The 69,873-nt window shown below is 35.2% G+C and overlaps 27 non-coding genes and 4 pseudogenes across 27 annotated transcripts; all 31 read left to right on the plus strand.

Annotated features, from left to right (window-relative positions):
• The first annotated feature begins 4,382 nt into the window (after positions 1–4,382).
• Positions 4,383–4,454, plus strand: LOC134374392 (small nucleolar RNA SNORD113/SNORD114 family). The gene has a single exon (XR_010023241.1). It is a non-coding gene; the product is annotated as a small nucleolar RNA SNORD113/SNORD114 family (small nucleolar RNA).
• Positions 4,455–6,995: 2,541 nt separating this feature from the next.
• LOC134374391 (small nucleolar RNA SNORD113/SNORD114 family) lies at positions 6,996–7,067 on the plus strand. Its single transcript, XR_010023240.1, has one exon. It is a non-coding gene; the product is annotated as a small nucleolar RNA SNORD113/SNORD114 family (small nucleolar RNA).
• Positions 7,068–16,173: 9,106 nt separating this feature from the next.
• On the plus strand, positions 16,174–16,250 carry LOC134374383 (small nucleolar RNA SNORD113/SNORD114 family). Its single transcript, XR_010023234.1, has one exon. It is a non-coding gene; the product is annotated as a small nucleolar RNA SNORD113/SNORD114 family (small nucleolar RNA).
• A 1,531-nt stretch (positions 16,251–17,781) lies between these two features.
• Positions 17,782–17,859, plus strand: LOC134374381 (small nucleolar RNA SNORD113/SNORD114 family). Its single transcript, XR_010023233.1, has one exon. It is a non-coding gene; the product is annotated as a small nucleolar RNA SNORD113/SNORD114 family (small nucleolar RNA).
• A 1,311-nt stretch (positions 17,860–19,170) lies between these two features.
• On the plus strand, positions 19,171–19,245 carry LOC134374385 (small nucleolar RNA SNORD113/SNORD114 family). Its single transcript, XR_010023236.1, has one exon. It is a non-coding gene; the product is annotated as a small nucleolar RNA SNORD113/SNORD114 family (small nucleolar RNA).
• A 2,268-nt stretch (positions 19,246–21,513) lies between these two features.
• Positions 21,514–21,589, plus strand: LOC134374379 (small nucleolar RNA SNORD113/SNORD114 family). The gene has a single exon (XR_010023231.1). It is a non-coding gene; the product is annotated as a small nucleolar RNA SNORD113/SNORD114 family (small nucleolar RNA).
• Positions 21,590–23,900: 2,311 nt separating this feature from the next.
• Positions 23,901–23,974, plus strand: LOC134374375 (small nucleolar RNA SNORD113/SNORD114 family). Its single transcript, XR_010023227.1, has one exon. It is a non-coding gene; the product is annotated as a small nucleolar RNA SNORD113/SNORD114 family (small nucleolar RNA).
• Positions 23,975–25,579: 1,605 nt separating this feature from the next.
• Positions 25,580–25,651, plus strand: LOC134374377 (small nucleolar RNA SNORD113/SNORD114 family). Its single transcript, XR_010023229.1, has one exon. It is a non-coding gene; the product is annotated as a small nucleolar RNA SNORD113/SNORD114 family (small nucleolar RNA).
• A 762-nt stretch (positions 25,652–26,413) lies between these two features.
• On the plus strand, positions 26,414–26,485 carry LOC134374360 (small nucleolar RNA SNORD113/SNORD114 family). Its single transcript, XR_010023215.1, has one exon. It is a non-coding gene; the product is annotated as a small nucleolar RNA SNORD113/SNORD114 family (small nucleolar RNA).
• An 893-nt stretch (positions 26,486–27,378) lies between these two features.
• LOC134374378 (small nucleolar RNA SNORD113/SNORD114 family) lies at positions 27,379–27,453 on the plus strand. Its single transcript, XR_010023230.1, has one exon. It is a non-coding gene; the product is annotated as a small nucleolar RNA SNORD113/SNORD114 family (small nucleolar RNA).
• Positions 27,454–31,201: 3,748 nt separating this feature from the next.
• Positions 31,202–31,276, plus strand: LOC134374359 (small nucleolar RNA SNORD113/SNORD114 family). The gene has a single exon (XR_010023214.1). It is a non-coding gene; the product is annotated as a small nucleolar RNA SNORD113/SNORD114 family (small nucleolar RNA).
• A 907-nt stretch (positions 31,277–32,183) lies between these two features.
• Positions 32,184–32,252, plus strand: LOC134374382 (small nucleolar RNA SNORD113/SNORD114 family; annotated as a pseudogene).
• An 823-nt stretch (positions 32,253–33,075) lies between these two features.
• LOC134374374 (small nucleolar RNA SNORD113/SNORD114 family) lies at positions 33,076–33,149 on the plus strand. The gene has a single exon (XR_010023226.1). It is a non-coding gene; the product is annotated as a small nucleolar RNA SNORD113/SNORD114 family (small nucleolar RNA).
• An 800-nt stretch (positions 33,150–33,949) lies between these two features.
• Positions 33,950–34,021, plus strand: LOC134374367 (small nucleolar RNA SNORD113/SNORD114 family). The gene has a single exon (XR_010023221.1). It is a non-coding gene; the product is annotated as a small nucleolar RNA SNORD113/SNORD114 family (small nucleolar RNA).
• Positions 34,022–34,884: 863 nt separating this feature from the next.
• On the plus strand, positions 34,885–34,956 carry LOC134374371 (small nucleolar RNA SNORD113/SNORD114 family). The gene has a single exon (XR_010023225.1). It is a non-coding gene; the product is annotated as a small nucleolar RNA SNORD113/SNORD114 family (small nucleolar RNA).
• A 902-nt stretch (positions 34,957–35,858) lies between these two features.
• On the plus strand, positions 35,859–35,930 carry LOC134374363 (small nucleolar RNA SNORD113/SNORD114 family). The gene has a single exon (XR_010023218.1). It is a non-coding gene; the product is annotated as a small nucleolar RNA SNORD113/SNORD114 family (small nucleolar RNA).
• Positions 35,931–36,861: 931 nt separating this feature from the next.
• On the plus strand, positions 36,862–36,941 carry LOC134374366 (small nucleolar RNA SNORD113/SNORD114 family; annotated as a pseudogene).
• An 867-nt stretch (positions 36,942–37,808) lies between these two features.
• On the plus strand, positions 37,809–37,882 carry LOC134374380 (small nucleolar RNA SNORD113/SNORD114 family). The gene has a single exon (XR_010023232.1). It is a non-coding gene; the product is annotated as a small nucleolar RNA SNORD113/SNORD114 family (small nucleolar RNA).
• Positions 37,883–38,748: 866 nt separating this feature from the next.
• Positions 38,749–38,823, plus strand: LOC134374361 (small nucleolar RNA SNORD113/SNORD114 family). The gene has a single exon (XR_010023216.1). It is a non-coding gene; the product is annotated as a small nucleolar RNA SNORD113/SNORD114 family (small nucleolar RNA).
• Positions 38,824–39,424: 601 nt separating this feature from the next.
• LOC134374372 (small nucleolar RNA SNORD113/SNORD114 family) lies at positions 39,425–39,495 on the plus strand (annotated as a pseudogene).
• Positions 39,496–40,058: 563 nt separating this feature from the next.
• LOC134374384 (small nucleolar RNA SNORD113/SNORD114 family) lies at positions 40,059–40,131 on the plus strand. Its single transcript, XR_010023235.1, has one exon. It is a non-coding gene; the product is annotated as a small nucleolar RNA SNORD113/SNORD114 family (small nucleolar RNA).
• Positions 40,132–40,758: 627 nt separating this feature from the next.
• On the plus strand, positions 40,759–40,834 carry LOC134374376 (small nucleolar RNA SNORD113/SNORD114 family). The gene has a single exon (XR_010023228.1). It is a non-coding gene; the product is annotated as a small nucleolar RNA SNORD113/SNORD114 family (small nucleolar RNA).
• Positions 40,835–41,719: 885 nt separating this feature from the next.
• Positions 41,720–41,798, plus strand: LOC134374388 (small nucleolar RNA SNORD113/SNORD114 family; annotated as a pseudogene).
• An 890-nt stretch (positions 41,799–42,688) lies between these two features.
• LOC134374369 (small nucleolar RNA SNORD113/SNORD114 family) lies at positions 42,689–42,760 on the plus strand. Its single transcript, XR_010023223.1, has one exon. It is a non-coding gene; the product is annotated as a small nucleolar RNA SNORD113/SNORD114 family (small nucleolar RNA).
• Positions 42,761–43,662: 902 nt separating this feature from the next.
• On the plus strand, positions 43,663–43,734 carry LOC134374364 (small nucleolar RNA SNORD113/SNORD114 family). Its single transcript, XR_010023219.1, has one exon. It is a non-coding gene; the product is annotated as a small nucleolar RNA SNORD113/SNORD114 family (small nucleolar RNA).
• A 936-nt stretch (positions 43,735–44,670) lies between these two features.
• LOC134374365 (small nucleolar RNA SNORD113/SNORD114 family) lies at positions 44,671–44,742 on the plus strand. Its single transcript, XR_010023220.1, has one exon. It is a non-coding gene; the product is annotated as a small nucleolar RNA SNORD113/SNORD114 family (small nucleolar RNA).
• Positions 44,743–45,608: 866 nt separating this feature from the next.
• Positions 45,609–45,680, plus strand: LOC134374362 (small nucleolar RNA SNORD113/SNORD114 family). Its single transcript, XR_010023217.1, has one exon. It is a non-coding gene; the product is annotated as a small nucleolar RNA SNORD113/SNORD114 family (small nucleolar RNA).
• Positions 45,681–46,567: 887 nt separating this feature from the next.
• On the plus strand, positions 46,568–46,639 carry LOC134374370 (small nucleolar RNA SNORD113/SNORD114 family). Its single transcript, XR_010023224.1, has one exon. It is a non-coding gene; the product is annotated as a small nucleolar RNA SNORD113/SNORD114 family (small nucleolar RNA).
• Positions 46,640–47,513: 874 nt separating this feature from the next.
• On the plus strand, positions 47,514–47,585 carry LOC134374368 (small nucleolar RNA SNORD113/SNORD114 family). Its single transcript, XR_010023222.1, has one exon. It is a non-coding gene; the product is annotated as a small nucleolar RNA SNORD113/SNORD114 family (small nucleolar RNA).
• Positions 47,586–49,493: 1,908 nt separating this feature from the next.
• Positions 49,494–49,565, plus strand: LOC134374387 (small nucleolar RNA SNORD113/SNORD114 family). Its single transcript, XR_010023238.1, has one exon. It is a non-coding gene; the product is annotated as a small nucleolar RNA SNORD113/SNORD114 family (small nucleolar RNA).
• Positions 49,566–53,346: 3,781 nt separating this feature from the next.
• LOC134374390 (small nucleolar RNA SNORD113/SNORD114 family) lies at positions 53,347–53,420 on the plus strand. Its single transcript, XR_010023239.1, has one exon. It is a non-coding gene; the product is annotated as a small nucleolar RNA SNORD113/SNORD114 family (small nucleolar RNA).
• Positions 53,421–69,873: the final 16,453 nt, after the last annotated feature.

Consider the following 69,873-nt stretch of genomic DNA (forward strand, 5'->3'; position numbering starts at 1 on the left):
ACCAATGAGTATAACGTCATTAAAAAGTGAACGACGTCCATATAAATAAAAGGGATATGTGGTTCTGCCCACTTTGGATAAAGAGCTTTGAGACAGTTACCTGTAACAATATTTTAGACTATTTTGCATTTGCTTTGAAAATATGAACAAATTTTTCCACGAGTTAAAAATAAAAACAAATAAATAAATAGATTTGTAATGTAGGATCAAACAGGGACCAGTGGTGACAATGTGTCCAAAACAAGAAGTTAAATTTACCCAATTCTGATCAAGGAAGACCTATCAAAAAGATAATCTGGGTTCTTACTTATGTGGATTGTGTTTAATAGAGAGTTTGGAACAGGCATATTTCTGATTCTTCTACTAGGGTGTAGGTTCAACAGTTTTCATTATATCATATAAATTAAAGAAGCCACCAGATAATAATGAAGGCCATTCTTGGGCCAATAAAGGGAGTGTGATGAAAATGAGAGTTTTTGATAAATTTGGTACAGTAGGACTAAGTTCCCTTAAAACAAATCTAAATCTGCTTTTTACTCCACAGATTCAATATATCAAATCTGATTTATTCATTACCCAGTGATGAAGATCTTGTTGTCACTTCTGTGGCTAAGTAGCAAAGGGACTCACGTAAGTAACATAGTTTGTGTTCTTTGTTTGGAGGGGGTTATTCATGGTGTCCGTGGCATTGTTCAAAGGAATGAATGGCTCCTACAATAAACCTAAATAAAATCAAAGACTGCTAAAAGAGTGCATGTTATGTATTCTCACCGTAAAATTGATAACTGTGTGAGGTCATGCAGATGCTAATTAGCTACAGTTAGTCATTTCATAATGTAGGTACACTTCAAAACACCACGTTGTACACGATAAATACATAAAATTTGATTTATCAATTTAAAAAATAAGATAATACAACAAAAAAAATCAAAGAATGCCATGCATGGACCAATATTGGGAATGTGTAATGAATCATGCATTACGATCAATCCATTTTTAGTACACCTGAGGTCCTTTAAAAACAAAGTTGGAAGGTGTTGTATTTATTTTCATAGTGGCTTAATATTCCATTCTATTTGGCACCACATTTTATGAAAATTTATCTTTTGTTAAAATAAATTTCATTTTGCATATTTGAGATTTGCGACATGATGTTATGAGACACATATAGACAGGAAAGCTTCTCTATTAATGAAGATCTAGGTTTTTAAATTGTTAAGGAGGGAGCACCTGGGAAGATGGAAAGTATTGCCAGTGTTCCAGCTGTGGGGTAAAATGGTAGGTTGTTCACTGTACTGTCTTTAAATTAGGCGGAAATTAAATGAAAGACAAGCACGCAGAGAGTGGTGAGACACATGGGATGGGTAGGAAATATGGTTATTGATTAATCTATATGTGCAGCACTGAGGTCCAATTAAAAAGAGATCTCATCTAACAGCTATGAGAAACGAGCCTATAAATAGCTTTCTGCAGTAGTCAAAGATCTTGTTCTTGGGATTTTGTGATTCATGGATATTAATATTTTTTGTTGCTAAAACCGTGAATAAAATAATCAATGATGCATAACAATCAATGAACCATGTATAAATAAATAAATGAAGAAAAAGTGTGGAGCTTGAATCAGTGATACATAGTTCTAGAGTATATGAATCAATAATTTTAATTAAACCCTAAACTCTGAAATCCATTAGAAAGAAACTTGATTATTCCTTCTGAAGGAATGTTGTTCATCAGAGTAGAAGCACAGCCGTGTTAGTGGTTTTTGGATAGGTATTGTGTTGATATTAGTGAATTAATGAATGCATAAATAAATCAATGTGCGGATGAAGAAAAACATTGTCATGTGTGGGTCATTATGAGAGTGTGTGGCAAAACAGGAATTATTAGTAATATATTTGTTTAACACTGAATTCATAGGAACTCAGACACAGAAGCACATAGACAGATGCATCTGCGTGTTCATGTTGGCATTTGGATTGGTAGGAGGTTGCTAGCTTTTAGTTTTATTAAAAAGGAGAAAATATTTACATAAACAAATGATTACATAACTATCTAATTAAAAAGGAGCAAGCATGAGCCATTGTTGTGAATGTGTTACATGACACCACTTACGGTGAGTTGAACTGTGGTCACAGAATTTTATTTTTATTTTATTTATGGATTTTTTTGGTGGCTGTCCAGTACGGGGGTCCAAACTCTTGACCTGATCACAGAATTTTGTAAAAAAACAAAACAAAACAAAACATTTACAAGGGGTGTAGTCAGTTACTTTTGTGGGTAATGAGCATGTGAACCCATTTGTGGTCTTCAAGTATAGAGTCTGTAGATTCTCAGGTATTTATATATTGTTTTAAATTGTTGAATGTATATGATCATATCTCAGGTGATTACTTAGTAGCTGGCCAGCTATGGACAGTATAGAGTACGTGATGTGGATGAAGGCTAATGACTACTCCTGCTCTACCATCCTGATATCCACATGGAGAAAATGGGATCTCGGCTCTTCTTGCTTGGGTTACCTTCACGGAGACAGGTCATGTAATAAGATTATTTCAGCCCTGGGTTGTTAGTGGGTTAACCATTTTTTACTGAGAGAGGGCCACATATGAACCAATACTGAGAATGTGTCATATGACCAGGATTATGATTAACCCAACTCTATTCACTGAGTTTTACTTTTAAAATAAAATCAAAGAGGATTTATTTGGTTATGTCGATGGGCCATGAGCATGTAGGCAGATATCCAGTGTTCTTTTCCCTTGTCTTGGCTTTCATTATTGATATGTTGTTATAAGGGAATAAAGGAGGGCATTTATATCTAGATCAATTATTCAAAGGAAGGTCAAGCATGGGCCAATGAGGAACCAAAAAGATATTGATTACTCCTGTTATACCCAAATGTGGCCCAGACAAATAAATAGAGCTCTAAGTTTCTCCCCCTTTGGATAAAGTGCACATTGAATTTTCGTGGAGAAATTTTTTTAGAAAAATGGGTATATAATTAATTTATACCATGCGTAAGGATTTATACCATGAAGAAATGAATCACTAGAAATGTAAATCAGAAAAATTTGTGCATCATTGGTAAGAATATGCCATAAAACAAAAATTTCCATTTATCCAATATTGCACAAGTGAGGTCTACCCAAAGCAATCAGCAAGCTGTTAAATTTAGAGATAGGGAATATGTAGACAGATATTTATGATCGATATGGCTCTTATTCCCATGTTGATATTCATTACATTATTTAAAAGTACAAACTAAGTCAATAAATATAAGGAGTGTTATTGCTGGGCAATAATGAGATTAGGAGATGACCCAAGTTTATGATTAATCTAATAGTGCGAGACAGACTTTCATTAAAAAATATCTAGCAGTAGGCTTTCTTTCTTTTGAAAGTCTATTTTACTTCACCAAGGGAATATACCACAGCTGATTTAATCATTCCCTGTTGCAAAAGGTCTTGGCTTTTACGTCTGTGGGTAAGGAGAGAGGAGATTGATATAAGTAACAGCTAGAGTTTAATGTTCTTGGGTCGAGAGGTTGGTTTATGGGTGTTGCCTGAATTTTTCAAAATAATAAATGGGTGTATTCATACATAAAACTAAATAACACCAGCATGGACCAGTGATGAGAATGTGCTCAGAACTGGGATTTATGATTAATCTGATTCAGTACTAGGAAAATCCAATAAAAAAGATACAATGAAAATGGGAGAAGCCTAGAGCTCTACTTATTTATCGGGGCAGGGTGTTTCATTCATTGTCAAGGCTAGTTCACAGTCTTTTTTATTTTTGCATTGCAAGTCATTTAAATACCTTTCCGTTGATAAGGATTTAGGCTCTTAAATCCTTGAGGAAGATATACAGTATTGTCAGTGTTCTATTTGTGGAGTAAGATTACGGTTTTCTGGTTATTTGTTGTACCATCTTTATTTTTTTTTTTTTTTTTTTTTCGTGACCGGCACTCAGCCAGTGAGTGCACTAGTCATTCTTATATAGGATCCGAACCCGCGGTGGGAGCGTGCCGCGCTCCCAGCGCAGCACTCTACCAAGTGCGCCACGGGCTCGGCCCCTGTTGTACCATCTTTAAATGAAAAAGGGCCAAGTATGGACCAATGGCTAGCATGGATTTGATATGAAACAGGGATGTTGATTAATTTATTTGTGCAAGAAGCGAATATGTCTATATATATATATTGCAAATAGTGACCTTATCTGTTAGTTCTGTGGGAAATGGACACATAGACAGTTACTAGGAATATTCGAGGACGTTGTTCTTGTGATTTTTGATTCATGAGAATTGATTGTATTAATATTAGTGAGTCAGTAAATAAAGGAATAAACAATGCATAAATAAAGGAGGAAAAATATGTCAAATATACACCAATGATAAGTATGCTGAGATGTATGAATCAAAGATTTTGATTAAATTCTGTAACTTAGAGGTCTATTAGAAAAAAGAAATTTAGTTATTTTCTCTGTGTGAGTGGGGCTTACAGCGAAAATTAGAAATAATCAAAGATCTGGTTCTTAGTTTTTTCTGTCTGTGAATTGTATTATAAGTGAACCAATGTGAGAATAAATAAAGATGTGTAAATGAATAATGGCCAATTATACAAGTCTACAATGAAACAAGGATTATTGTTAATTATTATTTTCAGAAGCTGGGTTTCATAACATAAACAGTGTCTCTTTCTGTTTTCTATAAAGGACACGTTCTATTCTATTAGAATCCATGTTGTTTTGGATTGGTGGTGGGTAGCTGGCTGTTGGTTTTATTTAGATAAGAAACAAATCAATTTACATTAAAAATAATTGAGTAACTGCCCAATGGCAAGAAGGCCAAGCATGGGCTTATGTTGAGAATATGATATTAGTTATTATTAACCCAATTCTGTTCACTTAATATTATTTAAAAAACAACAAAAGGATCTAGTGGTTTATATCTGTGGGCAATGAGCATATGGGCAGATACTACTACTATTAGTCAATATTCTTATCTAGTGTCTTGGCTTTTATTCATTTTGATATATTGTTAAGAGCGAATGAATGAATGAATTCGTATCTCAGTCAATTATTTAGTAGGAGGCAGAGCATGGGTCAGTGAAGAGCAGGTGTCATGAAACAAATATAATGATTAATCTGTTTTTACAGATAAAAGAAAAAGAAATGTAGACTCATTTCTCTTTGGATAAAGTACATGTCAACATGTGAAATAGTATTGCATGAAATAGTATTTCAATTCTGGATTACTGGTGGGTTTTATTCTTTTTTCTTTTAAAATTGAAAGGGTGACCAAATTATTCTTTGAGTGATTAAATAAAGAAAACAGAAGTGAGTCAGTAAACACATAAATTAGGGTAAATCTTGCATCAATGCTTCATGGCACACTCTTGGCATAAATATGTTCCCTTAACAAGATTATAGAGGTTAAGGATGCATGTGTGGTTAGGGAGTAGACAGATGGATATTTGCAATAGTTATACTTATTATTCTTGTGTTAGGTGGAGGATTTAAGAGTTCATTATATTAAAAATTAAGCAGTAAATAAGTCAATACATAAAGAGTAGGGTTATTCTGTAGTCAGTAATGAGAATGTGATAGGAACAAAGGGTTGTGATTAATCTAATCCCTCATGACTCAAGTCTATTAAGAAGTTAAGTCCATGCTGTTCCATTCTTTGTAAAATGTGCATTTTACTTCACAGAAGGAAAACATCATAGCTGATTTAATTATTCAATAATAATGATGATTTTTTTTTTAACCTCTGTGGGTAAGGAGTTTAAAGATTGTTAGCAGTCAAAATTTATGCCCTTGATATAGGTAGTTTGTTCACCACTAAATTATGTCACAGTAATAAATGGCTAAATACATAAATAAAATAAAAGGTGCCATGCCGTAACCAGTAACAGGAATAAACTAAAGTTAATGATAAATACAATTCAGAACAGCTTAGGTGCATTAACAATGATGGAGGGCTTTTATTCATTTTCAGAGGTTATTGATATTATATTTTATTTTGTACCATGGTTGATTTGAACATTCTTTCAATGATAAAGACCTAGGTCATTAACTCCTCAAGCGGGGAGCAGACAGGAAGAGGGAAGATTGGGTCAGTGTCCTCACTGTGTATTCAGATGGTGGTTCACGCTGTTCATGTGTCCTGTTCATTATCTATTGCTTTGTAACAAATTACCTGATGACTTAGTGGCTTAAAACAACTATAAACACTGTTTTTACTTACAGTTTCTATGTGGCAGGAATCCAGGAGGAACTTACTGGCAGTTTTGGCTTAGGGTCTCTTGTGAGGTTGCAGGCAAGGTGTCAGGTGTAGTTGCAGTCATCTGAAAGCTTGACTGCTCTGGAGGATCTACTTCCATGTCTCGCACATGTGGCTGGGAAGTTGATGCTGGTTGTTGGTGGGAGGCCACAGTTAGTTCCCACATGGTCTCTTCCTCAGGACAGCTTGAGCATCCTCACAAAATGGCAGCTGACTTTCCCTGGAGCAATTAATCCAAGACAGAGAAAGGTGGAGCCCACAATGTATTTCACAACCTAGCTCCGTAAGTGTATACCATCACTTGCACAGTATTCTTTTGGTCATGCAAGTGGTCATGATTTAATATGGGAGGAGACTAGATGAATCATTGGAGGCATGGGTCATTGGGCACCATCTTGGAGACTGGTTACCACATGTACTTTTTAAAATAGGGACAAATTTAATAAAAGAATGGAAGGCATGGACAAAGTATAAATATGGAATTGATGTGAAGGAAGGAAGTAGAGTATATTTGTAATGCTGAGATGCTCTGCAAAATAGATGTAGTTTTTCAGGTCTATGGAAAATAAGCCTATAGATAGGTTTTGGTAATATTCAAGGTTATTGTTCTTAGGTTTTTTGATTCATGTATATTGACTTTATTATTATTAGTGACTCAGTGAGTGAAGTGATAAATAAAGGTATGAACGAGTGAAAAAAAGAGTGCCAAGCCTATACCAATGACGAGTGTTCTGGAGTGTCTGAATCAGTGATTTTGATTAAACCCTGTAACTCTGAGGTCCATTACAAGAAGAGAACTAGTTAATGCCTGTATGGTACATGATGCTGCAGCAGAAGTTAGAAATATGTAGGATGTTAGTACTAATTAGGTTGTTCCCGTTTTGGGCCAGGTTCATTTGTATAGTTGCATTTAATTGTACTGCAGTTTGGGGTTGTTGATGGGCTGATTATATTGTATTTTCTCTGGAAAAATAAATACGTGTTCAAATTATTCATGAATATTTAAATAAATGAATAAATAACACAATGAACAAATAAATAAAAACATAAAGGAGAGTCTCACATGGACTATTGGTGAAAATGTGCCATAAAAAAAATATTCAGATTAATCTCATTCTGTGGGAAAAATGTTCTAGACTTTGATCATGTGGGTGGATGGATACTTGTAACAGTCATTTCTTATTCTTATGCTGTGTGCTAGAAAAATCAATAAATAATATTTCCAAGTCATCCTTGGGCCACTAATTAAAATGTGGCACAAATCAGGGTCTGTGATTAATCTTGTACAGCCTTGCAAATATAGCTTGAAATGTTTAAATGTAGGCTGTTTTTTATTAAATCTGCTTTTACTCCAGACAACGGGTGCACCATACCTGATTTAATTATTCTACAATAATGAAAATCTTGGCTGTTTCTTATGTTGGTAAAAAGTTTAGAAGTGGATCTACATAATAGTCAATGCTTATGTTCTTGATTTGGGGAGTTTGTTCCTAAGTTTTAATATTTCAGAGAAATAGATGGGTACATGTTTAAATAGAATGAAAAAGCACCATGAATTGCCAAACAATAGGAATATTTTATGAATAAAAATAAAATTATATGGTTGCAATTCAACACAACTGAGACCCTTAAACAGAATAAGGTGGAAGGCATCTCAGTCACTTTCAGAGCTGAATATTGTTCCATTTTATTTTTGTGCCACATCTAATTTAAATTTCCTAGGGTGACTTAATCTGTTGAGTCTTTAAGGACAGCACAGAAGGAGATGGTTGGTGTTCATGTTGTAGGGGAACATAGTTGGTTCATGGTCATTTCTTGTATCATATTTAAAATATGGGCAAATTAAATACAGAGGAGTGGGCATGGATCAGACATGAGTATAGGATTACTAAGAAGCAGGGAGGTTAATAACACGTGTGTGTGACATTGAGATTCATTGTAAAAAGAGGTAATCTCTAAACTTTGTTGGTCTTAGCAATCTTGTGGTTCTTATTGTTGGGATTTGGGGATTTTTGTCTGTTGATTTTATTATTGTTGGTGAATCAATGAATAAATCAATAGAAAAAGGTGCGAATGAATGAAGAGTTCCAAGCCGAGATCAATGATGAATATCCTGGACTGTCTGAATCAAGAATTTTAATTAAACCCTACAGCTCTGAGATTTATTAGAAAAAAAAATCATTCTATTATTTTTGTGGGAAATGAGCATATAGCAGAATTCTGTTAGGAAGAGTCAGATTTTGTTCTTGGTCTGTTGAGACTTTTGAGTACACACAGATTATATTTTTGCAAGTAAATCAATGCGTGAGTAAAAGAATAAAATGCATAAATAAATGAAGACAAGGAGGGCCTTGATCGGACCAGTTGTGAAAGTATGTAATGCAGTAAAGAACAGGATTAATACAAAATGGAAGTGCTAAGTTTACAGCAGGATAAATAGTTCAAGGCTCTTCTACTTTTGGGTAAAGAACATAAGAGCTTTATATAAGAATCAATGTTGATTGGTAGCTGGTCAGTTTCTTTAAATGTTGCCCCTTTTTTTCTTTTTGAGACTTTATTTTTTAGAGCAAAATTGAGTGGAAAGCACAAAGAGTTCCCATATACTGCCTGCCTCCACACAAGTATAGCCTCCCCCATTATTAATATCCCCCACCGGAGTAGTACATTGGTTATAATTGATGAACCTGCACTGGTACATCACTATCACCCAAGGTGCATGGTTGACATTAGGGTTCACATTTTAAATGTATAATGACACGTATTCACTGTGATAATATCATACAGAATATTTCGCTGCTCTAAAAATTCTCTATGCTCGGCCTATTCATCATTCCCTCCTCCCTAGCCCCTGGCAACCACTAATCTTTTTATTGTCTCTATAGTTTACCTTTTCTAGAATGTTCTATAGTTGATAACATACCGTATGTAGCATTTCCAGATTGGCTTCTTTCACGTATAATATGCATTTAAGGTTCTTCTAGGTTGTTTCAGGGCTTGATAGCTCATTTCTCTTCAGTGCTGAATAACATTCTGTTACCTGGATGCTCCGCACTTTATCCACTAACTTACTGAGGACATCTTGGTTACTTCCAAGTTTTGGCAATTATGAATAAAGCTGCTGTAAACATGTGTGTGCAGACTTTTGTGCGGATATAAGTTTTCAACTCCTTTGAGTAAATACCAAGGAGTGTGTGATTGCTGGATTGTATGGTAAGGATATGTTTAGTTTTGGAAGAAACTGCCAAATCGTCATCCAAGATGGCTGTACATTTTGAATCCCCACCAGCAATGAGTGAGAGTACCTGTTGCTCCATTTCCTCACCAGCATTTGGTGTTCTCAGTGTTGTGAATTTTGGTCATTCTGGGTGGGTAGTATGTCCTTGTTTTAAGTTTCATTTCTTGATAACATATGATGTGAAGCATCTTTTCATATGCTTATTTTCCATCTGTTAAGGTCTTTGGCCCATTTCTTAATTGGGTTGTTTTCTTATTGTTGTGTTTTATGAGTACTTTGTATATTTTGTATAACAGTCTTTTATCAGATATGTCTTTTGCGAATATTTTCTCCTAATTCATGGCTTATCTTTTCATTCTCTGGACAGTGCCTTTCTTAGAGCAGAAACTTAATTTTAATGAAGTCCAGCTTATCAACAATTCTTTCTTTCATGAATCATGACTTTAGTCTTGCATCTAAAAGTTTATTGTGAAATCAAAGGTCATCTTAGGTTTTCTCATATGTTTGCTTTCAGTTTTATAGTTTCATGTTTTACATTGAAGTCTATGATCCATGCTGAGTTAATTTTTGTAAAGATGCAAAGAGTGTCTAGATTTTTTAAAATGTGGATGTCCAGTTGTGCCAGTGCCATTTGTTGAAAAGACTACCTTTGCTCCATTGTATTGCCTTTGTTCTTTAGTCAAAGATCAGGTGACTATATTTATTTGGGTCTATTTCTGGGATCCCTATTCTGTTCCATTGCTCTATTTGTCTGTTCTTTTGACAATACCACAATGTGTATTCTGTAGCTTTATAGTAAGTGTTTAATATGGGTAATGCCAGTCCTCAAACTTTGTTCTTCTCCTTCAATGTTGTGTTAGATATTCTGGGTCTTTTGCCTCTCCATATAAACTTTAGGATGAGTTTGTCAACATCTGCAAAATAGTTTGCTTGGATTTTGTTTGGGATTGTGTTGAATCTATAGATCAAGTTGGGGAGAACTGACATTTTGACAATATTGAGTCTCTGTATCCGTGGATATGGAATATCTCTCCATTTATTTAATTTTTACCTTGATTATTTTCTTCAGAGTTTTGTAGTTTTTCTCATAGAGCTCTTGTACATGTTTTATTAGATGTATACCTGTGTTTTATTTTTTTGGTGGCACTAATGTAAATACTATTGTATTCTTAATTTCAAATTCCACTTGTTCATTGCTGCCATATTGAAAAGAGAATGACTTTTGTATATTAACCTTGTATCCTGCAACTTTGCTTATTAGTGAAGTTTTTTGTTGATTCTTTCAGCTACATAGGTGCTCTTGTTATCTGCTAACAATGACAATTTTATTTCTTCTTTCCCTATTTCTATACTTTTAATTTCCTTTCTTGTCTTATTGCATTAGCTAGGACTTCCAGTGAGATGTTGAAAAGCAGTGGTGAGAGAGGACATCCTTGCCTTGTTCCTGATCTTAGCAGGAAAGCTTCAAGTTTCTCACAATTAAGTATAATGTTAGCTGTAGGTTTTCTGTAGATGTTCTTTGTCAGGTTGAGAAAGTTCCCCTCTATTCCTACCTTACTGAGAGGTTTTTGTTTTTTTTTTAATGTTTTTTTTTTTAATGAAGTGTTAGATTTTGTCAAGTACTTTTTTTGCTTCTATCTATTGATAAGATCAAGTGATATATATACATTTTTAGTCTGTTGATGTGATGGATTAAATGAATTGATTTTAAAATTTTGAACCAAGATTGCACACCTGGGACAAATTCCACTTGGTCCTGGTGTATAATTCTTTTTGTAAATTGTTGGATTTGATTTGGTAATATTTTTTGAGGATTTTTGCATATATGAGAGATATTGGTCTATTGTTTTTTACTTTTTTTTTTTCTTGTAATTCCTTTTTCTGATTTTGATATTTGGATAGTGCTGGCCTTTTAGAATGAGTGAGGAAGTATTGCCTCTGTTTCTATATGCTGAAAAATATTGTAGAATTAGTTAAATATCTACCTTAAATGTTTGGAACAATTCATCAGTGAACCCATCTGGGCCTGTTGCTTTCTGTTATTGATTCAATTTCTTTAATAAATATAGGCCTATTCAGATTGCCATTCTTGTGTGAGTTTTGGGAGATTTTGTCTTTCAAGGACCTGGTCCCTTTCATTTAGATTATCAAATTTGTAGGCATAGAGTTGTTTGTAGTATTCCTTATTATCTATTTAATTGTTTGTGGAATCTGTAGTAATATCCCTTTTATTTCTGATATCAGTAATTTGTGTCCTCTCTCTTTTTCTTAGTTAGTTACGTAGAGGCTTTTTGATTTTATTGAACTTTTCTCAAAGAACCAGCTTTTTTGTTTCATTGATTTTTCTCTATTGATTTCCTGTTTTTGAACTCAATAATTTCTGCTCTAATTTTTGTTAGTTCTCTGGTCTACTTACTTGGGGCTTAATCTGCTCTTCTTTTTCTAGTTTCCTCAGGTGGAAGCTTAGAATATTGATTTTATATTTTTCTTCTATTCCTTTTAAAAATTAATATTATTTTTAATTGGCAAATCATAATTGTATGCATCTGTGGGGTACGTGTGACGCTTTGATGTATGTATACAATGTGGAAGGATTAAACATATCCATCACCTCTTTACCTATCATTTATCATAACACATTTGAAATTTATTCTCTGTTATTTTGAAATATACAATATGTTGTTACGGACTATAGTCACCCTGCTGTGAAATACATCTCAAAAACTTATTCTTCCCGTCTACCTGAAACTTTTTACTCTTTGATGAAGAACTCCCCAGTCCCTCCCTCCACCTCTTACCTCAGCCTCCAGTAACCATCATTTTGCTCTCTACTTCTATGAGTTCAACTTTTTCAGATTTCACATATTGATGAGATCATGCAGTATTTATCTTTATGATCCTGGCTTATTTCACTTAGTATAATGCCCTCCAGGAGTATTCATACTGTCACAATGACAGGATTTCCTTGTTTTTTATAGATTGATTTCATTTTGTACACATACCATATTTTCTTTTTTCATTTATTTGCTGATTGACACTTAGATTGATTCCATATCTTGGCTGTTGTAAATAATGCCACAATGAACACGGGAGTGCAGGTATCCCTTTGACATATTGGTCCCAAGTTTTTTTGATATATATACTCAGAAGTGGGATTGCCGCCTCATCTGGCAGTTCTATTTTTAGTTTTCTGAGTAATGTCCATATTATTTTCCATAATGTCTGTATTAACTTACATTTCCAATAACAACGTGCAAGAGTTCTTTTCTCCACATTCTTGTCAATACTTGTTATTTTTCATCTTTTTAATAAAAGCCATTCTAATAGATGTGAGGTGATAATCTCACTGTGGTTTTAATTTGGGGTTTGTTAATGATTAGTGGTGCTGAGAATTTTTTCATATAGCTGTTGGCCTTTTGTATGCCTTTTTTGAAAAATCATCTGTTCAAGTCCTTTGCACATTTTTAAAAATTAGGTTATTTGTTTTCTTGCTATTGAGTTTAGTTCATTGTATATTTTGAATGTTAACCCTTTATCAGATATATGGTTTGCAAATGTTTTCTACCAATCTGTGGATTTTCTCTTCACTGTGTTGTTTCCTTTGCTGTGCAGAAGCTTTTGGGTTTGATGCTGTCTCTTTTGTCTCTTTTTGCTTTTGTCGCCTGCGTTTTGGGGGTCATATCCAGAAAATCCTTGTTCAGACCAATGTTGTGGAGATTTCCTCCTATGTTTTCTCCTAGTTTAAGGTTTTATATTTCAGTCTTTAATCCACTTTGCATTGATTTTTATAGATAGTATGAGATCAGGATCTAAATTTATTCTGCATGTGGATAATCAGTTTTCTCATTACCATTTATTGAAGAGACTGTCCCTTTCCCATTAGCACCTTTGTTCAGAGTCAATTGGCCATGAATGTAAAGCCTTTTTTATGGGTTTCTATACTGTTCCATTGGTTGATGTATCTGTTTTAATGCCATTACCTTGTGTTTTTATTTTAATTGCTTTATACTATATTCTCAAATCAGGGAGTGTTCTTTTTGCTCAACGTTTTTTTTCTTTTCTTTTTTTTTTTTGGTCTACTTGAGATCTTTTGTGGTTCCATATGAATTTTAAGGATTTTTTTCTGTTTCTGTTTAAAAAGATATTGGGATTTTGATAGGAATTATATTGAATCTGTAGATGGCTTTAGGTAGTATAGATCTTTTGTACTTTGATTTTGTATCCTGCAACTGAATTAGTTTATTAATTCTAACAGTTTTTTGTGAAATCTTTGGATTTCCATATATAAGATCATGTGGTCAGCAAATAGAGATAATTTCAATTATTCCTTTCCTATTAAGATACCTTCTATATCTTCTTCTGTTCTGTAATATATGCATTTACTGCTATAAATTTCCCTCTAAGCATTGCTTTCACTGCATCCAGTTTTTCTTTTTTTTAGGAAAAGAAAAACGTTTCTATAAATGGATAATTGGGTGTATATCTGATTGAATGAGGAGCAATTATAGATTCATGTTGGCAATGTGTCATATGAAAAGACAGGATTGATCAGATTGTGTTCACTAAATTTTATTAACAACCTAAAAATGATGCAGTCCGTTATTTCTGTACTTAGGAATAGATAGATATTAGTATTATTCAGGATTTATTTCTAGTGTCTTTGCATTTACAGATATTGAGGTATTTTTATAATTGAATGAATGAATAAAATCCTATCTTAATTATTTAAAAGGGGACAAAGTACAGATCAATGAGAATCATGTCTCATGAGACAATGATAATTATTGAGGTTATTCTTTTTTTTTTTTTTAAAGGTGACCGGTAAGGGGATCTTAACCCTTGACTTGGTGTTGTCAGCACCATGCTCACCCAGTGAGCTAACCGGCCATCCCCATACAGGATCCGAACCCGTGGCCTTGGTGTTATCAGCACCACGCTCTCCCGAGTGAGCCACAGGCTGGCCCGACAATGATAATTATTAATTTGGGTTTTCACTACTCATATTTAGAGAAAAAATACCCACATGTACCTATTTTTCATTAGGTACATGTAAATCATTTTACAAACAGTATTTCAGTTCTGTATTATTGGCTGGTTTACCATTTGAGCATATGGTTAAATCATTCCATGAATAATTAAATAAGCAAATAAGTGAGTGAATAAATGAACATATAAAATAGAGTCAAGCATGGATATCATCAGTAAGGATGTGCAATAAGGATTTAAATGTACCCAAATTTTGCAAAAGTAACATCCATTAAAATGACTTTTGTTTTGTTAAGACTGTTAAAATATAAAAATATTTTTGGTAGACACTGTTTTTATTATATTGGTGGTGGATTCAGTGGTATTCATTGTATGATTTTAAAATAAACTTATTTAAACAAATAAAAGAGAATGCTATTCTTTGGACAGCAATGAGAATGGGACGTAAACAGGGTTTATGATTAATTTAGTCTTCCTGACAAATGTCAATTAAAAATGCCCTAAATCTATATTGCTTCATTGCACTTAAAAATTTTCTTTCTCCTTTTTAATAGCTTAAACATCACATATTTGATTTCATCAATCTCTAATCATGAAGGCCTTGTCTGTAACTTTGATGACTACAGAGCATTGATCTTAGAACATAGAGAATAATATAAGTAAACATCAAAGAATATATGCAGGGGGGTAGATCTTGTACCGTGGTAAGAACGTGCTGTGAAATAGGGATGTGTATTTATCCAAGTCTGTCTGAATAAGGTCCATTAAAAGGCAGTCTCTTACCCATAGGGGTAGGGTGTTTATATAGCAGGTATTTGTAATAGTCATAGATCGTATTCTTGGGGGATAGATTCAACAGTGGCTATTACATTATTTAAAAGTAAAAATAAAATCCTGAACTAAATAGAAAGAATACAAGTTTATTACTATCTAGTTCTACATGACAAACATCCATTAAAAAATCTAAATCTGTGCTGTCTGCTTTTCTTCCACAGAATGACCACAGGACAGCTGTCTTTTTTATTTTCTAAGAAACAAAATCTCGGCAGTTAGCTCTGTGGGTAAAAAACAATGTAAGTAAGACCTCACGCTCTTGTCCTTGATGGGGATGCTGTGTTAACAAAGCTTTAGTGGCATTACAAAGGAATTAATGTCTGCAGAAGCAATAAAAATCACCATGAATGGACCAGTGATGGGAATGTGTTATGAACCAAAAACATGTTTAATCTAATTTGGCACAACTGGGGTGAGGAACAAAGACAGTAGTCATTTCACTTATTTTCACAACTTTTTAACATTATATCTTCTTTTCCACCACAAATGATTTAAATATTTGCAAATTAGTATGGTCCTAGCTGATAACTTTGTGTAGCTGCCCAAGAGAATATGGAAGACATTATGATTGTGGGAAGATGATGGTTTTATCAGTTTTCACTGAACCATCTTTAAAACATGGGGAAATTGAAGAAAAGAAGGCCACAGAAGGACCAGTGGTGGATGGGGATTCGTTATGAAGCAGGGATGTTAATCAATCCCACGTATTCTCTGAGGTCCATTGTGTGAGGATAGAGCCACTGATGGGGAGATCTGGGTCCTAGAATTTTGTGGTTGCATTTATGAACCAATGAATAAATTAATTAGTGAAGATACAAAGGAAGAACAACGTGCCTGGACCAATGATGAGTACCATGGGGTATCTGAATCAGGATTATTTTGATTAAACCCGTATGTAACTCTGAGGTCCATTACAAAGAGACACGTAATTATTCCTTCCTTGTGAAATGAGCCTATGACACCTTGTCCTTGGGCTTTTGTGGTTCTTGGGGATGGATTGTATTTTTATTATAAAATCAGCCCATGAATAAAAAATCATCAATGAATGAAAGAAAGAGGGAAAATCATGCACTTATCATTAAGGAATGTAATGAAACTTGGATTGTTATTAAAACCTATCTGAGACTCCCAATAAATTAATAGTCAAGGCACTTAACCGTTCTGGTAAGGGGCAGATGGTCATTTGTGTCTAACAGTTAAAGCTTTTGTTCTGTGTTGGTGATGGGTTGCTGACTGTTTTATTAAGCAAATGAAACGCATTTACTCATATTAATAGTTGGTTAAATAGCCGCATACTTGAGAATCAAGCAGAGGTCAATGGTGAGAATGTTATTCCAATCTATTTTTACCAATTTTTATTAAAACAATAAAAAAGAAACAAGTGTCTTACTCCAGAGGGCAAGGACTACCAACAGATGTAAATATCGTTCAGTGTTCTTGTCTGGTGCTGTGATCAGAGATATTGATTTCTTTCTATAAGAGAAAGAAGGCACATTTGTAATTTCAGTTTATTTTTTGAAGTCAGCAAACCATGGACCAATTAGGAACAAACATGATGATATGATAATACGGATTCATGTTTTTTCCGAAGAATATATATTCTAAGAAAAATTTTAGATTTCTTCCATTTTTGGGGAAATATGTACATAGACCTTTCCAAGTTCTAATAATTTAGTTTTTTAGAAAAATGAGGACATGGCTTTAAAAATAGGTCTTTTTTTTTTTTCTTTCTATAGAGTGAAAACCACATAGCTGATTTTATCATTCTTTCTTTATGAATATCTCCACTGTTAGTTCCAGACTAAGGAGCATAAAGACAGATGTAAGTAAACATCAATGTTGATATTCTGGGCTTGGATGGCATTCACTCATGGGAGCCCACTAAATTGTTTTGCTAAAATAAATGGTTAAATAGTACATGAAATTAAGGAATGCAAATAATGGACCTATGATTAAAATGTGTCATGAACAAAAATTTATGATTGATTCAACTCATTCCAACTGAGGACCATTATTAAAGAGACGAGGGGAATTAATTTAACTTCTTCAATGTTTTTGCTACAATTGCTTAACATATTTCTTCACTGAGAAACATCTAAGTTGTTAAGATTTTGAGGCAAGGGTATCTTGAAAGACAGCAGATATGGAAGGTCCACACCAGCTTTAAGAAGTAGATAAATCAAGGGAAAGAGGAGCAGGTAGACACCAATCCTAAGTAAGGTGCTGATTAATCCGTACGTGTAAACCAGAGGCTCATTGTGAAGTGTTCTTGTGTATTTGCTCTGCATGAAATGGGGCAATGAACAGATCTTGGTTTTATGAAAGCCTTCTGTTTTTAGTTTTGGGTCATTAAGGGTATTGATTGTATAGTTATTGGTGAATCCATGAATGATTGAATCAGTTCAAGAAAGTATAAGTGAATGTAGAAATTGTAAGCCAAGCTTGGATCAGTGATGAGTGTTGGTGGTGGTGTCTGAATCAACACCTTTGATTGAGCCCTCTGTGTAACTCTGAGGTCCATGATAGAATGAGAAACAAGCAGTGTTTTCTGTAGGAATTACCTAACAGTTGAAGTGAGAAAAATTCAATAAACCTGCTCCTGGGCTTTTGTGGTGCAAAGATACAGAATGTATTATTTCAAGTGAGTCAATGCTTAAATAACTAGAGAAGTGTACACATGAAAGAAGATGAACAGGCCTACTCATGCAAAAATTAGTAAGAGTGTATAAAACAAGTATTCTTTATTAATACTTGTAATAAAACAAGCATGATTATTAATCCCAAGTAAAATGAACAGGTGGAGTCTGTGATCCTCTTTCATATGGAATGTATTAGTATGTACAGTTAAGAGACTTTTTTTTTGTTTTTGTTTTTTGTAGTTTGCTTTATTTTAAATTAAGAAAAGGAAAGGTGTTAGCCTCAGCCAAGAATCCATTAAATAACCATCTACTCAACAGATGTTAATGTAGGCAGATAAGTGAACTCAATAGTGTTTGTTATAGTTCTTAAAACTAAAAATTTAAGACAGTTCTAATAAAAAACTGCATTTTTTAGCCAAGGTTTATTGTTATCTAGTTCTGCTTAACTTACAGCCACTAAAAAAATCTAAATCTTTTCTAAATCTGCTTTTTCCTCTTCAGAGTGAAAAGAGGACAGGAGAGAGGCATAGAAACTAATAAATGTAAGTCCCTCAATTAATTTTCTCTGTTTCGATGGTTTATTCATGGGTGTTAGCTGAAGGATTTCAAAGTTATAAATGTCTACACACATAAAATAAATAAAACATTCCAAGTGTGGAACGATGATGGGGATGTACTGTAAACCACAAATCATGTTATGTTTAATCTAAATTGACACAACTGAGGTGATTTTAAAAGGAGCTATAAGTTATTTAATTTATTCTTGGAGCAGTTGAATATTACTTTTTATTTTATACTGTGGTTGATTTAAGCATTCCTACATGGATAGAGATCCCGGCTCATAGCTCTTTTGGGGCAGCCCAGAAGAATATGCATGACTTTGTGAGCATTTCAGAGGTGATAGAAGATGGTTTTATTATTTTTCATGGAGCCATCTTTGACACGTGGACCAATTAAATAAAAGAGGACTATACAAGAACCAGTGCTGAGTGTGGATTTTACACAAAGCAGGGATGTTCACCAATCCATTTATTCACCTTCGGGTCCCTTTGTAAAAGAAATATAATCTATAGCTCTATGGGACAACAAGCCTAAAATTCAAGGATCTTGTTTTCGGGATTTTGTAGTTGTGTTATTATTTGCGAATCATTAAATTAATCAATAAATGGAAAAAAAAAAAAAAATGCCCAGCACGGACCAGTGATGAATGTCATGGGGTTTCTGAAGCAAGAATTTTGATTAAACCCATCTGCAACTCTGAGGTCCATTACAAAGAGAAGTGAACTACAGAACCTCATCCTTGGGCTTTTGTAGTTTGGGGGTATGGATTACATGATAGTAATAGGATTAGGCCAAGAATAAAAAAAGGCATTGATGAATGAACAATAGTAAATGTGTACATGCTTTTACATTTTAATCCCTATAAAGAAATGTGGATTGTTATTAAAGCAAATTTTGAGATTCTTCATCCCAAAAAGTTAGTAGTCAAGGATCTTATGATTTTGGTAAGGAGCAAATGGTCATCTGCACCTAAGAGTGAATGTTTTTGTTCTGTGCTGAGCTGGGTTGTCGATTGATCAGTTTGTTAGGGAAAAGGTGATACATTTACAGAAATAATCATTGGTTGAATAACTGTGTATTTGAGGAAGAGAGCATGGAGCAGTGATGAAGAGGTCTCCGAAAAACTCATGGAAAGGGCCGAGCCCATGGCGCACTCGGGAGAGTGCGGCGCTGGCAGCACAGCGACGCTCCTGCCGCGGGTTCGGATCCTATATAGGAATGGCCCATGCACTCACTGGCTGAGTACTGGTCACGAAAAAGACAAAAAAATAAAAAAGAAAAACTCATGGAAAAATTCGTCTTATCATTTAATTATATTTTTCCATGAAGTTTTTGAAGTACCCTTGTACAACCACACCTGCGATTAAGGCAATCTTTTTGTACAATTTTATTTAAGCAAACAGACACTAAATAAACCAGCTTGCTACTCTTGAGGAATGACATGAGGACAAATGTAAATATTATTCAGGGTACCTATCTAGTGTGGTGGACTCACATATAATGAAATATAATTATAAGTGAACAAATTTATAAATTTATATCTCATCCATTTTTTAAAAAGTCAGCCAAAAACACACCAGTGGAAAACATGCAATTGGGTATAAATAAAATGATACATCATATTTTGTGAATATGATTTCCACAAGAAGGCAAAGATTTCTATGCCTTTCCAATGTTGCATAGAAACACTTGGCAAGAAATAATGTTTCAGTTTTTTCTTGGTGGTTGTTTAAACTTTAAAAAATTGTTTTAGAAAAATGAAGAGATGGCCTTATTATTCTATGAGTAATTAAATAAATTGATTAGTGAGTTAATAAATATATTAAGTGGAGTCACGCTTGGACCGTTGGTGAGATTGTACCGTGAATTGCATCTCTCAGGTATCCAATTTTGCACAAATAAAATCCAACAGAAAAGATAATCTTGCTATTACCTATGTGGGTAGAAAGTACAGACAGGTGGTACTAATTATGGTTATTAATTATAGTTACCTAATTATAGTTATAGTTAATAATTATAGTTATTTTTCTTTTTACTGCTGGATTCACAGTGTTCATTATATTATTTCAAAGAAAAAATTACATAAGTTAAATAGAGAGTAGTGGTCTCTCATCCCAAGTGTTTGGAATAGGCCACAAACCAAGGTTCATGATTAATTGATCACTGCACAACTGTGGCTCATTTAAAACAGCTAATTGTAGACTATTTTTTAGAAATTTGCTTTTTATTCCTCAGAATGAACACACCGTACTCGATCTTGTGAAGATCTTGCCTTTTACCTCTATGGATAAGGAGAGAAGAGACTGATGTATGTATGAGTCAAAATTCATGTTCTTGCTTGGGGGGCTTGAGCATGGGAATTCATTGAATTATTTCAGAAGAAGAAATGGCTACCTACACAAACAATTCCAAGGTGGCTATGCAGTGACCAGTGATGGAAATGTGTTATGAATTAAGATTATGATTAATCCAATTCAGCACCACTGAATTCATTAGGACAAAAAGATGAAAACCATTTCTGTCCTTTTCAGAATGTTTTCATATGCCGTTTTATTTTTGTACCACAGTGGATTTAAACACTTCGCCATTGGTAGTGTTATAGACTGTTAACCCATTGAGGGGAGAACATAGGAAAATGGAAAATCTTGCCTTTTCCTTAGCTGTGGTATACGATGGCTGTTTATTGTACCGTCTTTAAAATATGGATGTTAAATGATAGAGGCCCTAGCATGGACCGATGACTAACATGGACTTGATGTGGGGCCGAGAAATGGATTAATTCATGTTTGCAGCACTGAGGATCATTATAGAGAGATGCAGTCCTCTAGCTCTGTGGGATATAAACTTTTGCAGACATAGTCACATCTCCAAGGATCTTTTGTCCCCCCTAATTTGTGGGCAGTGATAGTATTATTAGTGAATCAATGAATAAATCAAGAACAATATAAGTGAATGAAAGCACAGAATACCAAGTATGGATCAATGATGAGTGTGCGTGGGGCATCTGAATCAAATTTTTTGATTAAACCCTGTTGTAACTCTGAGGTCCATTGAACCTTTGGGAAATGTGCTTGTACATGAAGTTAGAAGTAGTCCAGGGATGTGTTCGTGGTGTTTTGTTGGTCATGGTTATAGATTGTGTTGTTCTAAGTAAATCAGTGCATGAATAAAACAAAGTATAAGTGAAGAAAAGAGCTACACCTCATCCAGTTATGACAGGAGCCAATGAATCATGGATTATTTTAACTATTTTAATTATTGAATATTACTAATATTTTGGTACTGAACATTTGAATTCAAATAAAATAGACTAAGGCTGCTTCCCCTTTGAGAACATATGATAGATAAGCTCTCAGTGTAGTTGTTCTGGGTTATTTGTGAGTTGCTCGTTGCATTCCTTATTTCTTAAAGGGACAGAAATTTATATAATTAAGTGATGTAGTGAGTATAATAATATTTAATATACTAAATAATAACTAAATTATATAGTATATAATAATTTAATATACCAAATAATATAATAAATATGTATATCCAATAATAACTGAATACAACAAAATGTTACACTAAAACATTAATATAAAATTATTTTAATAAATGATAATTTAATACAATTAGTTATAAGAATAAAATAATAATGATTAGATAGTTATTCAAACATGGCAAAGGTCTAAGTGTGTACATTGAAAATGTGAATATGATAATTACAAATCCTCTTGTGTTCACTGATTTTTATTTAAATAAAAAGTGGATAGATGTTAGTGTCACATAGGCTTCTTGTCCAGTGTCCTTGGGGTTCATAAATATTGATGCTCTTATTATAAGTGGGTAAAAGAATAATTTCATATCTCAGTCCATAATTTAAAAGGTTGTAAACCATGCTCCAGTGAGAAGAGTATGTGACATGTGAAGCAGCATCATTGATTCTGTCCACCCATCTTTTTTATGGAAGGGTTATACGGACCCCATTCTCTAGACACATCTTGCTATTAACATTTAAATTCAAATAAATTAAAAATAAAAATTCAGTTTCTCAGTTGCACTAGCCACATTCCAAGCCACATGTGGACATGAGGCTACCATATTGGACAGTGCTCATAGAGAACATTTGTATTTACTGAGGAAAGTTCCATCTGTAGCCAGTGCCTATAGAGAAAGTTGCAGGTAATAATACTTAGTTTTAGGTAGCAGGTAGTCTACCGTTTTGTGTTTTCTTTAGACATAAAAGAGCAGATAATTAGATTATCCTCAGAGTTATTAAATAAATATGTATATAAAGGAATTATAATAGAGTGCAGTCCCTTGGCCAGAATTTGTCATAAAAGAGTTATTTAAGTTTATGCCATTTTGCAAAAGTTTTCCCCATTAAAAAATTATATGGCCTTTATGCTATTTGGTTGGGATATCTAGACAGATATTAAGAATTGTTCTTTTGTGTTGCGTGGTAAATTCAAAGATTTTCCTTATATTCTTTTTTTACTAACAATTGAGTAAGTCAGTACATGATATTACTGTTGGATTGATGATGGAAATGTGACCCAAACTGATGTTTCTGATTAATCTAGTAAAGCAAAACTCACTTCCATTTAAAAATATATTAAAAATTTGCTCTTTTTTTTTTTTTTCTTTTAAAAGTCTGCCTGTTCCTCCAGGATGAGCACAGCACATTGGATTCAGTCATTCCCCCATGATGAAGATCTCAGCAGCTACTGCTGTGGGTAAGGAGCTGTGTTAGTAACTGTCAGAGTTTCTGTTCTTGTTTGCATGGTTTGTTCATGTGTGGTCATTGAACTATGAAACAAAAGGCTGTACACACACAAAAACAAAATATAAGAACCAAATATGGATCAATAGAAGGAATGTGTTATGGACTAAGGAGCAAGATAAACCCATTTTAGCGCAAGTGGTATTCGTTTTTTAAAAGGATGGAAGGAATTTAATCAATTTTCAGAACTGTTTGATGTTTCACATTATTTCTGCACCACAGCTGATTTAAGGATTTCTATATTGGTAGAGATCCAGGCTATATACTATTTATGGGAAGCTCTCAGAAGGTTGAGCATATTATCTGTGTTCTAGTTGTGAGATACCATTGTGGATTTTGGTTGTTTATTATACTATCTTTAAAACTGGACAAATTAAATGCACATGGCCCAATCATGGACCATTGACATTGATGGTACTGATATGAAGTAAGGTTTATTGATTATTGCCCACATGTGACACTGAGATCTAGTCTGGAAGATTTGTGGGCGTTGAGCCTAGAGGCGTATTGTAGTCATATCAAGGATATTGTTGTTCAGAGTTTGTGATTCATGGGCAAGTGAAGGTAGAAGTGAATGAAGGAAAAGAGAGCCAAGCCTGGACCAATGATGAGATTGGAGGGTGTCTGAATCAAAATCTTTGATTAAAGCCATCTGGAACTCTGAGGTCCATTTTAAAAAGTGGTCTCCCTTTTTTTTCTCTGTGGAAATGAGCTTGTAGTCGAAGTTCAGAATATTCAGGGATCTTGGTCTTGGGTGTTCACACTTTATGGATATAGACTGAATTTTTATGAGTAAATCAATGGATGAATGAATTAAGAAATTTATAAATGGATAGATATGAAGAGAGCTGGGTATGAACCAATTATAAGAGTATGTAATGAAACGCCTATAGCATTGAGTATACATTGATAAAGGTTGTCGCTCCTTTCTGGAAGGCATATGTAGACAGATGTATGTAAGACTCAATATCATTGTTTTTATTTAGAGGTGGGAAAATTGTTCACAGGTTTACCACTCATTGTGTGTGTGTGTTTGTATATGTGAATGCATGATCTAATATTCAATGAGTCATTCTATAAGTAAATTAATAAAACAATGAATGATTGAATTAATATATAAGTAAGATCAGGCATAGGCCATTGGCAAGCATATGCCATGCATCATGAATTTAAATTCATCTATTTCTGCACAAGTTGAGTTTGTTAAAATAAGGTTATCCAAGCTCTTGCCTTTAGTGATGTATTTACCAGTGTTCATTATATTATTTAAAATTAATAGTTTAATCAACAAATAAAAAGGAGTGTAGTTCTTGGGTCAGTAATGAGAGTGAGATTTGAATGAAGTTTATGATGAATCTAGTACCATACAACTAATGTCTGATAAGTCAGTGTAAGTCTGTGCTGTTCATTCTTTTAAAAGCTGGTATTTGACTCCACAGAATCAAGGTCATGGCTGACTTAATAGGTCTCTGCTGATGAAGATCTTGCCTGTTACCTTTGTGGGTAAGGAACCTAAAGACTAAAGTAAATAATAGTAAAAATATCTTGTCAGTTGGGGCGAATTTTTTATTAGTGTGCATTGAATTATTTAAATTAAGTGCTATATAGACCAGTGATATGAATGTGTTATAAAATAAAGGTTATGGTTAATCCAGTTAAGCACAATTGTGGTTAAAAATAAGATGGAAAACTTTTTTCATTTTCAGAGCTGATTAATAATTCATCTTATTTTTGCACTGCATTTTATTTATCATTCATCCAGTAATAAAATCTAGGACTGTGCTGTCCAATGTGGTTACTCCTATCCCCATGTGGCTATTTATATTTAAAATAAATAAAGGTGGTAAATGAATTTTTAAATTCAGTTTCTCAGTTGCACTAGCCGCATTTCAAGATTGGGTAGCTGCATATGGCTACTGGCCACCTTATTGGAGTACGCAGTTTCGATACGTGAACATTGTCACACCAAGTCCTATTGGACAGCTCTTCACTGAGGGAAGAGCTCATAGGAGAATGGACAATAATTGGAATGGTATAGCTCTGAAGCAAGAATGTTCACATTCATGCGTGCTTCGTTGAGGGCCACTACGAAGAAAGGTGCAGTCCACTGGGAAAATATCTAGTCTAAGGGAAAAGAGCCTATAAACAGATGTGGTTATATTCAAGGATATTGCTCTTGGCTTTTCTTTTTAAAAATTTATGGGTATTGATTTCATCACTACAAGTGAATCAGTGAATGGACCAAAGGTGTAAATGAAGAAAAAGATTGTTTTGCATGGATCGATGATGAGTACCCTGGGGTGTCTGAATCAAGGATTTTGATTAAACCCTGTAACTCTGAGGTCCATTACAAAAAGATTGCTATTCATTATTTCTATAGGAAATGAGCCTTTTCCAGGAGTTAAAAATAATTGGGACTTTGTTTTGGGGCTTCAATCAACAAACTAATAAACAAATAAACCAATAAATAGATAATTCCAATTATGAATATATGTGTTTAGACAAGGAATACTATTAATATAAATGGAAGACAATAGAGTCTTAAGAAATCTATTTATCAGGATGTTACTTCTTTGTTTAAGGATCCTAAAGACATTGAATATAGATAATAGTCAATATTATTCTCAGTCAGTTCAAATTTGAGGATGTTAATTTCATTAAGGGAAAAATATGTAAATATTACCACAGATGAATAAATATCTAAATTACTGAGAAAAATGAAAGGGTAATGCAAGACCTAATTAAGAGAAGTTATCAATTATTTTATCATCTGCTCTGCTCTAAACTCCTCAGAATGAACATCGTCAACCTTAACATAACTATTGTGCTGTGACCAGGGACTCTGTGGTTGCTTCTGCATGTTAGCACGGGGACTCTGGTGAGTGACAGTCAAAATTCTTGTTTTGATTTGTTTAAGGTACTCTCTGTATTATTAAGAAGTGTAAATTATAATCAAATAAGGCCAACCATTATTTATTACTTATTACTTAAGAATAAATTTATTCTTAAGTTTTTTCTATTCATAGAAAGTTATTTTGTTATTATAAATGAATTGATGAATTAATCAATAAGCACATATAGAAATGAATGAGGAAAGAGTGAGTCAGTGTTGGATCAATGATGAACACTGGTGGCGTATGAGTCATGGACGATGACTACTGGTCTGGAAGTCTGAGGTCCAACACGATGAGGAAACTAGTGTAGACCTTTTGATCCTGTGGATACCAATTAGGAATATTCAAGAATGTTATTTTTGCTCTTTTTGCTCATGAATTTTCATTCTATTTTTATAATTGGATCAATGAAAGACTCAAATAAACAAATATATAAGTCAACAAAGAGGATGAGGCATTGTCCAATTGTGAAAATACATGTGGGACATAAAATATATATATTAAAAAAAAACAGTAAAGTTTGTTAAGAAATAAATGGCTCAAGTATGTTACCTCATTGTCTGAGGATGGTAGATACACTAAAAGTAATGGCCTATGTCCTTGTTTAGGCCAGGGCTATGTTCAATATTGTTTGTTTTATTAAGAAAAAATGATCATCACAATTTAATACATGCTTTAAATGATGAGTAAAATGAAAGAAAAAATGCAAGGATAAACGGACAGAGTATTTTAAACTTTTTATCATCTCTTCTGCCTTATGCTTGCAGAATGGATGCTCCCAAGGTGACTCCGGCATTTTTCCGCGGGCACATACTCTACGGTTGCTTCTATGTGTTGGGAGCATAGACACCAACGTGAGTAGAGTCAAAGTTCTCTTCTTGGTTTGGGTGGTTTTTTAAAAGGTATTTACTGTATCATTAAGAACATCAATTTAAGGAAACCCATCATGGCCCAATTATCAACATGGCATTGCCATGAAACATTATATTGATTAATCAATATTTACAAAATGAAGAGTTATCAATGAAAGAGTTATATCAATGTGGCAAATTATCCTGAAGATAATTATAAAGCATATCTTCCTCTTAAATGTTTGTGATTCATAGTTATTTAATTATCATTAGTGAGAGGATGAATTAATAAACCAATGTATAAATTAATGGAGAGGAGGAGGGCCATCTTAGATAAATGATGGCCACTAGTGGCTTAGGAATCACAGATGACGAATACTTCGTGTCTGGAGCTCTGAGGTCCAGCATAAAAGAAATCTAGTCTACTGCTTCTGTTGGCAGTGATCATATAGACAGATTTATGAATATACAAGGATCATGTTCTTGCTTTTCGTGTACATGGATTTTCATTTATATTATTACAAATAGATCAATGAATCAATAAACAAATATAAATAAATAAACACATGACTGATTAAGGCACCCCCAAAATTATAAAAACATGTAGAGAGAGACCAGAGAAGCTATTAACATTCATATAGAAAATGTAAGTCCATCAAGAAATAAATGGTTCAAATGTATTTCCTCTAGCTAAGGATGTAGAGGTGATATAAATAATAACCAATATTCTTGTTCTGAGTATTAATTTTTTTTCTTAAGGGAAATTCAATATATGTTAATGAATAGATTAATAAAAACCTAATTGAATGATTGGGAGGTGGCATGGCAGGGTCAATGAAGAGAAGCTGTCAATCTTGTGATTGTCTCCTTTGCTTTGTACTCCTCAGAAGGGACGCCCTTGAGCAGATTTAAGGATTCTTCCGTGGCCACGAGCTCTGTGGTTGTCTCCTTTGTTGGGGATACAGATTCTCACGTGAGTAATAGTAATAGTTCTTTTAGTCTGAATGTTTTTTTAGAGCCAGGTGTAACCCAATGATAAATATACAATTGTATGAAACATTGTTGGAGGCCAAAGCTGGACCAAGGATGATGAGCTGTCATCACCAATGACGTGTCGTGGGTGATGAATAACACCCGTCTGAAACGCAAAGGTCCCATGCAGAAGAAAATCTAGTCTGCCACCTCTGTTGGAAATGATCCTGCAGACAGATGTTGAGAATGCATAAGGATCATATTCTTGGTCTTTGTGTTCATGGATTTTGATTGTATTTTTATAATTGGACATAATAAAATTATAAAACTTATAAACAAATAAATATGAATAGGTAAAGTATAATCAAATTATGAAAATATGTGGTGAAGCAAGAGAATCTATTCATATATATTAAAAACACTGAACTCGGTTAAGAAAGAAATGGTTCAAAGAGGTTACTTCTTTGGCTATTGACTGAAAGTAGTAATCGTTACTATTATTGTAAATAGATCAATGAAAGACTCAGTAAAGAAATAAATGAACAAATATGTGAAGTCTCGTCCAATTATAAAAATTAATAAGTACCTAAATGAATGAGTACATGAAATGAAGAATGCGAAGGCTGTGAAGATAACGTATTAGCTTTTCTTCCTCCTTTTTGCTGCGAACTGCTCAGAAGGGATACACGTGGGTGACTACGGGTGCCTCTCTGTTTGGCGTATTGAAACCCATGTGAGTAATAGTCTCATGTTGTTTGAATGTGATGTTTTTGAAGGATATTCACTCTCCATTTAAAAAGAGTGAAATATAGTCATTGAAAGCCATTCATGACACAATAATACATATAGAATTCATATCAAGCTATATCGATTTATATCAATGAAAGAATCGATAAACAAATGTATGTAAATAAATGTGAATAAGTGAAGTGGGATTGTACGGTCATGAAAATCATATGATGAGATTAAAAGAAACTATTAATCTATGTTAAAGACAGCAAAGTCTATTAAGAAATAAATGATTAGAGGATGTTATCCTTTCGCTAAGGAAGGTATAGATGGTATATGTGTGTAGTGATGTTCTTGTTCTGTGTCAGTGGCAAGGTTGATGTTGTTGGTTTTCTAAAAAGAAACATTAATAAATATTTATCAAAAATAATAAATATCTAATGGCAGACTAGAACTCTGATGTCCAGCACAGTAAGAAAGCTAGTCTATTTACTCTCTTGGAAATGAATGTATGGTCAGATATTAGGAATATACAAAGATCTTGTTCTTTTATTTTGGATTCATGAATTTGATAGTAGTATTATAAATAGATCAGTGATGGAACTGTTAAATATATAAATCAATAAGTATGACATTATATTATAGAGAGTGAAGCATTTTTCAATTATCAGTATATGTGCTCAGGCCAGAAATATTATTAATATATAAGTTGAGAACACTGATTTCCATTAAGAGATAAATGAATGAAAGTGTGTTACCTCGTTGTTTAAGGAACACATGGATAGTGATAAATAAAAGTCAGCTTTATTAGGGTGAGTCAGCCCAAGTCGACACTGTATGTCTTGCCCAGAAAGTATATATGATGTAAAAAAAAAAAAATGAATACCTAAATGACTGAGTAAAATAAATGTGGAAAGCAAGATTCAGTAGAGATAAGTTCCTAATTTTTTTCTTATCAACTGTTCTGTGCTCCCCAGAATGGATGCACTGGAGCTGATTTAATGATTCTTCCCTAGCCACAAGATAGATGCATGGTTGCCTCTATATGTTTAGTGTATAGAAACCAATGTGAGTTTTCTTTATTTGAAAAGTAGGAAATATAATCAAAGAAAGCCAACTGTGGCCTATTGATAGGGAATTGATGTGTTGCATTATATTGATTAATCCACATATGAAATCTTGAGGGTGAGTAATGTGCAATCAAAATCTCATGTTGTACTCCTTAAATATGTGCAATTTTTATTTAAAATAATTTTAAAATGAAAAATTAATGTACAACTATAAATAAGTAAAGATGAAGAGGTTGAAGCATTGTCCATTTGTGAAAAAATGAGACAAGATAAATACTAATATATAGTGAAAACACTACATCAATTTAGAAATAAATGGTTCAGAGGTATTACCTCTAGCAAGTGATGATACAGTTACTATAAATAAGGGCCAGTATTCTTGTTCTGTATTAGAGGCATTTGATGAAGTTTGTTTTTCTTAAGAGAGCATGAAATTTCTTTGTTCTTAGGATGGACACCCTCATGCTGAGGTCCTTGCTGACCGATCTCTATGGCTGACTCCTTGTGGAGGAGCAAGAAGACCAGTGTGAGTGACAGCCAGGGTTCTCCTCTTGGTTTGTCTAATTTGTTTAGGGTCATCTAAAAAAGTAGAACTCATGCAAGTAGAGAGTGCAAAGGGTACAAAATTTCATTTAGACAGGAGAAATAAGTTTAGAGATCTGTTGTACCGCACAGTAGCTATGGTTAATAATGATGTATTTTATATTTTAAAATTGCTAAAAGCATAGATTTTTAAATGTTCTCACTACAGAAAATGATAAGGATTTGAAGGGATGGATACGTTCAATTAGCTTTATTTAATCATTTCACAGTGTAAACATGTATCAAAACACCACATTGTATCCCATAAGTATACATATAATTGTTATTTGTTAATTAACAGTAAAAAGATATTTTCTTTGCTCTGCTGTATACTTCTCAGAATGGACACTGCTGAGCTGGTTGAAGTGTTCTGCCATGTTCAACGAGCTCCATGGCGGCCTGTGTATGCACGAGCATTAAGTCCACTGTGAGTAATAGTCTAAGTTCTTGTTCTGCTTTGGGTCATTTGTTTGAGGGTAATCATGGTATTGTTAAAAAGTATTGAATATAAGAAAAAGTCTACTAAAACTCTAAAAAAAAAAGTATTGAATATAATATAAAAGCCGACCATGGCACAATTTTTAACTATGATGTTATGTTGATTAATTGATAATATGCAACATTGCGGTCAATTAATAAAAGACATATATTCTGTGTGAGAAATGATCCTATATCGACGTTAGCGATTTTTGAGGCTCTTATTTTTGGGCTTTGTGAATGATATGCTTATTTTATTATTAATGAATTAATGATTTGTTCAAACAAATGTAGAAACAAATGAAGAAAAAGAGACCCAAATATGGACCAATGATGATCACTGGTGGCATTTGAGTCGTGGACGATGAATACTGTGTGTCTGAAACTCTGAGGTCCAGCACAAAACACAATTAGTCAATGCTTTCTGTTGGAATAATCCTATCAGATATCAAATATACAAAGATATTCTTGCTTTGGATTCATGGGTTTATGTTTATCATTATTGGATTGAGGGTAGCCCAATTAAACAAGTATAAGTAAAAGAGGAAGTTGAATTGTTGTCCCTCTATAAATATGCATATGTGTGTTAATGCAAAAAATATTATTCCTGATAATTTTGAGCATTGATGCCCCTTAAGAAATAAGTGGATCATGGGTACCACCTTGTTACTCAAGGTTCACATGGACTCTATGAAGCGGGAGTCAGTTTTATCTTCTGGGTGGATCTCAAGTTTGAGGTTGTTCCTTTTATTACAATAAAAAAAAAATCCCCATTATGAAAAAATAATCAATAAATAACTGAATAAAGAAAATGTGGGAAGGAAGGATCAGTGGAGATAAGGTCTTAAATTTTTATCATCTGTTTTGCTTTATGTCCTGCAGAATGGATGCTCTTGTGTGCACTTAAGCATTCCCGGTCACAAGTTCTGTGGTTGCCTTTCTTTGTTAGGAGCCTGGAGAACAAGGTGAGTAATAAAGTTCATGTCTTTATTTGAAAGGTTTTCCTTTTTTTGAAGGGTGTTCGTTATATCATTAATGTGTGAAGTACTATCCAAAAGGCCAACTGTGGCCAATGACATATGTGATATTGGTATGAAGCAGGAAGCATTACACACTTATGACGCATTCAGAATAATTCATGAAAGATCAAACTGACAAATGACTATATAGACAGATGTAGAATATTCAATGCTCTTATTTCTTTGATTTTTGTGAGTCATAGGAGCTATACAATTAATATTAGGGAACTTATGAGTTAATGAATAAACAAATGTGGATCAGCATTAAGTACAAGAGTCCCAAGCCTGGACAAATGATAAGTGGTGACATATGAGTCATATCTGATGAATACATGTCTGGAATTCTGAGGTTTCATAAGGAAGGAAATATAGTGTATCGCTCTGTTTGAAGTGATCTGATACGTTCTGGGAATGCAGAAAGACTGAGATAATCCAGTCCAATCCCTTTGTTTGAAAGGATCTTATAGACAGATGCCAGGGAAATATAAGAATCTTGTTTTTTTAAATTTTTGTTTAAGAATTTTAAAAATTAAGGTTGCAGTGGCAGAATAAATCCACATGTATATTGAGTGAAGTTGCAGAGGGTGAAGCATTGTTCATTGTTGAAACTTATGGTAAGGAAAAATAATACTAATATAAATTGAAATGGATAGATAATCAATGATTGAGCAAATGAAAACTGAACTACAGGGATCAATGGAGAGAGTGTCTCAATCTTGTTTTCATCTGCTCTGCTTTGGACTTCTCAGGATTGATAAACCTGAACTGATGTAAGCGTCCACGAGCTCAGCAGTTGCCCCTGTGCGTGGAAGCACGGAGATGGACGTGAGGACTAGTCAGTGTTCTTGTTCGGGTTTGAGTGTGTCACTGTATTATTATAAAGATTAGGGTGTAATCAGTTAAGGCCAAGCATGACCTAACCTTAAAAATGGAATTGGTATGACGCATTATGTTGATTAACTTGTACAGTGTATGAAACACTGAGATCACTTAATAAAAGAGATTGAGTGTCTGTGGGAAATAATTTTATAGATAGTTGTTAAGAGATATTCAAGAATATTTTTTTTGCATTTTTGTGACTCTTTGGTATTTATTTATTTATTTGTTTATTATTAGTTAATTGATGAGCTAATCAATCAACAAATGCAAACTTGAATGAAGAAAAAGAGAGCCAAATCTGGACCAACGCTGAAGGCTGGTGATGTATAAGTTATGAATGATGAATATTTGTGTCTGGAACTCTGAGGTCTATCATGAAAAGAAAGCTCGTTTATTCTCTCTGTTGGAATTGATCTTACAATATCAAAGATCTTAATGTGTTTCATGGCTATTGATTGCATTTATTAATGCATATATCTAAACACGTGTGAATAAATAAAGAGAAATTGAACCAAGCATAGACTAACTGTAATCTATAATTTTATCCCGGTGTAGAAAAACATTCTTGGATTTTACTAGTGTTATTAAGATCAAAGAGGCACGTATTAAAAAATAGCATTTCTGTTCTAGATTTCTGGGAATGTAAAAATAAATAAGTGAGTAAATAAAACTTGGGAAGGTGGGGTAAATGTAGATAAGGTCTTAATTTTTTTTTAATCGAACGCTCTTCTTTGTAATTCTAGTATAGATGCACTTAAGATGATTCACGCGCTCTTCCACTGTCACAAGCTCTGTGGTTGCCTCTGTGCCTTGGGAGTATGGAGACCGATGTGAGTAGTAACGAAAGTTCTTGTCTTGGTTTGGGGGGTTTGTTTAAGGTTATCCACTTTATTATTAAAAAGTATGAGATATATAATCAAAGAAGACCAACTTTAATGATAACGCGATAATGTGAAATTGATGTAAATAAAGTATTATGTAGATCAGTGGATATGAAAAATTGAAGATAATTCATTGAGGAGATACATTGATGTGAGATGATTCTGTCTTCAGAACAGGAATATCAAGGCTATTCTTGAATTTCTGTGCATAGTAGAATTTAAATTTATGAGTGAATTAATGAATTGATCAGTAGACAATGTAGAAATCAATGGAGAAAAAGAGGACCAATCCTGGATCGATGATGAGATCTGGTGGCGTATGAGTCATGGACGATGAATACGTGGCTTGAATTCTGAGGTCCGTCACAGAAGAAATGAGGCCCATTCCCTCTGTTTCAAATGATGATATAGACAGATTTCAGAATTATAGAATGTATTTGTTTTTCCTTGTAGTTATAAATTTTTTTTCTATTTTTACAATTGGATCAATGTGAGAATGAATGAACAAATAAATAAATAAAGATATAATGGGTGAAGCATTGTCCAATTATAAAAATATGTGCTGAGGGAAAGAACCCTTGGTAATATATATTGAAAACTGTGAAGTTCACTATCACCTCTTTGAGTAAGGATGTCTTAGACAGTATAATTTATAGACAATGTTCTGGGTCAGTGGCAAACTCACAACTTTATTTTCTTAAGAAAAAATGAAATGAATATATTCCAGATAATTGCCTTAAATGACTGACTTACTAATGATAGATGAAAAAAATGGTCAATTTTGTTTCTGTCTTCTGCTCTGTACTCCTCAGAATGGACGCACTTGTGCTGATTTAAGGATCCTTCTACAGTCACGTGCTCTGTTTACATCAGGCTTAGGGAGATGTACCCAATGTGAGTAACAGTCAAAGTTCTTGGGTGGTTTGTTTAATAAGAATATTTAATATATTAATAAAAATGTGTAATATAATCAAAGATGACCAACTGCATCCCGGTGATAGATATGGGAGCGTTATGAAGTATTTTCTTTGTAATGCATATGTGGAAAATGGAGGATAATTAATAAAACAGATATATCAATGTTAGAATGATTCTGAATACATAGTAGGAATATGAACACTGCTCTTCAGATTTATTGAATCATAGGGACTTAAAAGTTTAATTAGGGAATAAATGAATTGATTAATTGATAAGGTAAAAACTATTGGAGAAAAAGAGGACCAATCCCGGATCGATGATGACTGCTGGTGGCGTATGAGTCACGGACGATGAATACGTGGCTTGAACTCTGAGGTCCGTCCCCAGACAGATGTGATCCATTCCCTCTGTTTCAAATGATTCTTATAGATGGATGTCAGGAATATGGAATGTATTTGCTTTTGGTCTTTGTGTTTGACTACTTTCACTCTATTTTTATAATTGGTCAATGTGAGAATTAATAAATTAATATATATAAATACATAAAGACGGATGAGATTAAGTATTTTCTAATTATAAAAGTATGTGGTGAGGCAAGAAATGCTATTAATATATATTGAGACAGCGAAGTCCAAAGAGAAATTAATGATATGTGTCTGTCACCTCTTTGACTAATTATGATACAATGTTCAAATTCTTGATCTGTTGCAAGATCAAAAGTATTCATTTTCTTAACAGAGAGTGAAATAGATATAGTCGCTGCAATGACTGCGTAAATACCTAATTAAATGAAGGTGAAAAGCAGGAATCAATAGTGAGAATGTGCCAATTTTGTTATCATTTCCTCTGCTCTGTACTCCTCAGAATGTATGCACTTGTGCTGATTTAAGGATTCTTCTATGGTCGCATGCTGTTTGCAACAGACTTAGGAACATATGAGACCTGTGTGAGTAACAGTCAACGGTTTTGTCTTGGTATGGGTGGTTTGCTTTAGAGTATTCAATGCTTTATTTAAAAGTGTGTAATATAATCAAAGATAGCCAACTGTATTCCAGTGATAGATATGGAAGCAATATGAAGTATTCTGTTGATAATGCATGGAAAATCTGAGGATAATTAATGAAACAGATAGATCGATGTTAGAATGATTCTACGTACAAATTAGGACTATGAAGGCTATTCTTGGGGTTTTGTGAACCATAGGGCTTAAAATCATTATTAATGAATTAATGAATCAATCAACAGGCAAGGTAGAAGTGAATGGACAAAAAGATGATCACTTCTGGATCGATGATGACATCTGGTAGCATATGAGTCACATACGATGAATACGTGTCTGGAACTCTCAGGTCCATCGCTAAAGAAATCTGCCTCATTCCTTTTTTTTCAATGATCCTGTAGAAAGATGTCAGGGATATGCAATGTATTTGTTTTTGGGTTTTGTATTCATTCATTTTCATCCTCTATAATTGGATCAGTGAAATAATTTATACGTACACATATATACTCTATATAAGTAAATAAATTAATTAATTAAAAAATATGAAGTTGCTGAAGCATTGTCCATTTATAAAATAAGTTGTGAGGCCACATATACTGTTATTACGTATTGAAAATATTGGAATCCCATAAGAAATAAGTGTTATATCACTGTAACCTTTTCGGCTAAGGATAATGTAGACAGTATAATAGATTCTATTCAACATCTGTATCAAGGAAAGTTGCAAGTTGTTCATTTTCTTAAGATGAAATAAAATAAATATTTTCCAAATAATGATTTCCTAAATGATCGACTAAAGGAAAGATGATAAGCAACGATCAAGGAGATCGAGATCAAAAATCAATTTTTTAATGATCTCTGCTCTGTAATCCTCAGAATGAACACTTCCGAGCTGATTTCTGTGCCGTTCCATGGTCACGAGCTCTCCAGTTGCATGTGTGTGTGAGGATCATGAAGACCAAGGTGAGTATTAGTCAACACTCTTGTTTTGAGTGCTTTTTAAAAGGTATTTGTTATATTATTAAAAAGTATTAAACATAATCAAGGCAAATCACAATAGTGTTAAATATCATATTGACCTGAAGCATTAGATCGATTACTCCATGTATAAAACTGAGCTCAGTTAATGAAAAGAACTTGATCTCTGTGGAAATGATTGTATAGACGAATGTTAGGGATATTCAAGAATCTTATTTTTCTTTTTTTCAGAAATGTATGTATATTTCTTAATTAATGAATAAATCAATAAAGAAATGTAGGTGGCAGTAGAAACAGAAGGCCCGTCCTGGACCAGTGGTGACCACTGGTGGCGAATGGTATGGGTCACGCATGATGAATACCACGTGTCTGGAACTCTGAGGTCCAACACACACGAAATCTAGTCCGTTCCTCCTTCCTAAAGGGATCCTATGCACAGATGCCAGGATATACAAGCATCTTGTTTTTAATATTTGTGTTCATAAATTTAAAAAATATTGTGAAAGAATCAAGGGCAGAATGAATGAAGAAATGTGTAAATGAATAGAGATAAAGAGAATGAATCAGTGTTTATTGCTAAAATATGTAGAAAGAAAAATAGATATTAATATAAATTGGAATGGACAATATATGGGTGAAGTGCACTATGTCTAGGATTAAGCATGACAAGACAGTGATAGGTAACAGTTATTACCCTCAGTCAGCTGGAAGTTTAAAGTTTACTATTAAGAGAAAAGGAAATATTACCATTATTAAAATAAAAATGATGATGCAAGTGAATGGGGGAATATATGGGTCAGTGAAGAGGATGTATCAGTTTTTGTCACCTCTGCTTTGTATTCTTTAGGATGGATGCACCAAATTGATTTAAGAATTTGCTACCCTCGAGACTCGTGTTGCTTTTGTGTTTGGAGAAAGACCAATGTGAGTAATAGCCAAAATTCTCGTCTTTTGTGTACTTGATTAAAGGCATTCACAGTATTATTAAAAATTTTAATCAGAAGTTAACCATGATCCCATGATAAATAGGATATAGAACATTATATTTATTAACTGACCACATGCCACATAAATGTGGATTCATAAAGGAGACACTTTCTAATGTGGAAAAGGATTCTATAGACAGATGTTAGGAATGTCAAGCATCATGTTCTTAGGTTTATGTGAATTGATTATGTTTTTATTTTATTATAAATGAATTATGATTTATTCTAAACAAATGTAGAAATGAATGAAAATTAGCAGGACATAAACATGGACTGATGATGATGGCTAGTGTCATATGGGCCATATATGATGAATAAAACATGTCGTGACTTTGATGTCCAACACTAAAGGAATATAGTTCATTTTCTTGGTAGAAAGCATCCTGTAGACACATGTTAGAAATATACTGGAATCTTGGTTTTGGCCTTTGTGTTCATATATTTTTATTCTATTATTTTAACTGGATCAATGAAGGAATCATTAAACAAATAAGTAATTGAAGTTTTGTTTGATTATAAAAATTTGTGGTGAGTCAAGAATCAGGATTAATATGTAACAAGAACACTGAAGTCCAATTTGAGGTAAATGTTACATGAATGTTCCTTCTTTAGCTAAGGATGATATAGACAGTATAAGTTACAGACAATGTTCATGCTCTGGGTATGAATCTGTTCATCTTCTTAAGAGAAGAAAATATTCTGAATTAATTATTCCCTAAATAACTGACCAAATAAAGGTGAAAAGCAAGGATCCATGGAGAGATTGGCTCAGTTTTTTTTTTTTTCCTGTGATCTTCTGCTGTGGTCTGCACGCCTCATAATGGACCCGTCTGGTTTAAGAACTCTGCATGGTCGTGAGCTCTGCAAGTTGCGTCTCTCTCAAAGTGAGTAATGAAACTCTCATCGTGGTTTGGGTGGTTTGTTTAAGGGCGCTCACTATATTATTAGAAAGGGTGAAATGTAGCTACATAAGGCCAACTGTAACCGCTGCAAATTTGGGGCTACTATGAATCATTATATTGATTAATACATATGTGATGCTAATGAAAGATATATATGGATGTGAGAATAATTCTGGATACGTATCACAGATAGCTGTGCTATTGTTGCATGTTTGTGAATCATAGACTTTAACAAATACTATTAGTGAATTAATGAATTAATCAATAAACAATGTAGCAATGTTCATAAGAGAAAGTGGGTCTTTCCTGGACCAGTGATGACAACTGCCGGCGTATGAGTTTTAGATGATGAATAATACATGTCTGGAACTCTGAGGTCTGACACAGAAGACGTATGTATAGGCAAGGAACAACGGAAACCTGGCTCGTGTTTTAATCTTCTGCTCTGCTCTGTACGCCACAGAATGGAAGCTCTCAAGATGACTCCGGCCTTTCTCTATGGTCTCCAGCCTGCTGGTTGCATCTTCGTTAGAGTCTGGAGGCCAGTGTGAGTAATAGTCAAAGTTCTTATCTCATTCAAGGTGAGTTAAGTGTTCTTCCACCGTCACAAGCTCTGTGGTTGTCTCTATATATTAAGAGCACAGAGATTAGAGTGAGTAATCATTAAAGTTCTTTTTCTGGTTTCAGCATTTGTTTTTAAGATTTTTTGCCGCATTGTTACAAAGTGCCAAATATAATTAAAGAACACACTGTATCCCAGTGATAAAGGAAATGTATGAAACATTATATCAATTAATGCATGTATGAATAACAGGATAATAAGTGAAAGTGATATATTGATGTGAGAATAATTTTATATATAGATTAGGATATAAAGGCTCTTCTTGAGTTTTTGTGAATGAAAAATTTTAAAATTATTATTTTGTGTTTTAATGGATTGATCAATAAACAAGTGTAGGTGACAATATACAGAGTGCCAGTCCTAGATCAGTGATGACACGGGTGGCTTATGAGTCATATACAATGAATACGTGTCTGGAACTCTGAGATTCGTTGTGAAAGAAATGTAATTTATTTCCTCTGATTGAAGTGATTCTATCAACGAATGTCAGGAATAACAAGGATCTTGGTTTTGATGTCTGTACTCATGCATTTTCATTCTATGCAGAGAATGTCAATGTTTTAAAAATCATTTTCTCTGATTTGTATTCTTCAGAATGGACCCACTTGAGCTGATTTGCAAATTCTTCCTTTGTTGCAAGCTCTTTCGTTGCACCTGTGCGTTAGGAGCCTGGAGAACAAGGTGAGTAATAGCCAAAGTTATTGTTGTGTTGTTTGTTTAAGGGTATTCATTGTTTTGTTAAAAAGTGTAAAATATAATCAAAGATGGTGAACTGCAGCCTAGTGACAAACACAGGATTCATTAGAAGTGCTATATTGATTAGTGTATATATAAAATTATTAAGGGTAATTAATCAAAGAGATATGTTGAAGTGAGAATGGTTCTAGACACATGTTAGGAATATCAAGCCTCTTGGATCCTTATGAATCATAGAGTCTGAAAATTATAATCATTGAATTAATGAATTAATCAATAAATAATCTGGAAATGAACAAATGACCGGCGATGATAACTGCCAGTGTAGGAGTCACAGATGATGAATAATAGGTCTGGAACTCTGAGTTCCAACACAAAAGGAATCTGGTCTTTCTTTTCATATTCTTTCATTCTATTATCATAATTGAGTCAATGAAAGAATTAATGAACAAACATATAAGTAAATCAGGATAAGATGGGTGAAGTGATTTTGATTTATTATAAGAAAATAGTTATTTAAAAATATTTCTGTAAAGAAAATATTGCCATAAATTTATAAATACCTGAATGACTGTAAATGGATGGAAGAATATATGAATCAATGGAGAGAATGTCTCGGTTTGTTTTATCATCTGCTCTGCTCTGTCCTCAGAGTGCACATGGTCGTGCTGGTTTAAGGATTCCTCCAAGGTCTTCCCTAGAGACCAACGTGAGTAGCAGTCAAAGATCTTGTTTTGCTTTGAGTTATTCCAAGAAGGCCATCTATGCTGATGTTTATTATCAGATGATTTGAAATATTATGTTGATTAATCATGTAGGAATCAATATCCCATGACTGAAACACTGAGTTCAGTTAATGAAAGGGATTTAGACTCTATGGAAATGACAGAATAGCTATTGAAGATCTTATTCTTGTTTTTGGTGGTTTATGTGTATTTCTTTATTAATGATTTAATTAATAAATGTGTAGATAAATATGAAGGCAAAGAAGCCTCCTCCTGGACCATTGATGACGACTGGTGCTGAATATAGCTTTATACGGTGAATATGACGTGTCTAAAACTCTGAGGTTCAACCCAAATGGGATCTAGTCCATTCACTTATTTAAAGTCCCACTGCAGATCGATATCAGAAGTATACGAGGATCTTGTCCGTGCTCTTGTGTTCATAAATAAAAATATTATTATAAAATTATAAATGGCAGAATAGAAAAATAAGTGTATGATCGAATAAAAATGAAGAGGGTAGCAGCATTGTTCATTGCTGAAATATGTATTATTCATTAGAATGAATAATAAATGAACCAAGTATATAACATTTTTCACTAAAGGTGATATAGGCAATAACAAGAAATATTAAGTTATTTCCCTGAGTCAGTTACAAGTTTGAAGTTCATTTTATAAGTAGAAAAATAAGTAAATATTTATTTTATTAAAAATTAAAAAGTACCTAAATGACCAGGTACATGAAGGGTAGAAATTATGGGCCCCTGGAGAGAATGTCTCAGTGTTTTCATCATGCTCTTTGCACGGTACTCTTCAGAATGGATTTACCGAGCTGATTCAAGCATTCTGCATGATTAAGATTCTTACAATACCTCTTTGTTCAGAAAGAGGTGAATCTGCAGATAGACAATATTCTTGTCTTAGTTGCAGTCACTTGTTTGAAGGTATTCATGGCAATACTAAAAAGTATTGAACAAAATAATATCCATGTCCCAATAGTATATATGATGTGAAATATTATGTCGGTTAATCAATAATGTGCAACATTGACATCAATTAATGAAAAAGATGTAGCATATATGGGAAACAATTCTATTGATAGATGTTAGGGATATTCAGGGATTTCATTTTTGCATTTTTCTGACTCAAGCATGTTTTATTATTTTCAGTAAATTAGTGATTTAGTCTTCACAAATGTAGAAGCAAATGAAGGAAAGTGAGCCCGTGAGTACACATGGACAAATGGTTACGACTGGTGGTTTCTGAGTCACGGGCTATGTATGAATAACACATGTGTGCAACTCTGAGCTCCAGCCCAAAGCGTAATTAGCCTATTCCTTCTGATTGAAGGGCTACCACAGAAAAGTGTTTGGGATACACAAAGATCATGCTCTTATTTTGGATATATAGATTTAGATTTATTATTATTAGTGAATGGAATTTAGAGCCCTTAATCAAATAGAAAGTAAATATGTAAAAAAGAAGAGGGTAAAGCATTGTCCAACTATGAACATAGTGTGGTGAGACATACTACTAATACAAATAGAGAAAACTTGCATCCATTAAGAAAAAAATTAGATCAACTTAGGATCACATATGCACTGATGCATTCGAGTCCATCATGTTGTTCTAAACTAGCTCCACGCTTGGAAATATTCATTTTGTTAAGAGAAAAAATACATACATTATGAAAAACTATTAAGCAACTGAATGATAAGTAAATAAAGTGTGGGAAGCAAGAACCGTGGAAGATCATGTCTCTGTTTTATTTATTTATTTTTTTATCTCCTCTGCTCTGCTTTGTTGACAGGATGGATGTGCTCCGGAAGCATTCCTCTGCGGTCACTAGCTCCATGAATGTGTCTGTTAGCAGGATAGAGACCCATGTGAGTAATAGTCACAGTTCCTCCCTTGGTTTAGGTGGTTTGCTTAAGCATATTCAACGTACTACCAAAAAAGCATATAATATAACCAAAGACGGCCAATTGTATGGTAGTCATAAATATGGGTGTGATATGAAGCATTCTATTGCATATATGAAAAACTGAGGATAATTCATGAAACACATGTGTAATTATAATATACAGATGAGGAGTACCAAGGCACTTGTAGGGTTTTCTTGTGAACCATAGGTTTTAAAATTATTGTTAGTGAATCAGTAAGTTAAACAACGGACAATGAATGGAGAAAAAGGGGACCAATCCTGGATCGATGATGACATCTGGTGGCGTACGAGTCACAGACGATGAATACGTGGCTTGAACTCTGAGGTCCGTCCCCAAAACAGATCTGATCCATCCCCTCTGTTTCAAAGGATCCTTCTAGATAAAAGTCAGAAATATAGAATGAATTTGTTTATGGTCTTTGTGTTCATGAATTTTCAGTCTACTTTTATTGGATCAATGTGAGAATCAAAAAACAAATGTAAAAATAAAGATAAATAAGGTTAAGCATTGTTCAATTGTAAAAATATGTGGTGAGGCAAGAAACACTATTAATATACACGTATTGAAATTGGTGAAGTGCAGAGAAATCGTACATACTCGTTACCTATTTGGCTAATGATTATATAAATTATAGACCGTTTCCAAGTACTGGGTTAGTGACAAGTCCAAAATTGCTCATTTCCTTCAGAGAAAATACAATAAAAATACTCCAAGTAATGCTTGCCTAAATGACTGACTGAATGAAAGGAGAGAAGCAAGGATCAATATTGAGAATGTCTCAATTTTGTTATCATCTTCTCTGCTCTATGCTCCTCAGAATGAGCGACTTGTGCTGATTTAAGAATTCTTGTATGGTCATGTGCTGTGTTGCGTCATGGTTGGGAGCCTGCAGACCCATGTGAGTAGTAGCCAACGCTCTGGTCTTCATTTGGGTGGTTTGTTTATGAGTAGTCGATGAATTATAAAAAAGTTTATAATAAAAAATGACCAATGCATCCCACTGATAGATGTGGGAGTGGCATAAAATATCCTATTGATAATGCATGTATAAAAATCTGAGAATAATTAATGAAACAAATGTATAAATGTTAGAATGATTCTGTGCACAGATTAGGAATATTAAGGCTGTTCTTGGGTTTTGTGAGTCATAGGTTTAGAAATTATTATTAGTGAATTAATGAAATTAATCAGTGGACAGGGTAAAAATGAATAGAGAAAAAGGGGACCAATCCTGGATCGATGATGACCGCTGGTGGCGTATGAGTCACAGACGATGAATACGTGGCTTGAACTCTGAGGTCCATCCCCGAACAGATCTGACCCATTCCCTCTGTTTCAAATGATTCTTATAGACAGATGTCAGGAGTATAGAATGGATTTGTTTATGGTCTTTGTGTTCATGAATTTTCACTCCATTTTATAATTGGATCAATGTGAGAATCAAAAAATAAATATAAAAATAAATAAAGATGAATAAGGTTAAACATTGTTCAATTATAAAAGTGTATGGTGAGGCTACGATAGTAGTAGCACATATTAAAAACAGTGAAGTCCAAAAAGAAATAAGTAGCACACGTCTGTCACCTCTTTGGGTAGTGATGGTATAGACTGTGTAAATTATATCAAATATTCAAGTTCTGGGTCAGAGGCCAGTTTGATATTGTTTATTTTCTTAAGAGAAAGTGAAATAAATATACTCCAAGTAATGATTGCCTAAATCATTAACTAATTATAGATGAAAAGCAAGAATCAATAGTACGAATGTCTCAATTTTGTATTCGTCTTCTCTGCTCTGTACTCCTCAGAATGGATGACTTGTAGTGATCTGAAGATTTCTCCAGGGTCACGACTCTGTTTCCGTCGTGGTTGGGAGCACGCAGACCCATGTGAGTAATAGTCGACGTTCTGGTCGTGTTTTAGGTGGTTGGTTTTAGAGGACTCAATATATCATAAAAAGGTGTATAATAGGGTCAGATATGGCCAACTCTGTCCCCGTGATGGATATGGGAGTTATATTGATAACCATCACTAAGTGTTCTATTGATAACACATGTATGGAAATCTGAGGATAATTAATGTAATAGATAAATCTGTGTTAGAATGATTCTATATACAGGTTTAGGAATATCAAGGTTGTTCTTGGGGTTTTGTGAATCATAGGGTTTAAAATTATTGCTTGTGACTTAATGAATTAAACAACAGACAAGGTAGAAATGAATGGAGAAAAAGAGGACCAATCCTGGATCGATGATGACATCTGGTGGCGTACGAGTCACAGACGATGAATACGTGGCTAGAACTCTGAGGTCCATCACAAAAAATCTCTAGTCCATTGCCTCATTCAAACGATCCTATAGACGGATGTCAGGAATGTACAATGTACTTTACTTGTTTTTCTTCTTTGCCTTTCCGTATTTTCATTCTATATTTATAGTTGGTCAATGTGAGAATTGATAAACAAATATGAAAATAAATCACAATGTCTAAATTTAAGCATTGTCCAATTATAAAAATATGTGGCAAGGCAAGAAATATTATTGATATATATTGAAACAGTAAAAACCAAAGAGAAATAAATGATACATGCCTGGACCTCTTTGGGTAATGATGGTTTAGACAGGACAGGTTAGAGACCAGGCTCAAGTTCTAAATCAGTGGCAAGTTCAATATTGCTCGCCTTCTTACTAGAAAACGAAATAAATAGACTTGAAACAATGCTTGCCTAAATGACTAACTAAATGAAGGTGAAAAGCAAGGGACAGTAGTGCGAATGTCTCAATTTTGTTATCATCTCTGTTCTGTACTCCTCAGAATGGACGACTTGTGGTGATTAAAGGATTTCTCCATGGTCACGTCTCTCCTTGCATCATGGTTGGGAGCATGCAGACCAGTGTGAGTAATAGTCAAAGTTCTTGTTTTGCTTTGGGTAGTTTGTTTAAGAGGATTCAGTGTACTATAAAAAAGTCCATAATATAATCAAAGATGGCCAACTATACCCCAGTGAGAGATATGGGAGTGATATAGGTAGAACAATGATAAAATGTTTCTGTATACAGTCTATGAACATCAAGGCTGTTCCTGGAATTTTGTGAATCATAGGGTTTAAAATTATTGAGTGAAATAATGAATTAACCAACAGACAAGGTAGAAATTAATGGAAGAAAAAGATAATCAATCCTGGATCGATGATGACATCTGGTGGCGTATGAGTCATATACGATGAATACGTGGCTTGAATTCTGAGGTCCATCACAAAAACATCTAGCTCGTTCTCTGTGTTTGAAATGATCCTGTAGACGGATGTCAGGAACATAGAATGTATTTGTTTTTGGTCTTTGTGTTTAGATATTTTCATTCTACTTTTGTAAGTGGTCAGTGTGAGAGCTGATAAACAAGTGTAGTAAAGGTGAATAAATTTAAGCATTATCCAGTTTTTAAAATACATGGCTAGTCAAGAAACCCTATGAATATATAATGAAAGGGTGAAGTCCAAAGATTAATGAATGGTACCTGCCTGTGATCTCTTTGGCTAATTATAGGCAGTATAAATTAAAGAAGATAATCAAGTTTTTGTTCAGTGGCAAGTTCAATATTGTTAATTTTCTTAATAGAAAATGAGGAACAAATAGACTTCAAATAATGATTGCTTAAATGACTGACTAAATCAAAGTGAAAAGCAAAGATTAATGTTGAGAATGTCCCAATTTTTTTTATCATCTTCTCTGCTCTGCACTCCTCAGGATCGACCACTTGTGGTGATTAAAGGATTTCTCTATGGCCACGTGCTCTGCTTGTGTCAGGATTGGGAACATGCACCCAATGTGAGTAATAGTCAACGTTCTTGTCTAGATATAGGTGGTTTGTTTAAAAGGACATAATGTATCATAAAAATGCATAATATATCAAAGATGGCCAGCTGTATCCCAGAGATGAATATGACTGTGATATGAGGTATTTTATTAATATTGCTATATGAAAAAATGAGGGTCTATCAATGTTAGACTGATTCTGAATACAAATTAGGAATATGAAGGCTGTTCTTGGGGTTCAATCATAGAGCTTACAATTATCACTAGTGAATTAATGATTCAATCAACAGAGAAGGTAGAAATGACTGGAAAATAAGAGTACCAAACCCGGATCGATGATGATGGCTGGTGGCGTATGAGTCATGGACGATGAATACGTGGCTTGAATTCTGAGGTCCATCCCAAGACAAATCTAGCCCATTATCTGAAGTGATCCTATATATAGATGTCAGGAATATACCATGTGTTTGTTTTCAATCTCTGTGTTTGCATATTTTCATTCTATTTTTATAATTGGTTAATGTGACAATCATTGAACAAATATAGAAATAAATAAAGATGAATAAGGTTAAGCATTGTCCAATTATAAAAACATGGTGAGGCAAGAAACACTATTAATATATACCAAAATGGTGAAGTCCAAAGAGAAATAAATGATACATGTCTGTCACCTCTTTGGTATAGTTATAGACAGCGCTCAAATTTTTGGTCAGTTTCAAGATTGAACACTTTTATTTTCTTAACAGAAAAAGAAATAAGTATATTCCAGGTAACAATTAGTCTTAACAACTAATTGAAATCTAAAAACTTAGGCTTAATATTGAGGATACCTCAATTTTGTTATCATCTTCTCTTATCTGTACTCCTCAGAATGGACATGCCTGTGCTGATTTTAGGATTCCTCCCTGGTTGTGAGGTCTGTTTGCAACACGTGTAGGAAGGCACATGCAGAGCAGCGTGAGTAATGGTCCAAGTTCTTGCCTTTCTTTGGGTGGTTTGTTTAAGAGTATTTAATGTATTATAAAAAGTGTGTAATAGACTCATAATGGCCAACTGTCTGCCATGGAGGGAGTATTACATTGATAATGCATTTATGAAAAACTGAGGATAATTGACATAACAGACATATTAATGTTAGAATGATTCCATATACAGATTAGGAATATCAGGTCTGTTCTTGGATTTTTGTGAATAAGAGAATCTAAAATTATTAATGAATTAATGAATTAATCAATAGACAATTAGAGATGAATGGAGAATAAGAAGACCAATCCTGGATCAATGATGACATCTGGTGGTGTGTGAGTCATAGATGATGAAAACGTGGCTTGAACTCTGAGGTCTGTCACAGAAGGTAACTAGTCTGTTTCCCCTGTTTGAAATGATCCTAGAGGCAGACGTCAGGGGTATAGAATGAATTGGTTTCAGTCTTTGTGTTTATCCATTTTCATTCTATTTTTATAATTGGATCAATGTGAGAATCAATAAACAAATATATAAATAAATAAAGATAAATAAGTTAAGCATTGTTCAAGTGTAAAAATATGTAGTGAAGACAGAAACACTATTAATGTATATTGAAATGGTGAATTCCAAAGAGAAGTCTCATATTCCCACAATCTCTTTGTCTAAAGGATGATGTAGACAGTATAAATTATAGAGAGTGTTTGATTCTGGGCAAGTTCAAATTGTTTATTTTCTTAATAGAAAGTGAAATGAATAATCTTTAGACTAGTGATTGTGTAAATGAGTAACTAAACGAAAGCTGGAAGGCGAGAATCATTGCAGAGAAGGCCTCATTTTTGTCGTCATCTTTTTTGCTCTAGCCCCCTCGGAATGGACATCCTCACACTGATTAAGGATTTTTTCTTGTTCGTGAGAAGACTGCATGGTTGCATCTCTGCGTTGGGAGCTTGGAGACCAGTGTGAGCAATCATCAATTGCTTGTCTTGGCTTGGGTGGTTTGTCTAAAGGTTTCCACTGTATTAACCAAAAGTATGAAATAGAATCAAAGAATCCCATTTATAGCCTAGTGGTTAATATGGAATGAACATAAAGCATTTTATTGATGAACGTGTATATGAAAACCTGAGGATAACAATGAAGGAGATGTAGTACTGTGAGAATGAGTCTGTGTTTACAGATTAGAGATATCAAGGCTCCTCTTGGGATTTGTGAGTTGTAGTGTTTAAAAGTTATTAACGGTGAATTAATGAATTAGTAAATAAAGAATGTAGCAATGAAGAAGAGAACCAGGATCTGGACCAATCCTGGATTTACAAACATATAAATAAATAATCCTTTATCAATCATGACAGTTCATCGTATGAGTCATTGACTCTGAGGTCTGTCACAAAAAAAAAATAGAATTCTTCTCTTTTCAAAGTGATCCTATAGAAGAATTTCAGGAATATACAAGAACCTTTTTTCTGCTCTTTGTGATCGTGTATTTTCAATCTATTATTGTAATTGGAGCAGTGCAAGAACTGCTACACAAATATACAAATAAATAATGTTGAATAGGGTTAAACATTATCCAATTATAAAAGTATTTTGTGAGGCAAGAAAACCTATTAAAATATATTGAAAACACTGGTACCTATTAGGATATAAGGTATTTACTTCTTTGGTTAAGGGTGATATAGACAGTGATAAGTAATAACCAATGTTCATATTTTGTGTCAGTGACATGAACAATATTGTTCATAGAATAAAATAAAATAAATGTTATTCCAAATTACGTAAATGGCAAAGTGAAAGATAAAATGCAAAGAACAATGCAGACGTTTCAATTCTTTTTATCTTCTCCTGTGCTCTGTACTCCTAAGAATGAATACGCTCGAGCTTACATGAGCATTTCTGTGGTCAGAAGACCTGTGGTGCACCTCTGCGTTATGGGCATGAAGATCAGTGTGAGTAATAGACAAAGTTCTCCTCTTGGTGTCAGTGTTTTTTAAAAAGGCGTTCATGTTATTATTAAGAAGTATGAAATATATTCATTGAAGGTGAACTGTGGCCCAATCATAAAAATGGCATGAATATAAAGTATTATGTTGATTAATGCATATAAACAACAGTGAGGTTAATTAATGAAAGAGACATATTGCTGCTAGTAATATTGTATAGACAGATATTAAAGATATTCAAAGATATTGCTCTTAAGTTTTGTGGTAATTATTTTGTTATTATTAGTGAACCGATGAATTAATCAATAAAAACATGTAGATGCGAATTTAGAAAATAAGGGCCAAGCCTGAGCCCATGAGGTCTAGTGGCGTATGAGTTGTGGACGATGAATACTACGTCTCTGGCTATCTGAGGTCCAATATTGTAGAAATCTAATCTATGCCTTTGGTGGAAAAAATCTAAGGTAGATATTCAAGGATCTTGAGCTTCTAATTTTATAGTTTATGGGTCATGATTATAATAATCACGTGGAAATGTAATGATTCCATGGAATAAGCCATAGACAAATATTTAATGATTAAAGATGAAGAGAGTGAGGCATATTCATAATTTTTAACATATGATGAGGCAAGAAATATTATTAACATAATTTGGCATGGATAATAAATGGACCAGTGATTTTACCTCTTTGGCTAAGATTCACATAGCCATTGATAGGTAATATTCAGTGTTACTGCTTTGGGTCAATTGTAAGTTCAATATTTGCTTTTTTAAGAGAAAAATAAGCAAACATTGCCATAAATGAATACATACTAAATGACTGTGTATATGAAAGGTGAAATGCAAGGACGAATGGGTAGGAAGTCTCAATTTATCTTCTGCCCCTCCTTGTACTTGTCAGAACAGGCACTCCTGCACTGATTGAGGCATGCTTCCATGGTCACCAGACCTACGGCTGACTTGGGAGTGTGGAGACAAATGTGAGTACTCAAAGTTCTTGTCTTGCTTTGGGCCACTGAAGAGCAATCTGTTATTTAGAAGTAGGAAATATAATCAAAGAAGGCTAACCATGGCGAGCTACTGAGCACGGGATTGATATAAAACGTTAGGTGGTGTGATCCATATTTGAAACACTCAGGTCAATTCAAGAAACGTGTAATTTCTGTGGCAAATGATCTACAGATAGATGTTTGGGATATCATGGCTTTTGTTATGTTTTCTTATTCATGTATATTTCTTTATTATAAAGTAGTAAATTAATGAACAAATGATTAGACAGTATAAGTGAGGACAAAGATTTGTGATCCTGGACTGGTGGGGATGACTTGTGATATGTGCATCAAGGTTGATGAATGTGTTTGAGTCCAGCATAAAAGGAATGTAGTCTATTGCTCTGTTGGAAAGGATCCTATAGATGGTTGTTAAAAATATTCAGTTATCCTATTTTTGTGTTTTTGGGCTTATGGATAATGATCATATTATTACAAGTGAATTAATACACAAAGAGCTCAAGAAATAGGAATAAGTGAATAAAAATATGGCCACGCCTGGACCAAATATAGCATATGCAGAGAAACATGTTGTAGTACTTACCTCTTTCTGAAGATTTGGGATTCATGTTTTTTATTTATTTATTTTTTTTCACCTCTCAGAATGAGGAACATGGAGACAAGTGTATGATTGTCAATGTTTACATTCTGGGTTGTTTTTGGTTTACTGGTTGTTTATTTTATTACTAAATAAGAAAGTCGTTTATACAATGACATAAAAGACTAAGCACTATTTAAATTATTGAGGGCCAGTGACAAAACTGTTATATAACAAGAGCTACTGTGCTCACTAAATTCCATTACAAAGCTACATCATCTGTTATCACTTTAGTAATGAGCTACTATTATCCATGCTGTTGTCTTGAGTGTGTACCAAGATACTGATTTTATCTTCACAGTGACTAATAGAATAAGTCAGTAATAATCAATTAGCTAAAAGGGACAATGCATGGGCCAGTAAAGCGCTTATCTCTAAGTAATGGTTATGATTTCACCAGTTTCTGAGATCGTGGTCTCTGTAAGACAAATATTTTTGCTTTACAAGTTTTTGAGTAAGGAAGCTATAGACAGGTATGCACACTATCAGTTATGTTCTGGGTTTCTGAGAGTTTAAACATTGTTCCATTTCTTTTAAAAGGAGGAATAGTTGGCCAAATTAGTTTATGAATAAATTAACAAAGTAGGATCAGGCACTGTTCATAGGTATGAAATTGCTTTGAAACAAGTGTTTAGATGTATCTAATTCTGTATATATGAGGTCCGAAGACTTAGGTGGTATGTATGGGCAGAGGCATTAAAACTGATGTGTCTTATAGATACCTCTTATTCCTGATGGATTGTAGACACAAAAGATATCTATTTTTAATGCAAAGTTAATAATTGAATTAATTGACAAAATGGGTTATTTTTTGTCCAGTTGTAAAAAGGACATGACCCAAATTTTAAGAATAATCTAAACCTGCTCATGTTGCGTTTAATAGAGTGTTAGAGCAGTATTGAAATCTAAGCTGTTTCATTCTTAACATTTACTTTCTAATGCCTAGAATGGATCCTCCTTGGTGAAGGTCTTGGCTGGTAGTCTCTGGGTAAGAAGCTGTAGACCTATGTAAATAATGCACAAAGTTCTTGTCTTTGGATGGTGTTTTGTTCATAGGTATTCATCATATTATTGAAGAATGGATAAATGGCTACATCTGTACAAAAAATTAAAGATGACCAGGGATGAGCATGTGTTACACACCAAGGATCAGGAAGCAGTACAACTGGTGAATTATTTTTAATATCATCCTGGAACATTAATTTATTAATAAATAAATAAATCAAGGATGCTCCCTCTTTGGGAAGGGTCATATAGACAAAGAATAGTACTGATCAATGTTCTTGCTCTGGGTCAGTGGTGAGTTCAAGTTTGTTTAATTCATTAAGAGAAAAGGAAATAAATAATTTCATGAATTAAACAATACCTAATTGTAAGTAGCTAAGTAAATTAAGGAAGAAAACAAATCGGTGGAAAGAATTTTACTTATTTTCTCCGTTTTATGCAAGGTACTCTTGCATATTTATTTAACATTTTTTAGCATATTCATTTCTCCCCCCTTCTTTTTCTTTTAATTTCTCTCTCTCTCTCTCTCTCTCTTTTTTTTTTTTTTGTCATCTGCTTTCAACTCCACAGAATGGATACATTCAAGCCAATAATTATTATGTAATGGTAAAGACTTTTTTGGTTCAATGTGAGTGGTAATTCAAATACTTGTCTCTGGGTGGTCTATTCAGAAAATTCAGTATATGATTAAAGAATGTGGAAGATACTCAGTGACTGCCACGTAAAGACCAGTGATGAGATCGTATCATAAATCAAGGTACATGACGAATTCAATTCAGCACAACAGAAATCCTTTTAAAAAAGGAGCTCTATGCTCTTATCTCTGTGAGTAAGGGACATGGAGTCCAGTATCTGTAACTCATAATTTTTTTATATGTTGGGTGGTTTATTCAGGCGTGTTCATTATACTATTAAAATGAATATCTGAATACATTAGTAAAATGAAGTCTGTTCAGGAGCCAGAGATAGGAATACGGCATAAATCATTATTGATGATTAATTTCTATGATGGTTGCTTCATGTTCACTAAATTAAAACATAAATCTAGGCCTTTTCATTTATTAACATCCTCTTTATGTTCCACAGGATGGATGTACCATAGCTAATTAAATTATTCTGCAGTTATGAAGATGTTTTCCTTATCGTTCTGGGTGAGGTGAGTACCATGCAAAATAAGTAATAAAGTTCTTGGTTTGGGTGCTTAGCCATGGTTTCCACTGTGTCATTTAGAAAGATAATTAAATTTTAAAAGGCCACGCATTGGCTGTTGATGAGAATGCGTTACGAACCAAAACTAATCCATTAATTAATTTTGCACAAATGAGGCAAAAGAAAAAAAAAACATTGCTTTTTCATCCATTTTCAAAAGTTAAATGTCCCATTTTATGTTTGCCCCATTTATTGTTTAAATATTCTCCCCTTTATAAAGATCTAGGCTGTTACTCATTTAGGGAGTCAGTCTTCTGGTTGTTGAATAGCATGGTGGGTCCATGGTTGTTCATTGTAACATCTAAAAATTGCTCCAATTAAATGTAGAAAGGCCTCATCTGGACCAATGATGAGAATGGAATGCATCTGAATAAAAATTATGATCAATCACTTTTTGAACAACTGAGGTCCATTGCATAAGGAGAACCGTGGGCAACCTTTGTGGGAATGATCTCAGGAAAGTTCAAAGGTCTAGTTCTGGAGCTTAAGATGGTTCACGAATACTAATTTTTTTTTTTATTATTGGTGAATAAATGAATGGATCAATAAACAAATATATTTATGAGTAAAGAAAAAGAGGTCAAAACATGGACCAATTTTGAGGGTATGTTATAATGCAAGAAATATTATTGATTCAGCTATGAAATTAAAAAAGATTAAAGTTGTTACCACTTTGTGTAGGGAGCAGCTAGAGGTATTTAATAGTCAGTGTTCTGCCCTAGTTTGCTGTGGGTTTCTGGATGTTTGATTCATAGAGAAAAAAAGTTAAAATTAAACAAATAAACAAATAAATAAATGGTTATGTAAGTGAATGAGTATGAACCGATCATGAGGATATTTTATTCTTTTTATATCTGCTTTGTACTCCCACAGAATGGACACGTCTCGGCTGTTTTAATCATATTTCAGGATGAAGATCTTGGCTGTTAGCTATGTGAGCACGGAGAGTATGGACCAGGGTAAGTAATAGATTAAGTTTTTATTCTTGGTTTGGTCTCTTATTTCACAAATGATGACTTTATTATTATAAGAATTATTATCAGATCAAATGGTTTCATGCAATCATAAAATCAAAGAAGACCCATGATGAGAATGTGTCCTGACAAGCATCATGGTCAATTCATTTTGCAAAACCAAGATCTATTAAAATACAAGTTAAGATTGCCACCTCTTAGATTAAGGAGATTATAGACAGATTCTAGTCTTATCAAAGATCTTTTTCTTGGGTTGGTTGTGTCTCCCTTGGGCTTTATTACCTTATTAATTGTTACTTTATGAAAAAATAATAAATAGTCAAGCAAGTAAAAAGTAAATACGCTTATGACAAATCATGAGATTATATCATGAAATAAGGATTTTACTTGGGTCAATTATTTTACGTCTCTGTTTAAAGAGTCCACAGGAAGATTAATAGTCAATTTTCCCCCCTCTTTTTTGGTAGCAGATAATGTTATTGTTGACTTTAATTTTGAAAATGAGTAACTGACTAAATTAATAAACAAGGGAAAATTCATATCGAAAGAAAAAATCACCAAGAGTATTTCAAAGATAAAATTTTAGGAAATAAAAATTATGATCAACCCTATTCTGCTTCTGTGAAATCCATTTAAACGAAAAGATTTAATCTCTTCTCTGTGTATAATGAAGTCAGAGGCTGATGTTAAAATATTCATTGGTTTTGTTATTGTATTTTGATGGGTTCATGAAGTTGATTACCATTATTATTATTACTTAGTAAATCAGTCTATTAAAAAGTTAATTAGAAAGGGCAAATCATGGGCCAGTGATTGAAATGTATTTTGAAACAAGGATTATGATTGTAACACTTCTGCACCACTGACATCTATGAAATGAACCTTAATCTTTTATATGTTTGTTTTAGTAGCATATAATATATGGTACCACTCTGCATGTACTAGTGAAATATTTTGTACATTTTTGCATGCTACTTCCATGAATTATCTTTTCCTGACCTCAGGCACAAATTCTAGTGAACTGATTTATTTAGAGTTGGTGATAGGAGGCCACTATACCCCATCTTTTTTATTTTCTGTCAGTTGGTATCTGAGAGAGGGCTAAAATAAACTGATATGAAGGTATTAATTTGAGCTCAACATGTACTGACCCTAATCCTTGTTAGACCCTGTGTTGGGTGTGGCATTCATACGTGAATTTGATCTACTTCTAGTCATCAAGTAGCTCTGTGGGATTAGATGAAAACCTGCTTATAGATGTAACAATTCAGCATAATAGGGGCAAGTAGGTGTGCTTTCCAGAAGCACAGCAGACATTCCCTCAGCTTCATCTTAAGTTTCAGTGGTTTACGGAAAAGCTGACTCCCGAGCCAATGACAAACTCACTAGGCTGTGAGCTCCATGATGCTGGGATCATGCTCCTCTCATTGACTGCTCTGCCACTTGTCCCTAGCACACAGAGCACATGTAACCAACATTTGTTGAATAACTAGGTGAATAAATAATGAATAAAAGAATGAATGAGTCAAGTAGTGAGTTAGTGAATGAACGAGTCCTTGAGTAAACAAAGGAATGAATGAAGTGTGAAGGAGTACGCAAGGAAGTGAATGGATTCACAGTGAACTAATGAGTAAATCAACAAATGAATAAATGCATGGTGTGTTAATGAGTGGATGAGTCTGTGCAAGTAAGGAAGTCAAAAAGTGAATGAGTGAGTGGTAAAATACTAAATGAGTGAATGAATAAAAGACTAGCAGATCAATGAATCAGTAAATGAAAAATGAGTGCGTAAACAAATGAGCGTGTTTCTGAGAGAATTTATGAGTTAATGGATAAATGAAAGCTAATTAGTAAGGAGGGAATAAGTGAATTAGTGAGTCAGTGTATGAATCAATGACTGGATGAGTCAATGAGCAACCAAATAATGAATTAATTAATAAGTCAAGGAATGAGCGAGGGAATAAATGAATAAATTAATGAAAGAGGAAAAGGTTGAGTAAATTAACTGAGTAAATAAAGTCAGTGAATAAAACAAATCATGAGTGAATAAAAAGGCAAATGGATGGATAAATATATTACAGTCAATGAACAAAATTATGAATTATTGAGTGAATGAGTCAGTGAATGAGTATGTAATCAAGGAATAAATTAACTGCTCTGGAAAGGAATGAGTGAATGAGTGACTCAGTAAATGAGTAAATGAGTCAGCTATCCATGTGTGTGGCAGTGAGTGAATGAACTCACACTGCGACTCTTTCCCTGACTGACTGTTCCAGGAGAGTAGCCACACCCCAGCTTCATACCACAGCATAAATACCTCACCCAGAGCACCCATTCTACTCTGTCATGGGCATTTGTTTACATGTCATCACTAAACTGATGTGCCTTGAGGGCCAGGAAGTGGGTCACATTCTTCTCAATCTCCCTAGCGCCTGCCCAGCCCTGAGCCTTGTAGGCGCCTCGTAAATTATTGCTGAATGGATGAACGAATAACTAAAAATACATGTGCTTTTGTGGAACCAGGATGGCCTGCCTCAGAACACCCTGGGAGCTTTGGAGAAGCGCGTTGTGCGTCAGACGGTCTGTGGCGTCCTCCTACATAGTCCAGATTCTCCCTTGAGTCCAGCTTCCTGTGCCAGACAGGGAGACAGGATACTGGCAGTTCTGACTGCCCTGGACATTGGCCCGTCCTTGGGCGATGTTGGCTTGGCGTGGTGGAATGGAAGCCCTCGGTCTTCCCGAAAGCTACCCTTGTCTCTGCCAAGACAGGAGATAGAAAATAACCCAGTCTTGTTTTTGTGCCTCCAGGGAATGGGCCTGCTCCTTCGTTTTCCAAGCAGACTGACTTCTTCCTCATTCTTGTGGTGAGACTTTGGATTTGATGAGAGGTTTCTCGACCTTCGGCCTTAGCTTCATGTTAGATGAGGATAGTGATACCTACCTGACTGGGTTGTCATGTGGTTTAACAAGAACTTATTAGAATGACCTTAAATAACACAATACATGTCACGCACATAGTGTACCTGAGAGGAAATAGATGCCTCAAAAATGTTGTATGCCGATATTCTCCATCCCCACCCAAAGGAGCTACAGTTGGTGATTTCAACTGCGTACATTTAAAAGCTCCCAAATGGATGCAATACTCAAATTCTCCTGTTCCAGAAGACAGGAGAGTTCAGCTAAGTTCTGGGAAGACTGCCAGTTTGCATGGGATAGGCCAGTCCAGACTACACACCTTTAAGGCAGCATGACATGCCCTCCTACCAAGGAACAGACAACAGGAAAGGTGAGTTGGCAGCACCTTTGCTGTATGCGGGTTGCTTGCCTGAGACCCAGTGCTCATCCCTCTCTCAATCTTCCCTCCCTTCCCCCTTCCTTCAACACATATGTGTTAAGCACCCACTGTGTGCTGAGCACTGACCACTCCTCTTCCGCTCTTGGCTGGTTCCTGACCCGGGATTTCAACTCTCACTTCTCACCTTGCACTTTCCTTCAGATCTGCGGATTGGTGTTCAGTCATCTGGCTTGGAATCCAGCCCCCTGCTCCATGAGGATTTGATCTGGACTGACGCCGTCGGCCTTCCAACTACAGACCAAATCAGGTCAACTCTCCCTTCTTGATTTTGGACATCTGGGGCTCTAATTTTGACTCTTGGAGGTTGGCTATTTCCCATCAGGGCAAGCTCCAGCCCCTCATGAGAGGACTTCACACCATGTTGGTGGCACATGGGACCTCTGAATCTGAGGTTGGGCGTCAAGATCAGCACCCAGGGCTTTTGGCTGGAATGTAAGATTTGCTCGGTAAATGTGTGCAGATACAGGAGACAGGAGTTAGCTTCTCACTCAATCAGAACGCCTTGGTAAATAAGGCCTCCCGACCTCATGGCTTTCAGCAGCTTTGAATTAACTTTAGTTTTCTGGTACTTCCCACTCATTACTCAGGCTTGAGCTAGGCCAAACATGAATGTCACCACTTCTCATATGTTCACGGTGCCTCGTCTCTCCCTGAGCTTCCCACTTCCCTTTGTTCAAATCTGTCCTTTCTTATTCATCCATGCCTCCTCCATACTCCCAACAGAGCGCATATGTGATATTACATTGTTAATCAAGAGCTGCCAATTTCTCTCAAAGGGTTATGAACTTCTTGAGGACAGAGTCTTCCTTTTGTGTCCTTATAGCCCACCGGAAGGTCTAGGCATCAGGAAATGTTATTTGAATTAGCCATTCGTACATTCTTTCATATACTCAAAAAAATATTGTGCCCTTTCTACAGAGCAGAGGCTGGGTAAATAGCAAGAAATAAGACAGATACCACCTCTACCCTTGTAGAGCTCCAAGTCTTGGGTGGGAATTATATTTTAAACAAATATTCATGGCAAAATTATTTAATCGCAACAGTGATAAGTACTGTGATGCCAAGGTGCCGGGGGCTTGATGGCTTAGCTTCCGGCCACACCTCCCACCACGCACTCCTGTGCACCTGTGCACCATCCAGCAGATCCTCCCGAGTCCACATGCACGTCCACCTCTGTGACGCATGCGTGTTCTTCCTCTGACCCTCCTCTCTGAGGACCCCCTCACACTGCTCAATAGCTGCAGGACTTTTCCTGCCTCCCTCCCAGAGGTGGGACCAATCACCCCACACTCTGAATGACCATGGACTTGACTTCTGATGAGAAACATCTCCTGTTGCTTGGCCGTGATCTGTTTAGGTGTCTGCCCCCCGTGCCAGACCTGGAGCTTCCCGGCTGTGAGTGCTCGGTCCTGGGTGCCTCAGACACCCCACTGTCCAGTGCAGAAACTGTCCATCAGTGAGAATGCTGGTTGAGTGATGGGGTGAGTGAATGCACAAAAGGATGATTGTGAGGCCATACTGGGAGACACATTACATCCCTGGCAGAGAACTGGGGTCCGTGGCATGGAGGAAGAACACCTTGTTATTGCTGAGGCCCGGCCCCTCCTCCAGCCATGTCCTCTTTGCCTTCCGCCTGCCACTTCTTAATAGACATGTAACCTTAATCCTTGAGATTGCCGGGGATGGAGATTGTTTTCACTCAATGGCATGAACATGGAGATTTTATTCCTTTCTTAAATAAATCTCACTCCCCCAGGAAGTTTGAACAGGATATGGGCAATCGGATGAGAGTGTGAAACTGAGCATTTTCCAAAAGGCCCTTTTCAAAATTTGAAACCCCATGGCCACTGGCCAGAGCTGACTCTGGCTTGTGGGGGTCGCTGGGGCCTCCACTCAAAGAAGGAAAGAGAAGATTGAAAACAAACCTTTGGCTGTCACAGAATAGGCTGGTGGTTTGCAAGACAGAATTCCGTGGTTCGGTTTTGCTTCTCAGATGAAACTGGAGCGAGCCCGGTCACCCTTGTTAGCTCTTCCTTCAAGCTTTTGGCTGAAGTCTCGAATCCTCCTGAAGCCAGAAAGGAACTTGATTTGGTCCTGACATCAATGGGACAAGTGTGTGCATACAAGCACTGCATGGGACCTGAGCTATGACCCTGGCTAGGAGGACAAGGTGTCCAGTGGCCACCAGCCCAGCTCAGGGACTGGGCGGCTGGAGCTCACCTCCTCTTGAGGAGCAGCATTGAGAACTGAGCCTGTGGGCCTGATGTTGAGGAGAGTAAGAAATGACATCATAGAGTTCCCCCTCTCATCCGGGACTTTGGTGTTGCGGGGCATGTCATCAGCCCCCCTTACAGAGAAGGAAACCAAAGCTCAGATGAGCATAGAAAGCCCGCTCGTGCTGGTTGCCTTGCCTGGGGCACCCGGGGGCTCGAGAGTTTGCAGCAGTGGGGCATGCTGTACGCAGGGCCTGGGTGTCTCTTGTCCCCCATCTGTGAGATTGGAGGCCAGGGCCTCTTTCTTGTGAGAGGTTTCAGAACTGAGAGCATCGCGGCACACGTTTACAGTTTGCTCATCGCACAAAAGAGCTTAACAGACTTTCCTGGCCAAGTTTACCAATTTGGTGACCTTTCATGAAGCCCTGAAGCGAAGCATCTGGAAAACTCCCTTCCTGCTCCTGACAGTTGTCCCAAACAGCATGTTTCAAAATCCCCAGAACATAAGGGCTGCAGAGCCTGGAGCTCCCTCCTGGTGTGGCCTGGTGCAATTCTCTCTCCTTCCTTGGGGTCTCCCTCTGGCCGCCCCAGAGCCTTGCCTTTGGCACTCACCTGCTCCCAACTCCTGCTCTTTAGACCTCAGCAAGAGCCTCAGTTGGTGCCCATCTGTTGATACCAGCCCATTTCTTTTACAGCAGGGATGGCCTGGCTGAGGTCAACTGTCAGACCAGGAATGGTGTAGCCTTAACGACACTGATCTGAGCAAGGCAGTGAGTACACCTGAGCACAGCTCCTGGATCCGGGACTGGGGCAGATTCAGTGGGCGTCCAGTGGAGGAGCCTGCAGGCAGCACCTTTTGCCCACCAGACTGCACAGAGCATTGATCCAGCCCAGGGAGCAGGCCCAGGTGGATGTAAGTTATGTTAGTGCCCTAGCTCCAGGTTGAAGGGTGGGCTTGTGGATGGGCACTAAATCCTTAAAAAGTTAAGTGAGAATAATAAAATGAAATACCCATTCATGCAGCAGGGTTGGCTGGCATTATAGACTGTAATCTGTCCAATTCTGTTTATCTGAGCTTGAAGACAATAATAGTAATAATAGCAATAAGTCGACTAGTGTAAACCTGAGTGCGTTGATCTACTTGACCAGACCTGTACACCCCCCTGTGTTCCTTTATCTCAAGAACGGCTCTGCTAGTCCTGAAGCCGAGGTCATCTACCTCCTTTCCCTCCTCCACCAGGTGCTGTCGATGCTACGTCAGGAACATCCTCCATCCCTCCTCCTCACTTCCTTTCCACATGGACCTGCCCAGGTCAGGCTCATCTTCTCTCTCCAGCCTAATTGCATAGCCCTCTGCTTGCTTTCCCAGTCCCCTGCTTAGAACCTTCTGCAGGCTCCACAGTGTCCCAACTCATGGTGGACCAAGCCACACCCTGTCCTACTGTTCCATGTCCTTTCCCCTTCCTCTCTTGCTCCAGTCTTACTGAAGTTCTTGTAACTCCCCAATTCACACCTCCTGTCACCTCTGTCATTCTCTGAAGATCTCCCTGACACCCCAAGCCCCACTTCAGACTTGGTCAAGTACCCCATACATCAGTCCCTGTGTTTAATTCCATAGCCGTCCTTTTCACATTGAATTAGGAGCATCTGTCGATCGGGAGCTGGCTCCAATCCAGCTGGCCATTTCCACAGTACCCTCTTAGTGAATGTTAGAAGCTCTCCTGGCCCCGTTGATCAGACAAATGCTTGAACATGTTGGGTTTTGTTTAGTGACTGGCCTCTCTTGTCCTGGAAGGTCCTTCTGCATGGAGCCCATGGAGGTGTGGCTGCTTAAGCATCAGACTTCGCAACTGGACAGCTGTGATGGGCGCACCGTTCACTTGGATGGGTGAGCTCTTTGTTTCCGGTTACATCTAAGACACCTGTGTAACTGCGACTGAGGGTCACACTTCATTTAAATGATAGAAAGGATATAGATGATCAAAGATGAGCTTTTGACAGGGCAGGAGCACATGGGATGGCCTCACAGAGGGGCCAGAATGCATGAACTTCCCACTTGGAACATGAGCAAGCAGAGGCTGGGTCATTCCTGGCAGCTGCTTTTCTGGAGGGCAGGGCCGGCCAGAGAAGTTTCTCATCTCCTGTCCCACCCAAGTGGTGGGGGCCATGTTGACTTTGCAGCTGACCAGACCCCAAAGTCTTTTCTGGCAGCTTGATTTGGGGTTCACAGTTACCTGCCCAAAGTCCCTTTTAAAAATTATGCAGATGATTGCATTCTGTGAACTCATTGCTGCAATGGAGAATGCAATCAGCAGGAGCCATGTGAGGTTTTCCCATAAAAGACCCTAAGCTAAAAACTAAAATTCATCACACGTCTTAATTTAAAAAAAATTTTTTTTTCTCTTTGAAAAAGAAATACGTGTTTATTGTAAAAGCTTATAAATATTGAAAAGAGCAAGTGGGAGAATAAGAATCTCCCAATGCTGCCACTCAAAGATGACCACCACCAACACTGTGGTGACCAGTCTCTGGTCTTTTGTTTTCCACCATAAACTGTATGTGTGTCATTGTCATCTGTTTTTTTTTTCCACCTAACTATATATCCTGAACATTTTCCAAGGCCATTAAGAAATTTTCTAGCTTGTGCTTTTTAATGGTAACATGGTATTCTAGCAAATGACTAAATCGTGCTTTGTTTAATTGGTTTGCTTTTATTGGGTATTCAGATGCATTTAAACGCTGGATTGTGTAAGTCGGTCGAGCATCTCTGTGCTTCTTCAGCTGTGTCTCTCATTCGTTTCCTACAGTCCGTTCTGAAAGTGGTCGTGTCAAGGTGTGAGCATTTCATGGCCGTAAACTTTGTACCAACTTAACATTCTCAGAAATAGTTTGAAAAATGCCTGTCTCTCTGGGAATTATCAAGGTTTTTAACCTTTGACAATTTGTCAAACACGCTATTTTATTCTTTTATTACCTGTGATAAAGAACATTTTCTCCTTATCTTTTCTGGTTATTTGTATCTGAATTGCCAGTTCCGGTTGTTCGCATTTTTCATTTTTCATTTAGTTTTTATTTTTGTCAAAGTCATGCATTTGCATCCTTTTAAGAGTCAAATAGTTCTTTAAGATTGTTGCAGAAGCATTAACCCTCCAGCCCTCCCAACTCTACCCTGATTTTCTGCTCCGTGGAAGCAACAGCTCTTAACTCCTTTAACTGATTCTCTTGACATTTACATCCATATTTCTAAGCAACATTCTTATTTTTCTACTTCTTGATATTCTTTTTCTTTTTCCTTTTTTTCAGCTAGGGCACTATCTCGACTTTTCAACTGTAGAAATGTAATTCTCTTTTACATATACCCTTGGCTTTTGTGAGCCATCCTCTCAATATATTTACAGTTCTGGTTTAATCAATATTCAGAGTTTATTGTAAGAGTGTAAACCCTTTAGAAAGCTGAACAGTGTGGCCCTATGGTTATTTACCTCTCCTTCACAACTTTATTTTCCTCTGGAGTTAATAATTATCTTCTGTTTTCTTTATTTGTTTATTTTTTTTTCCTCTTTGGTTGGTTATTTTTTTATGACCTTAGCTCACAATTATCCCAAGCTTCTCAATATGTTCAAACACATTAGTTGTTTTTTTCTTTTTAAATGTGTTCTGTCCTTTTGAGGAAACCTCTTCCTGAAGTCTTTGTGCCTGTTTCCTTATGGATGGGTTGATCTTTAGGCTTCCTGCCACCATCTCTGCCTCATTCTCCTTCTGGGGATTCTCTCAATCCTCCCTCTTTGGGTGGATTCCTGAATTTATAGATCACATGTTATCCTGCTTTTGGCTTACTCCTCTGTTTTGCTAGAGCATATCCTCCAGTAGTTTCAGGAGGCAGGATTTACTGGAGGCATATTTTTGGAGACTTTTCACATGTGAAAAGGAAAATGTCTAGTCCAAACTGACATTGATAGTTTGGCTGGGTATAGAATTAATAAGTTGAAAGCCTTTGTTTTGGGAGGGGAGGGCTCAGATTCTGAAAGCATAAATTATTGTCTTCTAGCTTCTAGTGCCACTGGTGAGAAGTCTTAAGCCTTTGTGATGAGAACATCCCTTGTATATGATCTTTTTTTCTTCTTTTCTGGAATTTATACGATTTTTTCATTGTCCTGGTCCAGTGTTCTAAAATTTCATTGTTTTGTGTGTTGATGTAGATCTGTGTTCATCCATTTAATCAAGGCCTTTTGATCTGAAAACTGGTGCCCTTCAGTTCTAGAAATAAACTGGTGCCCTTCAGTTCTAGAAATGTTTTTTGGACAAATCTGTTTTCTCTTTCTGGCACTTATATTGCTTGTATTTTGGACCTCCCTGACTGATCCTCTAATATTTCTATATTTTCCCTTTAATTTTTGACTCTTTATTTCTTTGCTCTCTTTCTAAGAGATTTCCCAATCTTTATCTTTTAACTTATCTTCAATTCTACTTTCATATCTCTAATATTTAATTTTTAGTTGTACTTTAAATATTATTCAATAATATTTTTTTCATAAGTGCAATTGCTTCTTTTATAGCACTGATAATATTAATGATAGATTTTCTGAAATTTTCTTCTCCCTAGAGTCTCCAAGCTTTTCTTTTCTTTTTTTTTCTTTCTTTCAGATGTGTACATCTCTAACTTGCTCAACTCTCTGATGATGAGTGGATATAAATATATAGATAACACACACACATTAAGGAACTGTTTGGAAGCTCTCAACATGTGGTTAGGCCTTGTGAATGATGGGCTTTGTCGTAGAGTGAACTATCTGGTCTTTCCATTTTGGACTGTTCCAAAGAAAATTTTTTAGTATCTGGCCTAGAGAGTATATGTCTGGCTGCTGGTGCTCAGGGAAGTTTGTGAAGGGACACTGAGATCTCAGCATCCACCTTGTAAGATTTTGCCTTCTTTCTTTTGGTTTAGAATCCTTGCTCCCCGCTACACCTGCTGCCTCTGCTCCAGAAACCTCTGCTTTGCCTTCTTCACGTAATCTCTTTTCAGTTTTTTTCTCAGGATTGGGGAGGGCTCTGCATAGTAGGTGAAGAATTTAGGACATACCTTCATGGACAGACTTTCAGTGAATTCAGGTTGCTTAGGCCTCACTTTGCCTGCCACATGCAGAGGTACCCAGTGCTGTAAATTTCTGACATTTCTGTAGCCTCCATTGAATACACTGGGCTTTCTTTCACCTTTCCTCACTCCCAGTTCAGGATCCAGTTTTCCTGGGTCTGTATCAGCTACCACTCGTGTCTCGTCTTTGTTCCTTGTGTGCTTCTGCTTGAAATGAAACTTTCTTTGCTCTCATGTACCACAGTTTCAAGAGGGAGGGCAGGCCAACATCCACATTCAGTTCAGCACATTGACCTGAAAAGTCCTTTATCCACTTCTCTATATTGGTGTGTTCATCTTCTGTTTTTGTCTCGTGAGACTGTTTTAACAAAGACTAACTCTTTTTCTATCATATGTTACCAATGATTTTTCTCCCTGTTTTTCATTTGTCACTCCATTTTGTTCATGGAGCTTTGTAGTTTTTATTTTAAAAATTATGTTCTAAACATCTATCCCAAAGTTTTTCTTATAGTTTCCTCGTTTGCGTTTTCCTTTTTGTTTCTGAAGGACTTTCCCAAACTGAACTCATACAGTCACTTTCATTTTTTTATAGTTCTTTCATGATTTCATCTTTTATATTTGAATCTTTAATCTGTCAATTTAATTATTGTGAGAAATAAGTACTTGTCCCATTTTCACATTTATCACATGCTGTATACTTTTATAGTTTTGGCTGTTATTCTGGCTTTCTATTATTCTCTTCGTTTGTCTATTTTTACACCAGTATTGCTTTGTTTAAAAATATTGTATTGTTATAATGTGTTATTATTCAATAGCAATAGTCTTCCTTCATTCTTATTTTTTAGCATTTTCTTGCTTAGTCTCATTTGTTTATTCTTTCAGATGAACTTCAGTGGTACTGTAAAGTTAATAACACTCCTTGTGGATTTTCTGTGAAATTTTGTCAAATTGTAAATTAATTTGAAGATAATTGAAATTTTCTGATACGTAGGTTTTGCATGATATTTTGTATTAAGTTTATTTCAAGGAATTAAGTATTAGTTTCATTGTGAATTTGATCCATTTTCCTTATATTTTCTAACTGGTTATTACTGGTATATAGGGAAGTGTTTGTATATTCATTGTTATTGTTTGTCTCACTGAGGACTTATTTGTTCTGTAATGTTTTAGTTGCTTTGGAATTTTTAGGTAAAGTCATTCGTATCTATAAAATGCAAATTTTATCTCTTTTTCATATTTGTCTTGTCTATTTCTCTTTCTTGTCTTAAAGCATTGGCTAGATCTTCTAAGACATTAAATTGTTGGTAATGAAAATCTTGTCTTGTTTCTAGTTCACTGTTAACTATGATTACAAATTAATTTTTTAGTTTAGATGTTTTTTTATAATGCTAATAAAGTATTTATTCCTAGTTCATATATGATTTTAAAATCAGGAATGGATTTAGAATTTTATGAGATGCTTTTTTGATATCTATAGAGATGTTTGTGTTGTTTTTCTTCATTGACCTGTTGGTACAGTGAATTATAATAATGTTTCATAACTTTGAGACACTTTTGAATCAAAGTCTCCTTAATTGTGCTGTATTATTCTTTTAATATACTACAAGATTTTCTTCACTAGTATGTCATTTGTGATTTTTCAAACCTATTTGTTGTTGGATTTTGGTGTCAAAGTTATGCTGGCTTTGTAAAATGAATTAGGGAACATTTCATCTTTTTCTATATTCTGTACCATAAGTACATCATTTAAATGATCTATTGCATAAAAGCTTGAAAGGACTTATCTATGTGACTTTTCTGAAATAAGTCTTTGACAACATTTTCTATCTCTTCTGTATTTATTGGACTGTTTAGATTGTCTACATCTTTAGAATTTTTGCTTCTATTTTAAATATAGCTCCGTGTTTAAATATGCTGTCAATGGAATCAGACAAATTGGATTCAAGTTCTTGCTTTGTCATTTCCCATGTGACATTGGGAAAACTGTCTCTTTCCTAATTCTTAGTTTCCCCTTTTGTTAAATGGGTAAAATGAGAGCCTAACAGGACCCTAAGAGGGTCACTGTGAGGATTAAGAGATAAAGTACCTTGCACTGAGTCTGCCACATAGTAATTGCTCATTATTATTATTATTTTAGCTATTATTAATCCTAGAAAATAATCTATTTTTCTAATGTTTAAAAATTTATTAGCATAGTTATAAATGGTATTCTTTTATAATAGAATTTTCATCTATTTCTATGATTATATCACCTTTGCTATTCTTAATTTTGTGTGTGCATACTTTATCTCTTTTTATTATATTAGCTAGAGGAGTGTCTATTATAGAGGTTTTTCAAAGAATCAGTTCTTGGCATAATCTCTAAATTCAACTGTTTTTTTTTCGTGTGTGTGTGTGTGCGTGTATGTATGTATGTGTGTTCACATTTAATGATATCTGCCTTTATCTTTATTGATTTCTTGCTCCTGCTTTTCTTAATCTTGTTTTATGGATTTGTCCATATATCCCTTATTGTTATTCTTCTTTAATAATGAAAGCATTTCATGGTATGAATTTGCCTCTGGTTGCAATTTTGACTGCACTTCATAAGTTTTAATATGTAGCCTTTTCAATATATTAAAATATTTGTGATTATGCTTTTCATTTCTTCTTGTGCTTAAAAGAAATGATTATCTGAATTAAATGTGCAATAATAGAGCTTATTTTTTAATTTGTAATTTTTTGGGATGTGTGTTGCTTATACATTTTTATCCAATTGCGATTATATTTTATTGTGGCTACAGAATATGGATATATAAATTCTACTTTGGGGGAATTTATTGATAAATTTTGTGCATAATATTATCAATTTTTTAAATGCTTCATGGACCTTTAACAGTAAGATAATACTATTTATAGGGTATAGATTTCGATGTACAGACATTTGGTTTTATTAGCTTTTCAGTTGATTCTTTTGGGTTTTTTTTTTTTTTTTTAGTAACAAATTATTTAATCTATAATAAGCATAGTTTCAATCTCATTCTAATAGCTTATAAAATTTATCTAATTTTTGTTTGTTTTATTACATTGGTTAGAGCTTTTTGGACAGTATCACCTATTATTGATTAAATGATCATCTTTTCCTGATTTCTCATTTTCTGTTAAGTATGATGTTGCTTCTAGATTTATGGTATGTTTATTATTTACTTTTTGCATCTTTGATATCTTTAGGACTGAGAGGTTTCTGGAAACTATGTTTCTATTTTTTTCTCTGTTTTTGGATGCTGTTTTATTTCTAATGTCAATGTTTATAAATGCTGTATCATTGTTGTGGATTGTACTTTCCTTCTCTGAGAGGTCGTTTTCATCAGCAAGTTAAATGATTTGAAATTGCAGAAGCCTATCTGTTTTCTTTTCATTTGTGTTCCACTTTAGGTTAGGTAACCTTATGTTCTCACGTGATTGTTTCTGGAAGCCTGTAATGAAGGCAAAGTGTTATTTGAAAGTTGAATTGGAAACTTGCATGTTCCAAAGAATTCTGCTCCTTGAGAGATCAATATTCTGTACCTTTTCAGGCAATTTGTAAGATTCCATGGATGTTCTTTAGTTTTATTCTTTTCAAACACTCAGTTGACTGCCTTAAATTCAATTATTGCGGCTAAAGATTGGCTGCAGTGGGTCTTCCTAATGATTTCCATGTTTGTCTTAATTTCTCAAGAATGTATGAGATCTATGCTCTTACCACAGGTATCAGCAATTTTATTTCTTTTCCATTTTCCACTTATTTATAAAAAAATAAGTGCTATATGTAATTAAATATTGTTTTTCAAATGCAGCCAAACCCTTTATTCTGACCAAGTATTATCCAGAGGCTCTATAAGTAAAATAAATCAGAGTTGTTGTATTGGGAGCTCAGCAGTGACCCCAAGCTGTGGGTGCTGGCACCCTCCTTATAGTGCTATGTGGGACCCCAGATGCCCCTCAGAATACCCTTTGAAATCCTCTGCAATGAAATATTTAAATAATCGCTCTAACAAATTGAACAAATTGCTGTATGTGCAAAACCGGGGCATCATTGAGAGGGAGCTGCTTGCTGGCAGTCAGCTGCTGTGTAAATTTTGTGGTTTTGAGATGTCGGTGCATGATTGTGTGGGCTGCCTGAACATCACATGCATGAAAATTGAGGCTTTCCTATTTATCTGTGCCATCCCTTGACTTTGAAAGTTTTTGACTTCATTTATTTAAAGTGTGACTCAATAGAGTCTGTAGACAGCATATAGTTTGGATTTGAGGCTTTTGACCCTAATTGAGAATCTTTTTTAAAGGGCATGAAATCCATTTGTAGTTTTCTCCCTTGATTGTCATGTTTGGGCTTTAAAAAAATGTACTTAATGCTTTTTTTTTTTTATCCTTTGTTTCCTGCTATATAGAGTACATTTTGTTATATAGAGTACATTTTTCTTTATTTTAATTTTCTCTAGTGATTCAGAAAGTACCCACCAGCCTCTAAGTTTCTTGGTGCTTACATTTCGGTTTTTTAAAAACCATGCCTTCATCCATATTTCTCTATGGTAAAAAATGAGAGTATTCTCTGATTTTTCCTGTGTGAAATAATTAAGTTTAATATTCGTTCACTACTATTTCTCTTGTTTTATACCCCCTGACAAGGTATGAGTGGGTTTGATCATTGCCTTCTCTGCTGACCTTCCCCCTTAGCTATATGCTTTGGGAGGTATGAATGGCATCCCTGTGTGCCTTCTGTCGTCTGGCCCAAGCTGTGGTGTGGGACTCTACTGCTCCTGTACTAGAGAGTGTGTAACCTCAAACCTTACTACCTTGTGCACTTTTATGATCACGTTTCGATGTGTAGGTTGAGTATGCGTCTTTCCCTCCTCTAGACTGAGCTCCTGGGAGGCAGGATCACTGTCAGCCTTGGTCTCTGCACAGAGCAGACTGTAGGAAGGGTATGATCAATGGCTGAGTATCTGAGAAGGTGCATGGTGAGTCCATGAGAGGTCAAGCAGCTGAGGAGTTGGTGAACATGTGAAAAAGTGAATTCGGGAGGGACGTGTGTGCGGGTGGATGGGTGGATGAATCAATGTGCCTTTAGAAGGATGAATGGACAAGTGAGTGGAGTGATGACTGCAGCCTGGGAAGTGAGAAGGGCCAGCAGCCACCAGCCATTTGTGGTCACAAGGAGCTGTTTAGGCCCAGCTGGTTGTCCATGTAGTGGGAGGCTGGTGGGAAAATGGG

This window comes from Cynocephalus volans, chromosome 3, assembly GCF_027409185.1.
Source record: "Cynocephalus volans isolate mCynVol1 chromosome 3, mCynVol1.pri, whole genome shotgun sequence".
Lineage (NCBI taxonomy): Eukaryota > Metazoa > Chordata > Mammalia > Dermoptera > Cynocephalidae > Cynocephalus > Cynocephalus volans.